The sequence below is a fragment of the Astyanax mexicanus genome, chromosome 25 (genome assembly GCF_023375975.1).
Source record: "Astyanax mexicanus isolate ESR-SI-001 chromosome 25, AstMex3_surface, whole genome shotgun sequence".
Classification (NCBI taxonomy): Eukaryota; Metazoa; Chordata; class Actinopteri; order Characiformes; family Acestrorhamphidae; genus Astyanax; species Astyanax mexicanus.
Window position 1 is genome coordinate 23000991 of NC_064432.1, and position 69589 is coordinate 23070579.

General features: G+C 37.6%; 2 protein-coding genes across 14 annotated transcripts; one reads left to right on the forward strand and one right to left on the reverse strand.

Annotated features, from left to right (window-relative positions):
• Positions 1-45213: 45213 nt before the first annotated feature.
• Positions 45214-60382, reverse strand: LOC111191686 (alkaline ceramidase 2). Of its 13 annotated transcripts, none has more exons than XR_007429519.1 (8): positions 59966-60382; positions 58149-58263; positions 54227-54368; positions 51673-51810; positions 49309-49446; positions 47920-48457; positions 47626-47675; positions 45214-47525 (listed from the first exon to the last, which is right to left on the reverse strand). XR_007429519.1 is itself a non-coding variant. In XM_022667264.2 (6 exons), the coding sequence occupies exons 1-6, from the start codon at positions 60071-60073 to the stop codon at positions 48271-48273; spliced, it is 828 nt and encodes a 275-aa protein (XP_022522985.1). In that variant the 5' UTR covers positions 60074-60382; the 3' UTR covers positions 45214-48270. The 13 variants fall into 13 exon arrangements, 1 of the variants encoding a protein (XP_022522985.1); XR_007429516.1 differs by having other exon boundaries at positions 45214-47600; positions 47651-47700; positions 47826-48457; XR_007429518.1 differs by lacking the exon at positions 47626-47675 and having other exon boundaries at positions 45214-47600.
• A 1198-nt stretch (positions 60383-61580) lies between these two features.
• rps6 (ribosomal protein S6) lies at positions 61581-66596 on the forward strand. The gene is made up of 6 exons (XM_007237561.4): positions 61581-61688; positions 62707-62838; positions 63363-63573; positions 64091-64237; positions 65213-65370; positions 66461-66596. The coding sequence occupies exons 1-6, from the start codon at positions 61683-61685 to the stop codon at positions 66554-66556; spliced, it is 750 nt and encodes a 249-aa protein (XP_007237623.2). The 5' UTR covers positions 61581-61682; the 3' UTR covers positions 66557-66596.
• The last annotated feature ends 2993 nt before the right edge of the window (positions 66597-69589 follow it).

The following is a 69589-nucleotide window of genomic DNA, read 5'->3' on the forward strand; positions in this document are numbered from 1 at the left end:
GTTTTCATGCTTCTTGGCATGTTTTCCTCCACCAGGCTTACACACTGCTTTTGGATAACTTCTTTTTTTGAATTTTTTGATGGCTTGTGATCATCCATCTTCCTCTTGATTATATTCCAGAGGTTTTCAATTTGGTAAAATCGAAGAAACCCATCATTTTTAAGTGATCTCTTATTTTGTACAGAGCTGTATAATACATAGAGAAACCTTATTTCTGCTACTTAAATGCAAGAATCACTGGATCGAATCCTAGATCATGTTACTTGCCATCAGCAGCTGAAGTCTGAGAGAGCACAATTGGGTGTGTTCTCTTTGGGTGGACAGATAGTGCTCTCTCCCTACATCAGTCCCAGTGTGATACTGGCTGGAACAGGCATCTGTTAGCCGATGTATCAGAGCTGGTGTTCCCGCGCTTTCCTCTAAGAGTGCTGGCTATCCCGTAAAGCTGTTTAAAAAAAATCAGTGGCTGATTCACATGTATTGCAGGAGGCATACACTGACCTTGGCCTTGGTTTTCTCTCATTCACTGCAAAGGAACATTGCTGTATGTAAAGTGTATGTAAACTCGCAATTACTACTGTACATGTTTACTTTATGAAGGCTTTTTAAAGTAAACAAAGTGATGCTTTTCTCAGATACATGTAATTTCTATTTAGAATATAATTATCTACTGTAATCATTTAGTTGTTCTAAATGTTAGTTTGCCAGCTCTGTGGAGAAAAAACAGTGGTGGCAAAAGTCCTACAGCAATATTCACAGCCATATTAATGGGTTTTGCTCTTGTTATGGCAGCTGAAGACACAGCATTTTTGATGCTATATAGAACAACCAGTGGCAGCAGTTGTACTAAATGTGTCGCTAAACTGATGCAAACAATGCTGAAAGCTTTCTTTTTGGTGTTGTTCATCCCTCTGTCCTCCCTTTTCCCAGGCACTGGCTGCTTCAGCACTTTCAGAATCCGAACACAACAGAAAAGCTCCACGATCACAATGACGAGGTTATGGCTCCCAAAAAAATGAAAGAGCTCAACTTCAGAAACAAACATGAACGTGATGCTGCAGGTTAATACAAACACCCAGGCCACGATCAAGCAGAACAATCGATATTTCAGTGGTTTGAACTTCAGGTAGATAAAAGGATGAACCACTGCCAGGTAACGCTCCACACAGACCAGACACTGAAACATCAGTCGAGCCACCATACCTGTTCCAGTGAAAAATTTCATTGGTGAAACGTAACAGAAGGCTACCACACACAGGAGGTAGAGAGGTGTCGAGAGGGCATAGATGATTTCTGAAGCCGACTGACTTACTGCAAAAAACACAGACTCATCCAGTCCTCCAGCTCTGCTCAGCAGAACGATGATGTAGATATTTAAAGGAATACCTATGAAGAAGTTCACAAACTGCATGACTACAACAATCACTGTAGAATTCCTCAGTAACTGTTCATCCTCTGAGTTAAAGATGGAATTAATGTAGGAGATGTTCATGTTTACAGCTGAAAAAAAAGGATCCTAAAAAGTGAGTAAGATATGCAGGAGGTTATAGAGTATAACATTACATTACATTACATTACATTTGGCAGACGCTTTTGTCCAAAGCGACTTACAATAGTCAAGTACAATGTAAAATAAGTTTAAAGGTAAAAACAACTTTGGATAGGGATAAAAGGAGGTCAAAGGGGAGTAATAGGATAGAGGAGTGAAGGAGGGGAAGAAGGAGATGAGGTTAGAAGTAGTTAGTGTGTTAGAGGTGTTAGGAGAGTAAGTGCTCTTTGAAGAGCTCTGTCTTCAGGAGTTTCTTAAAGATAGCGAGAGATTCTCCTGATCTGGTAGTAGAAGGTAGTTAGTTAGAGGTGTTAGGAGAGTAAGTGCTCTTTGAAGAGCTCTGTCTTCAGGAGTTTATTAAAGATAGTGAGAGATTCTCCTGATCTGGTAGTGGAAGGTAGTTAGTTAGAGGTGTTAGGAGAGTAAGTGCTCTTTGAAGAGCTCTGTCTTCAGGAGTTTATTAAAGATAGTGAGAGATTCTCCTGATCTGGTAGTAGAAGGTAGTTAGTTAGAGGTGTTAGGAGAGTAAGTGCTCTTTGAAGAGCTCTGTCTTCAGGAGTTTCTTAAAGATAGCGAGAGATTCTCCTGATCTGGTAGTAGAAGGTAGTTAGTTAGAGGTGTTAGGAGAGTAAGTGCTCTTTGAAGAGCTCTGTCTTCAGGAGTTTATTAAAGATAGCGAGAGATTCTCCTGATCTGGTAGTGGAAGGTAGTTTGTTCCACCATTGGGGAACTCCGTATGAGAACAACAGTAGAAGCAACAGTAGAAGCAACAATAAATAAATAAAACAAATAACACTACAGATATAACATATACACACACCTGAATTGAAAAGTTCTTCACATCCTTGTCCTCATCCACTTGAACACCTGAACAAGTGTGTGAAAGCCTGCTCTCACTGCATATTAAACGTCTGTTGCTTTTAGTCATGTTGTATCAAGCACCATCAATCCATAAACGATGGTTTTCAATGCAAATAGCACACAATTGCAAGCACATGCATCTTCCCAACCACCCCAACACCTTTTAACCAACAAAGTGTGAGACAGACAAATGAAGTATATTGTATATACAGTCAGTTCTAAAGACCCTATAATATATATATACTGATGAACTGAATTTTTCACTGAAAAATGGTCCAAACCTCTTTCTCAAAATATATTTTACACAGGAAACATTTGGTGAAGGTAACTGCTGCTAGTGGAGATCTGCTGGTTTTTGAAGTCAGGGGTTCACTTACTTTTTCTAGCCTGCACTCTGGATGTTTATTCAGTGTGTTTGGTAAAAGACAGTACATCAAGAAACTCTCTAATAGAGAGGAGAATACCCACTTGAGAAATAATTGGTGAAAATCGGAGTTTAGAAACATTGAAAATTGTACTAATTTCCTCAACGCAGAACAATATCACACATTTCACTACTAAGTCTACAATATTTAAAGCTTATAAACTCTTGCATATAAGCCTTTTAAGCAAGATCAGACTGTAACTCCAGCATCTGCTCACCAGAGCCTCAGGTCACAGTATCAGTAAAACCCAAAATACATATATAGGTATGTTTTCTTCGCCTTGTTAGTAAAACACATCACTCTATTTTTTTTTTAAACTAAAGGAATATCCTGGTTAAGTGAATAGTTACCATTTCAAATTTAAGTTTTAATCCATTTAGCTCTATTCACCTCTATTCATTTGGGACTCTTTTCTGATATAATGTCGGAGATAGAAAGCAGATCATCTGAGTTTGTCTATAACTGTGCGAACAAACAAAAACACATATATATTTATATATATTTAATCGAGGAACCCAATTAATTACAACTACCATTTGTATCATGGCATGCTGAACTTTAGTATTCTAACTTCATCAGATTCTAGCAGATCAGAGGTTAAATTGTATCAATAAGAACCTGAATCACTCCAGAAAAGTGAACTGAAGTGTGTCAAAAGTGCTTCAGTTTCATGTGTTGTCCATAAGATATAAGAATATATATATATATATACTGGGTGACATATAAAAAGTGGTTTTTAGTGTTTTTTTAGTGTATTTTTAGTGCTTTTAGAGCACTAGACCATGTACTGTATTTCAGAATTCAGAGAACAAGCACCACAACTTTCTCAAAACATAAGATCCTGAATATACTTACCTTTACCCATCTGAATAACTAAATGATCTAAACCATTAAAATGTAGAGAATTATCAAAAATCATAAGGTTTCCCCTTCCACATAAATCCTATTATATGCTGCAGTCGAGATTATGAAGTTTTGAACAGCAAAACAAATCTTTGCAGTAGAGAATGTGACTAAAGTATGTACTGTATATCATTTCACCCCTTTTTATAAAGCATTAACTTTCATAAAATCTTACATAAAAATAAATCAAACTAAACATGATATTTCTTAGGGACATATCAAAAATATCACATACCTGTCTGGTTCGAACCGTAAATCATAGCTCTAGAAGGTGTTTTAGATGTGTACAATATTAAGAGTTTACCCCACAAGAACAATATATACTTCTAAATGAGCAAGTAATGGATTGTGGTAGTCTATTAGTAAAATATTTCCCATGCAAACTGACAACGACCAGGAATATCAATCATGATACTGACGTAGAAAAGTATCATCATTGTCCACTCCTCAGACAAACGTGCAAAATCTTAGTTGAACGCCTATTGCTTTGTCTTGTCGTATCAATTACCATTAGTCACGCCATAGGTGATGCCATTAAATGCAAATTTCACACATTTACAAGCATATAAGTCGTCCCACTGAGACACCATTTAACTAACAAAGTGTGGTACACACAAATTAGATACTGTTTTCACATTGTAGAGCCTAATCAGATTTCCCTCTACTGAACATCCTGAGGCTTTACTGTGTCTTGTATTTTTTATTGGTTTGTATTAAAGATTTGTCTCACTTTTAATTAGAATTTAATTACTGTACTGATGCTAAGCCCTAATCAGTACATTCAGTATGTAAAGCCTACTTCAATGACTCATTCCATAAAGAAGTTGGAAATTTGAATGATTAGTAGAATAAATAATTTGTTTTTAAAGAACCGATGCTTCTGCTTGGCACAGAATAAAATCTGGAGCTACACCAGCTCTTTGTGGATTCATCTTTTTAGGTTGGAAAATTATTCTATTCAAACTGCACAGCACAAGTAAATAAATAAATAATACTTAGACTTAAAAAACTAAACACCTGCAGTACAGACAGAAACATCTGCTGATTTCTCGTCACATTAATAACACCATAGGGCATAGCTTTTAATGCAAATCTCACCACTGAGAGCAAAGGGCAGCAAAGGATGATGAGTCAGACAACATAAGTAAGCATTAGCATTAGCATGAGCGATTTTATTATGACAATGTAGACACACACACACACACATTAAAATAACAACATGTACAAAAGGCAAAGGAATCCACAATTAACAAATAACTCAATTAAAAAAAACACATTTTAATCAAAGCAAAAAAAATAAGTGTCAGGCTGAAAAACACGGGTTGGATTAAAAACATGAATAAAACATCAAAAGAGTTATGTTTAAGAGCTTTAAATCGTAATTTAGATTATGTTTGCTGTGAAAACCCAATTGGACCCTGAGAATTCTAGTGTGATGTATGGTGCATTTATTAATCTTAATGCAGAAACAGTTTACTATATAATTATTTCACATATTTCAGTTTTGCGGTTTTTTAAATTAAAGTCATAGCTGTATAAGCCATGGGCAGTTACTAGCAGTACTAGTAGTACTAACAAAAAATATGCATTTCTAAGTTATCATTTTCTTATTACTTTTCAACAGAAAATTGATTAGCTTCACTATTTTTAAATATTGTCATTTTTCTAAGCGCCAAAATGAGGGAATTTTCAGTTTTCCAGCTCGCTGGATAAAAAATAAAGGTGGCATAAGCCCAACTGCAATATTTATGACCAAGGAAACAATTGTTGCGCTATAAATGTTGACTGAACACAAAGCATATCTTAGGATAAAGATGATAACCAGTGGCAACAGTTGTGTTAGATGTGTAAGGAGATTAACTAGGACGATTCTGAAAGCTCTCTTTTTAGTGCTGTTTATCCCACTATCCGCTCTTTTTCCAGGTGCTGTCTTCTTCAGTACCTTCAGAATCGAAACACAGCAGAACAGATCCACGATCACAATGATGCTGTAGAAAAGTGCAACAAAGTCTAAGTTCACATCATTAGGAACAAATATGAAAGTAATGCTGCAAGTTAGTAAACAGATCCAGGCCACAATCAAGCAGAACAGCCGATACTTCAGTGGTTTGAACCTCAGAAACGTAACAGGATGAACCACCGCCAGGTAACGCTCCACACAGACCAGGCACAGAAACATAAAGCGAGCGATCATACCAATTCCATTGAAAAGTTTTAATGGTATAATGTAACAGATTCCTGCCACACACAGGAAGTACAGCGGTGCTGAGAGAGCGTAGATGATTTCTGAAGCCGACTGACTCACTGTAAAAAACACAGACTCATCCAGTCCTCCAGCTCTGCTCAGCAGAACGATGACGTAGATATTTAAAGGAATACCAATGAAGAAGTTCACAACCTGCAGGAATACAACCAACCAGGAAGAAACCAGCTCTAGGATATCCGGTGGGGAAAAGGTAGAGTTGATGTGGGAGATGTTCATGATTACAGTGGAAAAAGAACCTGAAAAAAGATCAAAATACATGCAGAAGGTTATAGAATGTGACTGGTGAATACTAGAGACACATAATTCAGAAATTAAAACGAATTGTACTAATCTACATAGTAGCAATAATTTCTCACATACAGTATATCGTTGTCCTGATTCTCGTTCGCTCTCTGGTGAAGTGAAAGCCTGTTCTAACTTCGTGCTACTTTATGTTAAATGCTTGTAGAGTTTTGTCTGGTATCAATGAATCAGTCAAACCAACGGGAAGGCCATTCAATGCAAATGTCACACACGTGTAAGCATGCAAATCTTCCCACGAATCACCTTTAAACTGACAAAATGGGGCATTAAAAGATGATTTGTTTCACACTATACATCCAAATAAAAATACCACTCCAGTCGTTTTTTTTTTTTTTTTGCTATAATTGAAAAATTCACTTGAACCCTACCAGTGCTGCCAGAAATCATGTGATTAAAAGTGTAGCTTGTGGTGGTTGTTTTCCCCAACCAAGTTTCAACAACTCAATTCAAGTGATGGCTTCCCAAGCTACCTTTCCAGCAATAGCCATCTTCAAGCTACCTCTCCGATTATGCTTTGCATGTAGTGGCTTGATAAGCTGCCTAGGCTTTGATGCTTTCCCAAGCCACACTCTGGACTCTTGTTGTGTTATTGCTGATCATAAACCCTTACTAGCTCATGTGTCAACAATTCATATGAATCTCAGTGTTTTAGACCAGGTTTCTCCAGTTCCAGTGGAAACTGTCCAAAATTCTTCCAGCTCCAGAATCTATGGATGGCTGCTCTGGCTCTGGAGGCAGTTCTTAATGCCAACCCAGCTTTAATACCAGTCTATGGCCATGATTTCAATATTGCTTCTTTTACTTTAAGACATTCTAGGACAGACTTCTTTCTAGTTCTGTCCATGAGCTAGACTGCTGTCCACAGCTGGATCTGTATTAGGGATTTGTCTGACAAAACAATGACATAATGCACAAATCAAGGTTTCAAAACCACTAATACAAAACCGAAGACCTGCAGTACAAACAGAGGTCTGTTGTTTTTTTATCTTTTCACATCGATCAGTACACAGTACAAGTACAATTTCTTCATGCAAATCTTACCACTGAGATCAAAGGACAGTAAATAATGAGTCAGACAAAAACGTTTAGCAACAGCATGAGCTCTTTTATTTAATATAATAATGTAAACACACACATATATGCACAGCAAAGGAATCTATTAATCCAATGAAGACGCAGTTCATTCAATATCTCAGGTAAAGTGAAAGCCTGTTCTCATGAAATGTAATTGTATCAATCATAAGTCAAACCATAGAGGAGGCCATTCAATGCAAATATCACATTTGTAAGCATATAAATCATACAAAGATAACTTATTTTCACACTAAACTTTTTTTTACACTTGAACTCTACCAGTGTTGCCAGAAATCATGCGATTAAAAGTGTAGCTTGTGGTTGGTGTTTCTCCCAATCCCCAAGTTTCACCAGTGATGGCTTCCCAAGCTACCTATCCAGCAACAGCCTTCCAAACCCTCTCCTATCTACAAGCTACCCCTTCAATTATGGCCTCTCAAATCATCTCTTTACTGAAGGTTCCTTAAGTAACCTAGTTTCTAGTAGTTTCCTGAGCCACATAGTTTGTGGTGGCTTGATAAGCTGATTTGCCTCTAATGTTTTCACAAACCACATTCTGGACTCTCAAAGTGTGTATTTTCAGTATTAATTAGCTTATATAATAATTGGTTGTGTGCTCTGTTGGCTATGCAACTGGTCTTCTGATTTTTAGCTTGCCTGCTCTGTGCAGTAAAAACAATGGTGGTAAAAGCCCTCCTGCAATATTCATTGCCATTGTATTAGATGATGCAGTTATCAAAGTATTCAGAGGCAAAGCCTTTTTGAAGGTAAAGAGAACAATATAGGGCACTGACTGTATTAAATGGGACAGCAGATTAGTTAAGACAATTTTAAAAGCTTTCTTTTTGGTGTTGTTCCACCCGCTATTCTCTCTTTGTCCAGGTGCTGGATGCTTCAGGATTTTCAGAATTGAAGCACAACAGAAAACCTCCACAATCAAAATATAGATATCAAAGCTTCCATAAAAATTTAAAAGCACAACTGAAGGGGGAAAGATAAGAATAATGCTGCAGATCAGTACATACATCCAAGCAGCAACCAAGCATAGTAGTCGATACTTCAGTGGTTTGAACTTCAGGAAGGTAACAGGATGAACCACTGCCAGGTAACGCTCCACACAGACCAGACACTGAAACATCAGTCGAGCAAGAACGCCGATTGCATTGGAAAAATTCATTGGCCCGGTGAAACAGATTCCTGCCAAACACAGAAAGTACAGCGGTGCTGAGAGAGCGTAGATGATTTCTGAAACTGACTGACTTAGCGCAAAAAACACAGACTCATCCAGTCCTCCAGCTCTGCTCAGCAGAACGATGACATAGATATTTAAAGGAATACCAATGAAGAAGTTCACAAACTGCATCAATATAAAGAACACAGAAAAACAATATTGTTCCTCCTCTGGGTTGCAGGTGGCGTTAATGTTGGTGTTATTCATATTTGGAAGGATATTAAGGGATATTAAGAGTTCTGATTCCCAGTCCTTGATGTCCTCGTTCTTGTCCACTTCCCATACAAGCCTGTTGCCACTATGTGTTAAGTCTGTTGATTTTTAGTACTGTTGTATCTGCCACTGTCATTCTATGTAAATCTCACACATTTGTAAGCATATCAATTATCCCACAGGAGACAGTTTAATGAGCAAAGTCAATCATAGACACATTAAGACTTGTTTTGTCAAGTGCAAAATCAAATACGAAACTTCTAAACCTAATAAAAATAGCTGCTTATTCATTTATTCATTTGCCATATTGGCAAAAGCTACAAAGATTGAGACATTTTAGTTTTTGTAATTTTTTTGTTCAATTGCTTGGCATTGCTTCCAGCTTTAACCATAGCTATCCTCCACCAGATTCCAGTAGCCTTATACTGACCTTACATCTAACAATTTTCAAGTGATTTTACTGTCGCAGACAAATTTCCAAAGTCAGGATAAAATCACGAGAGGTCTGTTGATTTTTATCTTTTCACATCTATCAGTACACAGGGTGCACTATTGTCATGCAAATCTTACCACTGAGATCAAAGGACAGTAAATAATAAGTGAGACAAAAACATTTAGCAACAGCATGAGCTCTTTTATTTAATATAATAATGTGAACACACACATATACGTACAGCAAATGATCTATTAAACCAATGAAGACACAGTTTATTAAATATATCAGGTAAAGTGAAAGCCTGTTCTCAGTAAATGTTAAACACCTGTTGAGTTAGTTTTGTATGAATCATCAGTCAAACCATAGAGGAGGCCGTTCAATGCAAATGTCACATTTGTAAATCATACAAAGATAACATGTCTTCACACTATACATCCAAGTAAAAAAATGCTTTTACAAAGTTATCACATGCATCTAATGTTTCCTTGCTGTATTAACTGAGAGATCGTAGAGGATTAACAATGTCCTTTCTGACATGACATGCCAATTTGCTATAGTCTACATTGATGATGTAGTTATTTACTCTGACACATTTGATTCACGTCTTTCGTGTTATGTTTTATCACCCCAGTGCCAACACTAAAACATCATAATCCCAATCAATCTCTCAGAGACAGGTGTAGGGGTGGTTTTATTATAAGTAAGACTAGGTAATCCTGTAAATCTATATTTTGTTATCATTTTGTTATCAAGATTACAACTTCTGAAAAGAATCATGGTGGTCATCACTATTTTGGGGGTTATGGCCACACCTAATGCAGGGTCTATAGTCCAAAGCCTGGACTTCACTTTCGCAATCAACAGTAAAAAAACCACCCCTTTAGCAATACAATCCCCAGAATGCATATGTCAACCTCATGTACCAAGAACCATTCTCACATTTCCCAGAAGTCTGAAAATATGCATCATCTGCTGTTGATCCTTTCACTTCCTCTCATTTTCTCATTAAATTTGCTTTTAATTGTGGTTCCTGTCTGTATGGACCTTTTTGACCCTTGCCTATATTCCAATTCCAACTATGCAATGTGGTTTTGCCCATTGCATTAAAGCCTCTTTCAATCTTTACCATGAGCATCTGACTCCCATCTATAATGTCACATGATGATGCTTCCCTCATGCTGTCTCATACAGGTTTTTTCTTGGTTGCCAGAGAGGGCAACATATTATTGTCTTGATCCTCTATAAATTATAATCCTATAGACACTTCAGGCTGAAACTATGACTAACTCATTTACTGACTCTGAGAGTAAATGTATTTATTATTCCTAAAGCGTTTACTGTCTGATAGTTAATTATGCAATGAGCTCCTGTGAGTTTGAGTTTATCAGTCACTACTTGTGTTGGATAAAAAACTTGGGGCTGAAGGTTACTCAGCTTTCTGTCTGTCACACAAACAGAGATATTTATTTAATGTTTCTTCAAATACATTCTTCAAATAATTAAATTCTCTTACTTGAAAGAATTCTCTCATTCTTGTTTTCAACGTTTTGCTTTACCAAGCAATACAAACAGACGTTATGTGTTTTTATCTTGTCACATTAATATCTGTCTTGTCTCTTCTCATGTGAATCTTACCATTGAGATTAAAGCGTAGAAAAGAACCACTTACACAACAATGTGTAGCTTTATCATGAGCTCTTTTAATATGACAGTGCAGACAATTACACAGTGCATGTAGAAAAAAAAAACAAGTCACCCCCTTCATCTCATCTTGTAAGTACATTAACAATAACAATGTATATGGAACATCGTGCAGACACATGTTTAATCTTACAGGATTGCTTTTAACTACTTTTTTTTTCATCAGGACAATGCTTAGTCACATAATACAAGAGTTTTACAGTAATGTCTCTGCAGATTGTTGCACTTTCTTGGCTGTTTCAGTCTCCAGATTCATCACCAATCAAGAATTTATGAGACAAGATAGGACATCTGCAACTTCAGTAATCTATGAGTGTGTAGGATCTACAGGCCCAGCTGCAACATCTGTGGGCAAATGTTTAGCAGGATGTCATACAGAATTATTATTATGTTTTCCTCCATGACCAACAGCATCTCATCTTGTATCCAGGTTAGAGAAAGCTCAACAAGGTAAATAAAAAAAAAAAGCCAGATTTTCTGAACACAAAAATGGTCTAACTTCTAAACAGTTTAAGCCACTGATGGACAGGATAGCTGTAAGGACTAAAATAATTGAGGATGCTATTAAATATAAATGAGATAAATGCCAAACAACAAAATTAATATTCGGATCTTTAAAACAGTTCTACATAAAACAGGACAGTTGTGGCAATTTTAAGAGCTATATCTAACAGTTATGGTTCTCCACTTCTCTGCACACCCTTTTCTCATTTTTAACTCCAAAAATATATATACTATATTTTTATCATTTTGTTCCAATTTTCTCCCCAATGTACAAGGCCAATTAGGACTTCCCCTGTCATTAGTAATGCCACAACACACCAGGAGGGTTAAGACTATCACATGCCTCCTCTGATACATGTGAAGTCAGACTCCACCTCTTTTGGAGCTGCTGCTGATGCAGCATTGCCGAGTAGCTTCACAGCACACTCGGAGGAAAGCGCAGCAGCTCGGTTCTGATACATCAGCTCACAGATGCCCTGTGATGGGGACATCACCCTAGGAGTGATGTGGGGAGAGGGCGCCATCTACCCACCCGGAGGGAGCAGGGCAGGGGGGTTTGAACCTGTGACCTTCAGCTCATAGTGAGGGCGCTTTAGACCGCTGGACCACTCGGCGCCTCTCAAAAGTAATTCACAGAGTTTTCAGATGCCTGTGAAGAATAAAGAATGGCGGAACAAGTCCAGCAGCTACGTTGATGGCTACAGTAATGGATATTGCCCCAGTCATGATATTTAAAGGGAAAAAGAACTTAAGGGGATAAATAACAATCAGTGGTAGCAGTTGTATCAAATGCGTCTGTAGATTAATTAAAACGGTTCTGAACGCTTTCTTTTTAGTGCTGCTCATCCCACTGTCCCCTCTTTTTCCAGGCGCTGGCTGCTTCAGCGCTTTCAGAATCGAGACGCAACAGTAGAACTCCATGATCACAAGGACAAGATAGAAGATTCCAAAAAAGTCAAAGCTCGTAAACTCAGAAGCAAACAGGAGAGTAAAGCTGCAAGTTGGTACAAAGATCCAGGCTAAAATCAAGCAGAGCAACCGGTATTTCAGTGGTTTGAACTTCAGGAAGGTCACAGGGTGGACCACTGCCATGTACCATTCCACACAGACCAGGCTGTGAAACATCACGCGAGCTATCATACCAAACCCAGTGAAAAAATTCTGCAGTGAAACCAAACAGAGACGCACCATACACAAGACGAACAGCGGTGCTGAGAGAGCGTAGATGATTTCCGAAACAGACTGACTTACTGCAAAAAACACAGACTCGGCCAGTCCTCCCGCTCTGCTCAGGAGAAAGATGATGTAGATATGTAGTGGGATTCCTATGATGAAGTTCACAACCAGTATGACTAAAACAAGCACAGCAGTGTTCAACATTAGAGGACCATCCGCTGGGTTTAGGGTGGAGTTAATGTAGGAGATATTCATGTTTGCAGTGCATAAATGAGCCTGAAATTGAAAATACAAAAAAACAACAATACAGAATTTAGAAAAAAAAAAACCCTAACTGATATAATCTACTAGAAATAGAACACTAAAGATATCTTACAAGTTCTTGACGTTCTTGTCTTTTGTCCACTCTCCAAACAAGTGTGAAGAAACCTGTTTGCATGACAGGAACGTGTCGTTGTGTTGACTTTATCACAGTCATCAGTCATTCCATCCAGGCAAATTTCACACATAGGGAAGCACATAAATCTTCCCTCTGAGACACCTTTTAACAAATCAGGCACTGACAAATTACAAACAGCTTGTTTTCACACTATACAGACAGCAACCCCTGATCAAATTAAATACTTTAAACATTTCACTGAACCAATTCTGCCAAGAATTGTGGATAAAAAAAATCCAACCAGAATTAATTTAGAAGATTTTTGATGATAACCAAGTCATCCAATAAAAAGCTTAAACAAATAATTACATATTATGGACACTTCCTTAGTGCTGATACAGACCACTTCAGTTTCTGTATCTGATTTTCTCCACCAGTCTTACACGCTGCTTTTGGATAACTTTATGCTGCTTTACTCCTGGTGCAAAAATTCAAGCAGTTCAGTTTGGTGGTTTGATGGCTTGTGATCATCCATCTTCCTCTTTATTATTTTCCAGAGGTTTTCAATTTGGTAAAATCAAAGAAACTCTTCTCTTATGTTTTTTTTCCCAGAGCTGTATATGCTGCTCTTTTCCCAGGGCGTTTTTAGTTGTTTCCAAGTTTCAAAATCATAAGCACAAACTTCCAACATGGACTTAACATGGTAACCCCATTACACTCTACCACAGAAATGTATAAAACAGTTCAAAGAAATAAATGAAAGACCAATATGTTCATGACATTAATGTCCATGTACAGTACATGAATACACATTATGTAAATGTTTTAACCACAACTGTACAAGTTTTATATGCTTAACTTTAGCTTATATAGGTTATGTTCACACAAAATCCATTGTTTATTTAAAACTGTTCCCACAGTCTTTTAATGTGACCTTTATCCCACATTGGTCTGAACAGTTGGTGTTATTAAACTGATGCTAACAATAATCAGAGCAATGCCTATCACAGAGAATGCATTCAAGCACTTTGGCCACACCCACTTTTTTTAGGTTAGACTTGTTGAAATCACACCAAATATTCAGTTTCAGACACAAAACCTTCCTTACTGCTGTCATCCATTTTACAAACGCTATGATTTAAAAATTGCATGAACTCTGTCCTGGCTGTTACGTCGCATTGCTATGAATTGCACTACGGTACTGCCTCTGAAAATGTCAGATTTTGTGAGTTTTTGTGGATTTGGAACACTTTTACCTGTTCTGTACTCATAGCTGAAGTGATGCATTCACACATTAATCAGATGTGTGTATTTTCAGTAATTAGTTACTATAATTGTTTGTATGACCTGTTGGCTTTGCAACTGGCCTTCTAAATGTCAGTTTTCCTGCTCTGTGAAGAAAAAAAAATGGTGGCATAAGCCCTCCGGCAACATTCACTGCCATGGTAATGGAGGATGCGTGTACCATGGTAGCCAGAGACAAAGTATTTCTGAGGATAAAAAGAGCAACCAGTGGCATTGTCTGGAATAAATTTGTCAGTAGATGGATAAAAACGATTTTGAACGCTTTCCTTTTAGTGTTGTTCATCCCACCATCCTCCCTTTTTCCAGGCGCTGGCTGCTTCAGCACTTTCAGAATCGAAACACAACAGAAAAGCTCCACGATCACAATGACGATGTGGAAGCTCCCAAAAAAATGCAAAAGCTCAAATGTAGAAGCAAGTATAAGAATTATACTGCAAGTTAGTACAGAAATCCAGCCCACAATCGAGCAGAACAACCGATATTTCAGGGGGTTGAATGTTAGAAAGGTAATAGGATGAACCACTGCCAGGTAACGCTCCACACAGACCAGACACTGAAACATTAAGCGAGCGACCATACCGATTCCAGTGAAAAAATTAATCACCAGGATAAAACAGATGCGCCCTGCCACACACAGAACAAACAGCGGTGCTGAGAGAGCGTAGAGGATTTCTGAAGCAGAATGACTCACTGCAAAAAACACAGATTCATCCAGTCCTCCGTTTCTGGTCAAGAGAACGATGACATAGATATTTAAAGGAATACCTATGAAGAAATTCCCACTCTGAACGACTATAAAGGACATGGAAGCAATCAGCTGTAGTTGTTCATCCGCTGTGTTAAAGGTGGAGTTATTCATGTTGTCACGGATGTTAAAGAAGGAGAGGAAGGATGTAGGTGCAAACTCAAATCTCAAATCAGAAACTGGAAATTAACCTTAAACAAGAAATAAAATGGACTAGACCAAAACAACCTGACAAGAAATATAAAGCAACAGGAATAAAATAAAAACAAACGCCCGTGAACTGAAGTGATACGCACAAGACTGAGACAAAGAGGCTATATATACACACTGACAGACAAGGAGCACCTGGGGGAGATAACGAGGGGGCTGGGTTACAAATCAGACACAAGTGGGAACACAAGCAGACAAGCAGGAAAACAAGAAATAAAGGAGGAAGAAAAGAAGACAACGCAGACGGGAGCTAAGATGGAAAAAGAATTTTGGAATGAACTGAAGTTTTTTAGAATTCAGAATTATTCCAAAAATGTAAAAGCAAAGTAAGACAACACTCCATCATATAAAAAACACCTGAATTGCAGTTTAGTTTCTGATATTCTTGTCCACTCTTCAGACCAGTGTGATCAAACCTGCTTTTTATATGTATTCAAAAGTCTATTTATTTTGTATTGTTTTATTTGTCATTGTTGTATTTGTCCTCTCTGGGATTTTTCCTCTTAGTGTGACCTGTATCTCTGTAAAGTTGCTTTGTGAAAACATTTGTTATAAAAAAAAAAACACTATATAAATCAATTTGAATTGAAGTGAATGATGCTATTCAAATGTCCCACATTTGTAAGCATATAAATCATATATACAGTAGATTTCTCACTGAGACACATTTTAACTACAGTCAACAGTCAAGCATGTTTTTTACCATATTAAATGCAAATGCAAAATGTAAGGTTCTCTTGTTAAAAGGCTATATATCAAAGTTCAGTAGCAAACGTTCAGTGTTACCCTTTAAACATACGTTATATACCTGCTCTCATTAATACACTTAATGATCTGATGAAGTCAAGGGACCCATAGCAGGGGCCCTCATGATCAAGGGCACTCTAATGGTATGCCTTTCTCTTCTCAAGGGCCCCCGGTAGGAGCTCTCATAACCCGGGTCCTCTAAAAATATGCTCTAAAAATAAGTCGAAGTCAGAGCAGTGCCACAGCGCCATTTTCATAAGGGGCTCAAAAGCTTGGCTACGGCCCCCAAAAGCCTGGCTAGAGCCCCCAAAAGCATGGCTAGAGCCCCCAAAAGCATGGCTAGAGCCCCCACAAGCAGGGCTAGAGCCCCCAAAAGCATGGCTACGGCCCCCAAAAGCATGGCTACGGCCCCCAAAAGCCTGGCTAGAGCCCCCGAAAGCCTGGCTAGAGCCCCCACAAGCAGGGCTAGAGCCCCCAAAAGCATGGCTACGGCCCCCAAAAGCATGGCTACGGCCCCCAAAAGCATGGCTACGGCCCCCAAAAGCATGGCTAGAGCCCCCGAAAGCCTGGATAGAGCACCCAAAAGCGTGGCTAGAGCCCTCAAAAGCATGGCTGTGGCCCCCAAAAGCATGGCTAGAGACCCCAAAAGCATGGCTAGAGCCCCCAAAAGCATGGCTAGAGCCCCTAAAAGCATGGATAGAGCCCCCAAAAGCATGGCTAGAGCCCCTAAAAGCATGGATAGAGCCCCCAAAAGCATGGCTAGAGCCCCCAAAAGCATGGATAGAGCCCCTAAAAGCATGGATAGAGCCCCCAAAAGCATGGCTAGAGCCCCCAAAAGCCTGGATAGAGCCCCCAAAAGCATGGCTAGAGCCCCCAAAAGCATGGCTACTGCCCCCAAAAGCATGGCTACGGCCCCAAAAAGCATGGCTAGAGACCCCAAAAGCATGGCTACGGCCCCAAAAGCATGGCTACTGCCCCCAAAAGCATGGCTACGGCCCCAAAAATCATGGCTACTGCCCCCAAAAGCATGGCTACTGCCCCCAAAAGCATGGCTACGGCCCCCAAAAGCATGGCTAGAGACCCCAAAAGCATGGTTAGGGCCATAGAAGTGTAAGTGCTTGGTGACTGTGGGTGTCCTTACCCTGATAGAGAGGTTAGAACACCACATTAAATGAAAGAGCTATAAGTGGGGTGAGAATAAATCATGAAGCTCAGCACGTCTGACAACTTGTGACGTCTCAAACAAAACTAAGAGTGAGTGGAACTGAAAATACAAGAAAGGACAACAATAGAGAAGACGCCAAAAGCAAACAAATCAGGGCAAAGATAGAAAGACTAACCCACTGTATGCACAGGATAGCTTACGCTGAAGAAAAGAGATGCCATAGGGAATTCTATTTAATGCAAATATTTTCATTGACATTACAGGACAATAAAGGACCAGTCAGACAGCAGTATAATCTTTTAACATGAGTTTGTTTTATTTGGTAAAGCAGACACTTACACAATGCATGCAATGCTAGTAGCACATAGTCCCCCTGTGTGTTTAATAGCTTTCATTTATAAAGGAACGTACATACATAAGAAATTTCTTAAAGACAAAACAATGTGCATGACATCTCATCAGTTCATGAGTCCACATCCAGGACTGATTCTGGGCTTGTTCAGTGAAAGAGGATAATTATCGCTAGCTTGTTTCACAAACAAAAACCATGAATGTAAAATCGCAAAATCCTGGTCCAGTCCAATCACAGTGTGAGTTTATTAGGAATATATATAATATTGGTTTAAAGAAAGTAACGCTATAAGTTAAAGCAGTTTGTTATTTGTTGCTCTACAGTGTTTTGACATCCATTGCTAGAATTGAAGATCTGGTTGCAATAATTCTAATAGTTCTACATTGGTAGAAATAAACATTTTCTATGTTTTCTATGTAACATTTCTGCCGACAACGCCAAAAAGATTCTTGTCTCAATTTTCTACAGAATAATATCTAGCTAATATAATTTTTAGTGTTAGTTGTTGTCTGTGCAAGTCAATTTTAGTTTGTCAGCTCTGTGAAGAAAAAAGAATGGTGGAATAAGCCCTCCACCAATATTCACAGCCACAGTCATGGATGCTGCCACTGTGAGTGCAAAAATAGAAGTGGATCTGAGGCAAAGGATAACAATGATTGGCATCATTTGTATTAAATGCGTCAGCAGATTAATTAAAATGATTCTGAAAGCTTTCTTTTTGGTGCTGCTCATCCCACTATCCTTCCTTTTTCCAGGCGCTGGCTGCTTCAGCACTTTCAGAATCGAAACACAGAAGAAAAGCTCCAAAACCACAATGATGAGATAGAAGCTTCCAAAAAAGTCCAAGAACACAAAATTAGAACCGTCCAGGAGTAAAATGCTGCTGGTTAGAACATACACCCAGGACACGATCAATAAGAACAATCGATATTTCAGTGGTTTGAACTTCAGGAAGGTAACAGGATGAACCACCGCCATGTAACGCTCCACACAGACCAGACACTGAAACATCGGTCGAGCCACCATGCCGATAAAGGTGAAGAACTGCTGAGGAATTCCATTTAACAAGCCTGGAAATATCACATATGAAACGTACAGAGGTGCTGAGAGAGCGTAGATGATTTCTGAAACTGACTGACTTACAGCAAATAATACAGACTCGTCCAGTCCTCCAGCTCTGCTCAGAAACACGATGATATAGATATTTAAAGGAATACCAATGAAGAAGTTCACAACCTGCATGAGTGCAACAATGATTACAGTGATCTGCAGCTGTAGGATATTCACCGGGTAAACGGTGGAGTTACTGTGGGAGATATTCATGTTTACAGTGGAAAAAGGATCCTGAAAAAAAAGATAAAGATATGCAGGAGGTTATAGAGTCTCAAAACATAGATATCAGAAAATAATAACAATAATGAGATCATCAGTCTACACTACAGATATCTCTCATATACAAACCTGAACCTCAGTTCAGTTCTCAGCGTACTAGAACCGACCCAGTCTCTGGAGAAGAAGTGAGAGAAAGGATGTTCTGCTGACAGCATTGATGCTTTTGGGTCATTCAATGCAAAACCCCACACATTTGTAAGCACATGAATCTTCCCACTGACACACCTTTAAACTAACACAGTGAGACAGAGAGAAATTGAGGTAGACTGTTTCCAAGCTAAAAAGAGCCAGTTTAAAACCTTGAGCATTCTCTATTTTTTTTTCTATAACCCTAAATCACTGCTATATCATTGCAGCCAGTACAAACCCATGGTATTTTATGTTTTTTTTCTGCCTAACTGTGTTTTATTTATTAATTTATGATATACAGAACATCCATTCCTGCATTTCTGGTGTGCAACACACTCCAAAAAGGTTTATCATTTTGTATTGCTGCAATTTCTTCTCACTAAACTAATACCAATAGCTAGTTTTGCACCAAAGACAACAAATAATCAATTTCTTCAGGTTTCAAATTTTATCTCATTCTTCCATTCTTCTTTTTAATGCATGCATGCGATTTTTGCATTGTCTTGTTACAGAATTCATTAAAATACGTTGTCTCGGAAAAGGGTTGTAAGGCTGCATTAAGGGTTCTAAAAATGTCGATTCTTCTCTGCTCTGCACAGACAGAGCAGTTTCAGTTTGTTTTATTCATTTGCATGTGAAAGCATTTACCATAGATTTACCATTTACCTTAATCGAAATGATCAACATTTTTATTTTCAGTTTAATTTTCAATAGAGGTCAATATAAAAAAAATTACAATATTTTGAAGCATTTCTTGCTCAATTTAGCATGAAAATTATACACAATATGAATAACTAAGAGATTCACATTATGTAAAAAAAAAAAAAAAAAAAAAAAGCAAAATAAAGATACATGTTTGTCTGCCCGTGTTTTTTGGTCTGACTAAACACAATGTAAAACATATGCTGATAGAAGGTCCATATTTGTTTTTTGGGTAGTGAATAAAATTGTGTTGGTAAGTTTCTTTCAGCTCTTTAATTGTTTTACATCGAATCCACTATGAATGATTCTGTTTTCATCACAACTCAAGAATTATACTTGAAAAAATTGTTTTAAAATAATCGGAATCCCACTTTAAATCACAAATCTCCTACTGTAAGAGTATTACTTTATTAGTACAGTAGAGTACAGCTTTACAGTAAGCAGAGTATTGTAGAGTATTGTAGCACACATCGCTAATACCACCCACACTCTTCAGAAGTGTTCAGGGTTCAGGCCTCAGTGAACAGAATATGAGGTGATGTAAATAAAAAAAAGTGTAGGATATTGAGTGGTTACCAGCACATCAGTCCAAAGTCAAAGGGTCACTGGTAGGTAAATACATGTTTCCAAACATGTTTAGATAAGAGCTTGTTAGGTGTGTCTCGTTTTTACATAGTAGAATATGTATCTACACTGTGATTGGTGGTACTAGTTGTTGTTTTTGCAGGTGAATGTTAGTTTGCCTGCTCTGTGAAGGAAAAAGAATGGGGGCATAAGCCCTACTGCAATATTCATGGCCATATTAAAGGATGCTACTTCTACCAAGACAGTAAAGGACAAAGTGGATTTAATGCCAAAGAGAACAACCATCGGCACTGACTGTATTAAATGTGTTCCTAAACTGATGCAAACGATTCTGAAAGCTTTCTTTTTGGTGCTGCTCATCCCACTGTCCTCCCTTTTTCCAGGCGCTGGCTGCTTCAGCACTTTCAGAATGAAAAGAAAACAAAAGAGCTCCATGATCACAATGACCACAAATAAATTTCCAAAACATTCTAAAAACACAAAATTAGAAGAAAACGTTAGAATAATGGCAAAAGTCAGTACCAACACCCAGGCCACGATCAAGCAGAACAATCGATATTTCAGTGGTTTGAACTTCAGGAAGGTAACAGGATGAACCACCGCCAGGTAACGCTCCACACAGACCAGACACTGAAACATCAGTCGAGCCATCAAACCAAATGCATTGAAAAACTGCATCACTATGGTTGAAAAGTGGCCTAAGATGTACAGGACGTACAGTGGTGCTGTGAGGGCGAAGAGGATTTCTGAAACCGACTGACTTACAGCAAAAAACACAGACTCATCCAGTCCTCCAGCTCTGCTCAGCAGAACGATGACATAGATATTTATAGGAATACCTATTAAGAAATTCACAAACTGCGTAAATGTCATCACTGTGATGGAAATCAGCATAAGTTGCTCATCCTCCAGGCTATAAGTGGAGTTCAAGTGGGAGATAATCATGTTCACATTGGGAGAAGACCCCTGAAAAGATATAAATACATGCAGGAGGTTATCTGATATCTGAAACACACTTAATTCTTATCACACTGGAGACATCATCTCACATCTGAAACCTCATGTATATGCAAGCATCCTCAAAAATATGACAGGAATGAAAATTAATGGGGCTGGAGTCATGGAGGGACTCAGAATGGCAGTGGGTCATCTTCAATGATGAGTCCTACTCTTTAGTGGAGCAATCAATGAATCTGTTAATGAGGTCCTGCAGCCAACGGCCCCTTCTTCAGTTTCTAAACGCACTGTCCTGCACTCTACAGTGTTAAAAAACAGGACAATGCTCGTCCACATGTTGCTGCTGTCTCAAGAGCTTGCCTTTAAGGGCGTTTTCACACCTGTAGTTCGTTTCTCTGGTCTGAATCAGTTGATGAGTTTGCTTATTTGGAGCGTTTCTCCTTCTGTTTGGTTTGGTTTCACACAGGCAAAAACCTAAGTGTACCAAAATGCACACCAATAAACCATGCGAGCAGACTGTGTCCTCTGATTGGTCAGAGCTGTCTGGCATGGGAGTAAAGAGAAATAAACCACAATAAATATACCAGAAACGCTACGTTTTCTAACACAGTGTTTAGACGTGCAGCGTTTAGATGTGTACATAGTAAATCGAGTCACTGTGAGCTGTAAGCAGTGAACACAGCACAGACTGTGTGTGCATGGGCACAGTGTTTGTTCACAACTGTGGTAATTAGCACTATCTGGCTAATATATCAGATTAAACTATGCCTTCTAAACAGTTTAGCTCAGATAAATGGACTATATTTAATAGCTGGGTCAGATCGAGACTGGATCACGTTCTCATCACAAAGAGTTCTTTTGATCTGCACCCGGATGCGATTACTGTTTTCACACCTGCTCAATCGAAGCGCACTAAAGTTACAAACTTACCAGAGTTCATTTTAACTGGACCAAACAGTGCTGGTGTGAAAACGCCCTAAGATACCACAACACCAGATCAATCCGTGATTAAAAATGCGTGGGATCCTATCGTACACTCTATCAGCACTACACCCCTCTACTGCAAAATCTGCAGGAATGATGATATTGATGTTTTTTTTTTTGTATCTTTCTAACCCTCCTGTTATGTTCTGGGTCAATTTGACCCATTTTAAAGTTTAAAGGTCAACAAAAAATACTTAAAAGTAGTTTTTTTTATATATTAAACCTTTATCTGCTTGCTTTAATTAGTGTAATCAACATATAATATAAATGATAATTCATCTCACATATTTGCAACCAGCCCTTGCATAAACTAAAACTAAAACCAAAATGCAATGTTATGTTTTAGTGTTATATAAAACTATTATTGTGTTTTATGTGTTGGCTTTTAAAAGTAATAAAGTAATGAAACATTTAAAAAAAGTTTAAAATGTATTTTTTTTAGGAAAAACTAGAGGTAAGGAACACAAGTGCATTTAAAATTGATAAAATATTAGAAATGTAGTTATTAATGAAATATTCACACAGCTTGTTAGGATTTTTTTGGTTTCAGGTTTCTTTTGGATAATTAATGAATATAACAGGAGGGTTAATAGCACTACAGTCTTATACTTCCTTCTGCGTGCAACTATTTTTGCATATTTATAATGCATTTTATTACGCAATTAATGGTTATTTATTTGCTTTATTCTTTTAACTTAACATGACGTTTTTCTACAATTAACTATTTCACTTTAAATCTACTGTCAATATCTCTGTTTACATCTTAACTCCTAAATTATACTGAATAATAAATACATTTCTGTTTAAGCCACACTGTTTTAGCACTATAGAGTATTATTTACACAGTGAGCATAAAATCAGGAACAATAAAAGAGAATAGAAATTCAGCGTACCTGTCAAGTGTTCAGGATTAAATAGAGGATCTTAGAGGTTTTCTAAATGTGTAAATCATTGAGAGGTTGCTCAGCACATAATACTCTCATACACTCTCATATCATCAACGTATTTCTGATGATTATTTTCTAGTAAAATGTTTTCCATGCAAATGAAGTGCCTCAGAATACCAAGCAAAATATCCTGACATCAAAAAGCAAATTAGCACCTGAGAGCTGATCACAAAAAACACTAGATTAAGCTTATAAAAAGATCTTAAGATAAACTCAAAACTTTCAGAGGAATATTCTTAAATGCTGTTATGCAAAGAAGTTCTTAAATATTCTCTTTAAAATATGTGATCATTACACACAATGACACACAACCTTTTTTTCTTATTTTGGCCATGTATAACAGCTTATCATAAAATGATGCTAGTTAATTTAACATTTACTGTAGCCTTTTTAAATTCAGCATAAAGTGAATTAGATTCAGTTTGACATTGTGCATAGTACAGATCCAGAGCCAATAAAATTCAGTTCAAACCTAACCAGAATTTCAGTATACAGTGTTATTTACATAAAGTGACATGGTATGTCACTCAACCAGCCAAAACGGGCACATGTCACCCCGCTGCTCATTGAGCTCCACTGGCTACCAGTTGATGCTCGCATCAAATTCAAAGCTCTTACAATCGCCTACAAGGTGATGATAGAACAGGCTCCTTCCTACCTGCACTCGCTCCTGAAGGCTTACGCTACCTCCCGGCCGCTGCGCTCCTCCAGTGAACGTCGCCTCGTTTTGCCAAACAAACATTCACACAAAGCAATCCAGACTGTTCTCATACAGAGTTCCCCAATGGTGGAACAAACTACCTTCCACTACCAGATCAGGAGAATCTCTCACTATCTTTAATAAACTCCTGAAGACAGAGCTCTTCAAAGAGCTCTTACTCTCCTAACACCTCTAACTAACTACCTTCTACTACCAGATCAGGAGAATCTCTCACTATCTTTAAGAAACTCCTGAAGACAGAGCTCTTCAAAGAGCACTTACTCTCTTAACACCTCTAACACACTAACTACTTCTAACCTCATCTCCTTCTTCCCCTCCTTCACTCCTCTATCCTATTATTCCCCTTTGTCCTCCTTTTATCCCTATCCAAAGATGTTTTACCTTTAAACTTATTTTACATTGTACTTGACTATTGTAAGTCGCTTTGGACAAAAGCGTCTGCCAAATGTAATGTAATGTAATGTAATGTAATGTAATGTAATGTAATGGTATGTACAATGCAGAAATATAAATTAGATATACCTTTAGAGCTATTAGAGAAATGCATGTACTAGGAGCAGCAATGCAAATGAAGGGTTGAAATATAAGAGCAGCGCATATAGACAGTTTTATACAGAATAGAAAAACTACATCTGCAGAAGAATAAGAACAGTAGTAATGTTTTATATAATAGGCCCCGGCAAATAACATTACAGCAGTGGTAAGAATGCAGATAATTGTCAGGGCAGTGTTAATAAAAGTGTCTGTGCAGCTTCAGCAGGATCACAGCTTTAGGAATAATTATCTCCCTGATGCAGTTGGTGAGTGTGCTCTCAGTGGTTCAGCGGTAATCGTCCACCAGGGTTGAGGAGGAGATGTTGTTTAACTCAACAGACTGGGGTCTGTCAGTCAGGAAGTCTGAAATCCAATAGCAAAGGGATATGCTGATAACCACAGGGCGGAGCTTGTTTGTTTTGGGGGGGTTACTCCCCTCAGTCTCCTCTTTATCAGGTCAAATGGATGTTCTATAGGCTTTAAGCTTGAAGATGGACCAGATAAGTCTAGGCCAAACGTTTCATTGATGTACTCATGAAAAACGAGTGAATTATCCTAATTGAATTGAATTGCATTACCTGTTAGAGGTAAGGAACACCATTGCACTAAATATTGATAATTGATAATAATTAGTCATGGAGTTGGTACTGAAATATTTACACTGATTGAAGGGATTTGTTTGGGTTTCAGACATCTTTTGGATATTTAAACATGCACCAGGTCAAATTAACCCCGAAACAGCATTGCTGTTCCTGACAAATTAACATAACAGGAGAGTTAAGAAGATGATTATATGGACTTGGAGCATGAGGTCCTTAAACATGTCAGTTTTTCAGCTTTATAGAGGTAAAACAGCATTTGCGCTAATCCTACACCAATATTAACTATAACAGCAGAGGATGATACTAGCTGAAAAGCACCTTCATACGGGACTATGTATTTTACTCCAAATGCAGCACACAGAGTTAAAGTATACAGTGAATATGTCAGTAGATTAATAAAAACAATGTCAAAAGCCTTCTTTTTGGTGTTCTTTCTCCCATGCTCCTGGTCTCCTGGTCCTGGTAGCCTGAGGGCTCTCAGAATAGAAGCGCAACAGAAGAGGTTAATGACCAGAATGGTGAGGTAGAGGCCTCCATAAACATCAGCTGGCAGGTTCGGAAAGGTAAAAGTTCCAGCAAAGCTGCAACACAGCACATATATCCAGATCATAGTCAGACACGCCGTCCGATATCTCCGCGGTTTGAACTTCAGGAAGGCCAGCGGATGAACCACAGCCAGGTAATGTTCCAGACAGATGAAGCACTGAAAAACTGGACGAGAAGAAATAAAGAAGCCAGAGAAAAAGCCAAAAACCGTGTAAAAACAGAGGGTGGAGTCTGCAGAACACAGGACATACTGCAGAGCTCCGAGAGCATAGATGATTTCAGAGACACACTGACTCACAATAAAAAACACAGATTCATCCAGGCCTCTAGCTCTGGTGAAGACGAAGATCACGTAGCTGTATAGAGGAATGCCCAGAGAGAAGTTAATAATCTGAATGGTCAAAATGAGCACATAAGCAATGTGCTGCTGCTGGATATCCATCAACAGAAGTTGTGTTGAGTTGGTGAGCAAAGTATTCATCTTCTGGTTCCAACAAACACAAGCGTGGACCAAATCTGGGTCCAAATCTGGCAACACAAGCAGTAAAGCAACCACAGTACCTAAAGGATGCTCCTGCCTCTTCAGAGCTTTAAAAGAGGTCGTCCTCTATGCATTCTATACGTCCACAATTTGCTTCCTTTATGATCTTGTCAATCATCCAGTAGAAAATTGCTGCTCTGAATGCAAATCTTTCATTTCTAAGCGTATATGCTCCTGTGCACCGTCAGTTTTAACAAACAAAGTGAGGTATTCATATAGAAAGAAGAATTAGTGGAGTGTTTTGTTGCACTTGTTTGTTTGTTCTGCATAAATGTAGGGCTGAACGATTTTGGAAAATAATCTAATTGCAATTTTTTATCTATAAATTGCGATTGCGATTTAAAATGCGATTTTTTTGTCTTCTCAAGTATTTTTCAACAACAGAAGCAATAAATCAATCTGTTTAATAATAAACAATGTCAGATTTATTTAAAGCACAGATAACAATAAAGCAAAAAAATCTATGCTTTTCCTTTTCATCATTTGTTTTTTTTATAGAAAAATAAATAGATAAATAGCTTTTCCTTTTCACCATTTTTTTTTAATTAGGAAAAACAATAGATATACAAAATTTTACTTACTGCTCTCCAGCTAGTAACATCATGAAAAATTAAAGTGCAAAAAACATAAAGAGAATCTGCTTTAACCAACTCGTTATTTTCTGTATTTGAAGATGCAGCACTGGTCGTTGGCATTTTAGCCTTGCAAATACCACACAAGGCTTTGTGGTGTTTTTTTTAAATGCTGAAAAAGGTTTGTAGTGTTACCTCGCGTCGTAGCAACAGTAGCAAGGCACGTTTAGCACAGTACCTGACGTTGAGCAGCATCTTCTTTTTTAAAGCCAAAGTAATTCTACACAACTGATGTGTTCTGTCGAGCCTGAAGCCATTGTGCAACAAGGGCGTTTTCACACCTGTAGTTCGTTTCTAATGAGTTCGTTTACTTGGAGCATTTTCTCGCTCTGTTCGGTCTGGTTTCCCATAGGCATAAATGTAAACGCACCAAAATGTGCATCAATAAACCACGCGAGCAGCCTGTGTCCTCTGATTGGTCAGAGCTGTCTGACACGGGAGTACATTAAATATAAATATACGAAAAAAGTAAATACAGCGAGAAGATTTTGTGTTCCAGCGCAAATATCTGTGCTTTAACACTGAACACTGAAACACTGCACTTTCAAACACATTATACATTTATACATAATAAACAGAGTTATGCGGCTGTGAGCAGTGAATGCAGCGCAGATTTATACATAATAAACAGAGCAGTGAATGCAGCGCGTGCATGGACACAGTGTTGATGTTCACAGCTGTGGTAATTAGCGTTATCTGGCTAATATATTAGTTTAAACTATGCTTGCTTTTTTAGCAGTTTAGCTCAAATAAATGGCTTATATTTAATAGCTGGATCCGATCGAGACCGGATCACGTTCTCGCCACAAGCGAACCGCTCCAGAGTTCGTTTGGTACTGGACCGAGACCACCTCCTCTAGCTGGTCTCGGTCCGGTTCTTTTGATCCGCACCCGAGTGCGATTACTGTTTTCACACCTGCTCAGTCGAACCGCACTAAAGTTACAAACGGACCAGAGTTCGTTTTAACCGGACCGAATAGTGCTGGTGTGAAAACGCCCTAAAGTGCGCTGTGTTGACTTCACTTCTCCACCTCCCTGCCTTCTGCTCGGGTATGCTCCGCTTGTCCTCGGCTTGGCTCGCTCCCAAGTCACGTGACCAGTCAAATCGCAGCCAGTGCGGTTAGAGAATCGCGTTTTAAAATATTGCGAGATTATCGCAAATGCAATTAATCGTTCAGCCCTACATAAATGCAAATGAAACTCCTATAATGATCCATCCAGCCTCAGATCCGATTCGAATCCGGATCATGTAGCTTGCCATTGACTGCCAGAGCCCTGAGAGTGCACAATCGGCCTTGCTCTCTCTGGGTGGGTACAGTAGATGACGCTCTTTCCCCTCATCACTCTTAGGGTGATGTGGATCAGCACAAGGCTGCATCTGTGAGCTGATGTTTTGGAACCGAGTCGCTGCGCTTTCCTCTGAGTGCACTGTGATGCTCTTTTGCAATGCTGTTTCAGCAGCAGTTCAACAGGAGTGTGGGTTGAGTAATTGGACGTGTAAATTGGGGAGAAAATGAAGAAAAAAGATATATTATTATATAATATTTATAATATATAAAGGAGAAGTTGAGCTTTCAGTTTGTTGTTTACCATCCTTTGAAAGTGAAACTGCAGCTGCACTGATTAATGTCTGTTTTGATAAGTGGTGAGGAAGAGCAAAATTCAGAATCTCTCAAAGTCAAACATGATAGTACATTTTCCCTTCTGATGCACCTTTGGGGGGGTTGTATTTACATATGAGCATGTAACATACAGCCAGCAACATGATTGGACAATGAATCTGAAACACCTGTCATTTTAATGTGGGAGGTTTCATGGCTAAATTGGAGCAGCCTGGTGGTCAATCTTCATTAATTGCACATTGCACCAGTAAGAGCAGAGTGTGAAGGTTCAATTAGCAGGGTAAGAGCACAGTTCTGCTCTAAATATTTCAATGCACACAACATTATGGGTGACATACCAGAGTTCAAAAGAGGACAAATTGTTGGTGCACGTCTTGCTGGTGCATCTGTGACCAAGACAGCAAGTCTTTGTGATGCATCAAGAGCCACGGTATCCAGGGTAATGTCAGCATACCACCAAGAAGGACCAACCACATCCAACAGGATTAACTGTGGATGCTGTAAGAGGAAGCTGTCTGAAAGGGATTTTCGGGTGCTAACGCGGATTGTATCCAAAAACCATAAAACCACGGCTGATCAAATCACAGCAGAATTCAGTCTGCACCTCAACTCTCCTGTTTCCACCAGAACTGTCCGTCACCACAATAAATTATTGTGGTCTAAAACCAGGTGTTATAGATTCATTGTCCAACCCCTGTATTTTCCATATCAGGTTTAGGCAGTAGGCATCATTTGTGTACCGTGCGCAGGAGGTTTTGCTAACATTGGTAATGTTAGTTTACCACTCTTAAAGAGATAAAACAGCACTTGTGCATATCCTGCACCAATATTCACTAATATACTGTAGTGAACTGAGGGGGCGGGGAAATGAGTGAACACGTGTTGAAAAATACTGGCAATATAAGGAACACCTAAGGGGTCCTCAAGGGGGGGCACGGCCAGGTAGACGCGAGAGGAAGCGCGTGCTGCCGGATGAGACGCTGGTGTGGCGTGCTCTGGGAGAGTGCACTGAACTCTGTTTGCCTCGGCGTGAACCAAGGAGAAGACTGAACTTTTATGGGACTTTGATGAACTACAGCGAGTGTGCGCTCCGGACTCTGTATCTATCGCATCTGAACGCAAGTGTTTATCACTCCCTCTCTATCTCTCTCTCTCTTACTCCTGTTTGAGCTCTGGCCATTGTTACTCTAACTCACTATTATTTTAGGATCATTCTGACTGGTCTAGTTATTATAGTTTCTCGTGTGTTTATGCGTATGTCTTTTTAGCTCTTCAGCCGTGTGTTATTTATTCTGAGGATAAACTAGGTACGATTGCTGTGCTTCTCTGATTGTGTGGTATTAGTGAGTTATTTGATGAAAGATACGTGTGAGTTTGTACTAGAGTGGGTTTATTTCACAGTGTGTAGTTTCTAAGTAACCCGTTACATTTCTATGTGAATTAATTAACGGTGCTTCTCTGATCGTGTAATATTAGTGATTGACACGTGTGAGTCTGTACTAGAGTGGGTTTATTTCACAGTGTGTAGTTTTTAAGTAACCTGTTACCCTTCTATGTGAATGAATGAACTACATGGGCTGAGTACTTTTTAAATAAGTCTATTTTTATATTGGTCATATATAGGAGTGTTTATTTTTGTATAGCTATTTTATAATTGTGTCTAATAAAATAATTGAACGTCAGGTTCTGTCTTCAGACTTTTTGTCTCCCTCTAACCGGACCTCCCCGGTGAAACAAAGGTGGTGGCAGCGACCTTTTTTTTGTACACCTTAATTACCTAGCCTCGCTCGGCTGCGGGTTCGCCACAATACTAAGAGTTATACTCATGTTAAAGACGCCCTGAGACCGCACGGCTCTCTCCAGGCTTAAGACAGTACCTGTTGGTACAGACTGCAATAAAAACGTCAGTAGGTTGAAAAAAACGATTTCAAAGGCTTTGTGATTTTTCAGGGTTTTTTTCCTGATCTCCTCTCTTCCCAGTCCTCTCTCTCCTGGTCCTGGCTGCCTGAGGGCTCTCAGGACGGAGGCACAGCAGAAGAGCTCCACCCCCAGAATGACCAGGTAGAGGATTCCATACAAAGGGTATGGAGTGTAGGGGAAGGTGAGCATGGCGGTAAAGCTGAAAGGGAGCACAAATATCCAGAGTGCTGTTAAAGTCATCACACGGTATCTCAGAGGCTTGAGCTTCAGGAAGATAACGGGATGGACCACGGCCAGGTAACGCTCCACACAGACGCAGCTCTGGAAGACCGGACGGGCGGTCAAGAAGATTCCAACCACAAAGCCCAAGAATTCCAACGAGCAGATCTGAATCACTGACAAACAAAGAATGTAGACTGGTGCAGAGACGGCGAAGAGGATTTCTGAGACACACTGACTCACAACAAAAAGCACAGCTTCATCCAGACCTCCAGCTCTGGTGAGGAGGAAGATCATGTAGGTGTTTAGGGGAAGGCCCAGGAAGAAGTTGACACCCTGAATGGTCACAAGAAGCATATCAGAAACGAAATTAAGCTGCAGATCCATTGCTGTGAGGGAGGAGTTGTAGATGGTATGCATCTTCTTGCGATTAAAGGAAATTCTACAGAGTAAAGAACAAAAAAAAACAACACAGTGTAAACCAGTCCAAAAAATTAATTAATTAATTCTGCCGTTCCCATCTATGGACAATCCCCGGTCCTGAACTACACCTTCCAGCATGCACCTGACAACACCATGTGTTCGGCTCACTTGTGCGTTCTACGGCACTGGAATTTTAGATTACTGAGCGTTTATTTTCTTTCTGTATTTCCTGTGTATGACCCTTGTTTTGCTCTTTTGACTCGTTTTTACCTTTAATTATTGCTCTGTTCATAGTTGTGATTTTCTGGTTTATTGAACTCTGCTTCTGGCTCATGGTTTCGTTTTCGGTTTGTCATTCGGCTCGGATGTATTGGTTTGTTGTTTCTCTGGTTTTGACCCACGCCTGTTGTTTGACTACGCTCTGTTAACGTGCCTTTTAATAAAGCCTCAGTTTTGTTTTTACCGTGAGCGTCTGACTTCCGCCTGTGGTGTTACAACTGTACAAAAAACACAAAATATTAACAAGGCAATAAATTGTATGTTTCTCTGATAAGATTTTTAACTTATTAAACATTTTAGGTGTAAGATTATTTTGTTTTTAAGAACAAAGACCTTAATCTGTCTCAGTAAGACCTTTCACTTCATTTTAGATTATTTAAACTCAAAATAAGCAAAATAAGTTATTTACACATTATTTATCAATATCATATAAAGTACACACTTGGCCATTACAAGATAGTTCTTATTGGTTTCATCATTAAAGTTTAAAATGACCTTTTTTCCTATAAATACAGAAATAATTATATATTTTTCTGACATTTTCTTCCCAATTTATAAGCCCAATTGCCTCAACTCACTCATTAGGACTCCCCCTGTCACTAGTGAAGCTCCCGACAGTAGGAGAATTAAGTCTATTCCCAAGACTTTTCCAGCTGCTGCTGATGTAGCATTGCAGAAGAGTGATGTGTGGAGAGAGACATCTGCCCACCAAAAGAGAGTAAGGCCAAATGTGCTCTCTCAGACTCCGGCTGCTGATGGTAAGCTGCATAATCCGGAATTCGAATGGTAACATAGTGGACCAGTATGGTTTTCAGATTTTAGGGAATCTTTCTGAGAAAAATTAGTGCACCGCATTGGCTAATTTGTTTGCTTAATATCAGCATATACATCTTTATTCATGTATATTTTGTCTAGTTTGGCAATGGATTTTTAAATATGCACTTAAATATAAGACTCACCTGAAATAACAGTCACTCAGTCCTCTCCGGACAGGAGAACGTGGCTGTTCTTTCCCTCGTTTTTCCTTCATAAACACTGGAATACTCTCTGGGGGTAACTCTATATGTTCAATGCAGCAGAGCTGAAATGTAAAACATGAATTAAAAACATATGAGATACATTTATATGAGATAAGTAAGATATTAAAGTCACAGTCAATGAGCAGATAAAGGGATGGTTGAGAGAGTTTGTTGTTCTGAAATCTCCATGTTCGCAGGAACTCTTGTTTCAGCACCATAAGCAGCTTTGCAGTTGATCAGATAGCTTCCAAAAACTGTAGTGGCCAGAAAAACTCCCAGACCAGTCTTAGTTTGTTTTTTTTTACAATTAATATATTTGGCTTTTCACAGAGGCCAATGATGCACACTGATGTAATTTAATAGCATATTTTGTCTCCTCCACACTCATAAATAGTGCTGTTTCAATTTAAAAGACAAAACGACTTTTAAGGACTGTTGAATTCAATGAAATCAAATAGAAGAAATCCTATTTAAACAAACTTTAAATCTTATTATTTTTTTTTTTAAGTTAGAATCTTTTGATAGTTGAAAATGACTGAGTGACAGCAGTCAGCAGAGCGTTACAATTTCCTGCAGTAAAACTCCAGTCTGATTTTTCCAGTTCATTGAAAAAAACACATGGTACCTGAAGGATGATCCAGTCACAGCAGAAGGTCTGTAAAGTTGTGCTATTTCCAGTGATTGTTGTTGTGATATATGGTGGCATATAGCCAGCACTATTAGAGTGATATCCATCCTTCTGTAATGTGACATGTTGAATGCAAATCTCACATCATGTATAAACATATTTATCTTTCCTCTATAAGAGTTTTAACCAACTCAGTTCTGACACCTGCATAAAAGAGCAGTGCTGGATGGTTGATAGCATTTTCTATTAAGATAAATCAGCACAATTTTTGTATATAATACATTATACAAAAATGCACAGTGCAAATCTTTCTTTCTCTCGTGTCGCTTCTGTGAAAATAATTTTGAATGGCGATTAGCTCCCCAGAAAATGTCTATTATTATTATTATTAGTAGTAGTATTATTATTTCATATTTTACTGCTCTTAAACCTCAAATAAATTAAGTCTTTTTAGTCTTGTTTTACTGGTAAAAATGTGTGGGCACATTACATACATTTAAACAGAGATCTCTGAGTTGAATAAATATATAATAACTGAGTTTATCTCTGAGTCTGTTGACATTGACCACAATATATTTATATACTGGGTGTTTCCATCAGTTTCTGACACCCCCCATCAGTGTGTAGTGATTTCCCCAGCCTACCTGGTTATAAATGTATGAATAACTGCTTGGCCTCTGTGTTGTAGTCTATAAGAGCAAGCATCATTTTCTGAACTGCTAACTCTAACTGTGTTAGCTGTGTGCTCTATACTGTTCACTATATAGTATTTATATATTCTATAACCATTGCAAATCAATATTTTACTTAAATGCAAATCTATTTTACTCACCATTACATTCAAAGTAGAATTCATGTATTTCATTTCTACTTTTGTTTTTTGCATTTTTCATGTTTGTTTCTTGTTTCTCGTCCAGTTGTATCATTTTTTCACTGTTAATCAGGATGAATTTTGTATTATACTCCGTATGATATATGCATACATTTAGAAATACCAATAGGTTTTTGTAATAAAGCAAAGCAATACTCTCTTAAAAATAAAAATTGTGCTTCCAAAATTCCATGAAATGTCAGAAAAGAATCATTTTTGTAAAGATATTTCTTTAATAAAACAGGATTTTTTTAAAGAAGGTCAACAACATATAACTGAAACTATATTTAGGGTTGAAACGTTAAAAGATGGATCTTTATTAAACCAAAACACCACATTTTTAGAGGTTGACATTATTTATCAATATCATATAAAGTACACACTTGGCCATTACAAGATAGTTCTTATTGGTTTCATCATTAAAGTTTAAAATGACCTTTTTTCCTATAAATACAGAAATAATTATATTTTTTCCCGACAGTATCAATATCACCAGTCATTTACCAAGAGCACCTGCATTACCCTGCGTTTTGCAGGTCATAACAGAGGAGGTCATTATTCACTGTCACTATTTAAACAAGCAATCACACCACACATGTAAATCAGCTTAAGCATTATCAGCTTCTTTACATAAAGATACACAAACGCTGTTACTAAAATAACAGCAGGGTCTGATTTGAGAGGAGGTTTGTAAAAGGAGACCGTCCACTTAGCCTGTGAAAACAGATCCAACTCATCCCTCTATAATACGCTCAGGGTCTCATACAACAATATGTTCTTTATTAGAGAGCACTTCAGTTTCTGAATCAGTTTCTCTGATTTTGCTATTTATAGGTTTATGTTTGAGTAAAATGAACATTGTTGTTTTATTCTATAAACTACAGACAATATTTCTCCCAAATTACAAATAAAAATATTAAAGTCCTTTAGAGCATCTATTTGCAGAAAATGAGAAATGACTAAAATAACAAAAAAGATGCAGAGCTTCCAGACCTCAAATAAGTTTTAAGAGTTTAGAAATCATTATTTGGTGGAATAATCCTGGTTTTTAATCACAGTTTTTTTCATGCATCTTGGCATCATGTTCTCCTCCACCAGTCTTACACACTGCTTTTGGATAACTTTATGCTGCTTTACTCCTGGTGCAAAAATTCAAGCAGTTCAGTTTGGTGGTTTGATGGCTTGTGATCATCCATCTTCCTCTTGATTATATTCCAGAGGGTTTTTTTATTTGATAAAATCAAAGAAACTCATCATTTTTAAGTCGCCTCTTGTTTTTTTTTTTCTAGAGCTGTATGTGTGAAGAAATATCTGAACAAATAGACAGAAAAACATGAAAATTTTTAAGGCGGTAATTTATTGTAAAAAAAAAAGTCCTTGTTAAAGTCCAATAAACATTTTTAAATACAATATTGATTGATGCTGCCTAAATTTCCAGTGTGATTATTTATTGAACATAGGACTGAGCTCTCAAAAGCTTAACAAAAGAAAATGAAAGAAATAAGGAAGAGCAGTGTGTCATACATTATGGTTGACTTATTATTCTATCGCGAACAGCAAGTCCAACTTTACGATCCAGAACTGAGTCAATAGCTTATTTTAAACTGATCTGTGCGATTAAAAGAATTAAAATGTAACATTTTAAATGAGCTTTGGCCCAGAGAAGACGGAGACATATCTGACTGATTTTAACATATGGCTTCTGCTCTGCATATTCCAGCTTTAATATGCACATACTTAATTATTTACAATATTTAAACTAACACTTCCCCAACCTCACTTACATTCAAGTACACTTTACTCATGATTGGGTATTCACATATTCACATTCTCTTTTTAGAACTATATTTGTTACAGATGCATATTTATATTATATTATATTTCTCTGTCACATCAGCCACTTTCATAATCAATGTCATTGCACATTGCACTTTGCTCTGTTAATTATGTAATTATTTAATTATTTAATGACCATTAGTAACATCTACTGCACTGCTCTGTTTACAGATATATCTTACCTTGTATAGTACGTTTTTTATAGCCTTATATTTTTTTAATTTATGTTTGAATATGTTTCTTATTGTATTGTGTTGTTGCTGCTGGATGCCTAAATTTCCTTCGGGATAAATAAAGTATCTGTTTATCAATCAATCAATCAATCAATCAATCAATCTATCAATCTATCTATCTATCTATCAATCTATCTATCTATCTATCTATCAATCTATCTATCTATCTATCTATCTATCTATCTATCTATCTATCTATCTATCTATCTATCTATCTATCTATCTATCTATCTATCTATCTATCTATCTGCATTTCGAAAGGTGAACTGTGTGCATAGAAAATTATTTCTGGAAGTGTTCCAGAGCTCATGCAGTGATTTCCAGTACAGAATCAGTACAGCCTCTTATAAATGCAGTGCCACCTGAGGGCCTGAAGATCACCAGCATCCAATCAAAATTTGTTGCTGCCACCAGTTTCTTGCATTTTGTTTTAATTCACATTCATTTACATATTATACAGAATCTCAACTTTTTTTGCATTGACTATCCTGTTTCAGCTTTATTTGATTTACACTTGTACTGAATTAGCACTGATTTTAAATGAATGGAAACCTCACAACTCTTTGGAGGTAGAGAACAGAATGAAGGAAGTTTCCCAAGCAGCAGATATTTACAGCAAAGACATAAATGAAGCAGTTATAAAACATTTCAGCGAAGGTGTCTTTAAAAGCCATGATTAAAACGACAGGAAAGTAGTTCACCAGCAGCTTGATCTGAAGAATGGCAACTATAACGAACGCTCTTTTCTTAATGAAGTTATTTGCTTCCCCTTTCTTTTCCTTACTGGCTTTGCCGTCTCCCGGGGTTTGGCACTTCAGGGTCTTCAGGATGGACAGGCTGAAGTATGACATGAACAGAATGGATAAGAGAAAGTTCAGAAGAAGAACATTGTTGTCACCAGTGACGTAATGAACCGTGCTCAGAACCAGTGCTACCAGCCACACCAGACCCAGGCAGACCCCCTTATACCTTAACGGTTTAAACTTTAGGAAAGCAACAGGATGGACCACCGCCAGGTACCGCTCAGCACACACACAGCACTGCAGGACCGAGTGACTGTGAAGATACAGCAGAAACAGAACCCAGCTAGCCTGAAGAGAGTAGCTCCTCCACACGAACATGTTGAGAAAAAACACCACGATGATGGGGATACTGACCAGGTCCATGCAGAGGAGATTAAACACGAAGAGCTCGTTCTGAAGAGTAGCACGGATTCTGGACATTTGAAGCCAGAGAGCCCACGGCACACAGAACAACGCCAGGGTCCATTCTACAGTCACCAGAATGATATTAAATACGTTCCAGATGGAGAACGGACACCGCAGTGAGTCTCTGATTGGACTAGAGATTACTCCCATATCTGTGGAGTTCTCAAAGTCGTCCATAATCTCAGTAGTTTTCCTGTAAAACACAAGAAATAATAGAATTCACAAATACTTTCATTACTTTGATTAGTAATGCCACACCCACTGAAAAAACATCATATTTTTTTTTCTGAATTTTTGTTCAGTTTTGGTTAAAAGTTAAAGGTAAAAAAAGATTGTGTTGGAACTGAAATAAACTGGAATTTGTTTAATTTTACTTTTAACCAAAATCTAAAATCAAATGTAAGCTCAAGCTAAACTTCTAACAGGAAACACAAATTATACATGACTTCACCCTGAACAATCACCATCTTCCACTTTAACCTCAAATTACAGACCTTTACTACAGATATTGCTAATTGATATCTGCTAATACTAGTATTTTTCAAACACAAAATTTAAGAATATGTAGAATATGTATAAAAAGGGTGGCACCATTTGTATACATCATAAACCATTTTCAATAACCATAATAGATTTATTAAAAATTGTAAAAAAAAAAAAAAAAAAAGTTGTATTCCTATTCTGGATGAACATGATTTTTATTATAATTGGTGCTGATCTGCTCTGTCAAACATTTTAATATTTAATATTTAGAATTAAACAAAAAGAAGAAGAAGAAGCAGAAGAAGAAGAAGAAGCAGAACTCACACAAGGAAGCTAAAATAAATGGAGATTTTAAAATGTAGAGCTTTATATACAGGGAACAAAATGCTATTAAAATGATAAAGTAAAAAGAAAGACACCAGCGAGCTACAGGAAACCCTAAAACTCACTGGTTTCACTAAATCATTTTAAATGTTTAATATCTAACCACCTTCAGACAGCATGTAACTGTTTTAGTTGAGTTTTTCTTCTACCTTTTTATAAATTATAATTATTTTGTCTTCTTATTTATCTAATTTTATGTTTTACCTTTCAGCCCTTTTATTTTATTGATTTTTATTCATTTCATCCTTTTATTTGTTTTATTACTGCTTTTAATTTTGGCCTTTTACCTTTTTATTATTTCATTTATTTCTTTATTTCATTTTTTATCATTTTTGAACTTATTATGATTATTTATTTTAGTTACATCATTCACTTTTTTAATTGTGGTTATTTTAGTCCTTTATTTCTGTAATTGTGTTTATATTTTATTTATCGTTATTTTATTATGCATATCCTTTTATTTTAAATTATTAATTTTTTTTTAAATAAAATTAGGTAACCCTCAATGTATTTACCAAGCAGACGCACACTTTAATTTAATCACTCACTTCCCATATTGTAACTTTCTGGTCTTCACTGTTGCTGCTTTTCACTGTTTGACATAATGCATAATGTGAATCTGCATAATGTCCAAATTTCATAATGAAAAAACCAAAAAGAAATGCCAAAAATTAATTCAGAATACAATCTGTTCACACTGAATTCCACTGAACATTAAGAAGGTTTTTTTTTTTTTGTTCTTCTTGTGTAAAGTTACAGTTCTGAAGATATGAGATACAGCTATAGAGTTTTTTCTTTTTGCATGACAGAGACAAAATGACAATATGAGTGTTTGGATAACCTGTAATAAATGGAGAGCCGAGCAGTTAGATTAGAGCCATTACTCACCTGCCACGCTGTAACTGACTCTGCTAACACTGGAGGAGTGTCCCTAGCTAAAGGGTGAGCAGTAATTTCATATGGAAATGATCTCAGCTGCATCTGCTGTAATATAAGAACTGTGTGGGACACAATGAGAAGGAGAAAAAACAGATACTGCTGATCAACATTGTTTACACTGTTCCTGTAGTGCTGCATGGAGTACGTCCATCCCAGCCACAGCAGTTTACAGCAGTTTACTTGGGTAACACTTCTATTTGGAAGTTGTACTAAACTTATTTTATCAAAGTTTTCAGGCCTACAATTGTTTTTTTGTTTTTTTTTACCTGTGAGCACTTGCTACCCAAGTTCAGAATGTTAAGTCAAGTGTGAAAGCTGTTTGAGACTGGGAGTGGTTCAGGTACTAATCTCTGGTTCTACTGGAATCACTGAAGCTATCTGATCCCGCTGCTGTGTGTGTGGTCACCTGACTCCTCTACTTATCGTGTTCTTTTACTTTCCATCAGTATAATAATAAACCCGCACTGTAATAAGCTTAGCTTTGTGGAGCGAGTGCAGGTACTGAGAGCATGAGGATGAGCGTAAGTCTCACACCAGCCTACACGGATAAAAATCTTCTCATACTAGAATGACTGGGATTACAACAAGTGGGTGGTGAGATCTGTGTATAAATCATGTAGCCACTCCCATCTCTCATTCATTTATGCTAGGATTTCTTATTCCTTGCAAATCATTCATGAGTTCTACTGACATCCTGCAGAAAAAAATACATTAATCCACATTTCCACATAAAACTAACCCTTTCTAAATAGCACTTTAGACTTATTTGGGATGTTATTTGTGCAGAGTTTCCTGTTAGACATAAACTTTCTCCAAACTCATTAATCCCTTCGTTTAGTAGAACTACTAAGACCTTATTTTGCTTTCAAAACAGCTTTCAGTCTTCATGGCATGGATTCCACATTTATTTGATTTGTTTTATGATTCTACTTTGATCATCAGTGATCAATTTAAACCATCTAAAGATCAACCAACTTCCGGCAAATGCTGGTTTTGGGCTGGATTTAGTTGGTGCATTCACCATTTCCTCCTTCTCCAGTGAACACTACTGAGTAGAAACTAAACCTGTTAGTTCTTACCCTACATGTAGTTTTATTCATCACTTATCTGGTAAATAAAAATATATATTTTTGGAAAAAATGGAAAAACAACAAAAATGGTCGATGATGCAGATGTGATTTTATTAGGGTAACATTTTAAGGTTACAGCAAAGACATGTATGAACTCAATCCTAAAAATGGTAAAACAGGTACACAGATATAGTACAGTGGCTTGTGCTTCTCAGATGTGTGCCCTTTATGGATTTCAGTGATGGGCCAATTATAAAGTTCAGTGATTAAAGATTAGGGGTTAAATAATGGCTCCATCTGGGTTGTACACCGTCAGTGGGACCTAGATGGGTCCTACATAGGATTAAGATGGCTGTTCTGATGGGATCCATTTGGGAAACCCAACTGTCCTTTACTTCCAGTAAAACCACACATACAAACCCTCTTGGATCGCTTGCCCACCTAAAACCCTCCTGAAAGCCAGCCAGCCCACTGCCCACTCATGTGGGCTCTACATGATCATGTATATTGATGATATATTGATGATAGCTACTTAATATTCCTACTTTAAGTAAAATCGTTCAGTTATACCAATTTCAGACCAGGCAGGAAATGAGCAGCCGCAGTATTAGATCATAAAGTCACTTTTTCACTAAGTCCAAAAACATCTTTGAGATTTCAGTGTAATAGAAACTGAGGTAAGGGCAGTCTCCCAGCCTTTTGTAAGTAGAGGAATGAGTGTATGAAATGTCCAAAGAAGCAAATTGACAGAGCTAACTGAGATACATAGCAACTGTAAAGCCTGATTTGGAACAAGCCTTTGAAAATGCTGAACACAATGAAGGGTAGATAATTTACCACCAGCTTGATCTGGAAAATACAGACGACCACCAAAGCTCTTTTCTTTATGCAGCTCTTCCTTTCCCTCTCACGCTCCTGGTTCCTCATCCTGTCTCCTGCTGTGCTGCGCTTTAAAACCTTGAGGATGGACAGACTAAAAAAAGTCTGAAAACATACTACTGGAATTATAACAGACAACAGAACACTCAAGTCATTTATTACTGTGCGGCCAAAAGTGAAAGATGTAAAAGCTATCAGCCACATGAAGAACAGGCACACTGCTTTGTATCTCAGTGGTTTATACTTCAGGAAGGTAACAGGGTGGACCACTGCCAAGTACAGCTCAAAACACACAGAGCACTGAAAGAGGGGATAACCGTTAAAAAAGATCCAAAAAAGATTCTGGAAGGAATTAGAAAAAACTAAACTGTTAAGGAATGAAATTAAATTAATGATGATGCAGCAAACATCAGCCAGAAGGATATTCAGTACGAACAATTCTGTCTCCAGGAGCAGCTGAGATCTTCTTAACAGCACCCAAAGAGCCCACGGCAGAAACGGCAAAGACAAGACACAGTCTGTAGCCCCTACTGCTAAAATCATGATGTTCCACACTGTAACCGGGCACTTTAGGCTTGTAGTGTTGACAGAGGTGGAGTTCTGAGTTTCAATCATATTTACAATCAGTATTCTTATCAGTTTATTCCTGTGACTTGAAGAGTTAGAAAACAAAACATCAAAGTGTTAATATTGATTTTAGACATAAATATCTGTTTTACTATTGAAACAAGGTCTTGTCAAAATCATTTTTAACATATTGCTCAGCCCTATTTCAAAATATATTTTAATATTAAAACCAGTATAAAAATGATATGCACCTGCATAATGTGAAAATCTGTTGCGCTCTTTAATTTCCCTAACCCTAACCCTAATTTCACCTCCAATTTTCTACTTAAACATGGACACACTCTCTCATAACAGCAGAACAGAGCAGCCAAATATAGGTAAGCAATCATTTATTTTCACAATCAGAGAAATGATAATGATTTTAGATTTAAGCCTTGAATAGAAAATATATATTTGTCGGACATCTTTAAGAGCTGATGTTTAGAATTATCTGAGTCACTTTTATCTTCAATGTAGCTTTATATCTTGTACAGCACTTTGGTCAACCTCGGTTGTTTTAAATGTGCTCTATAAATAAAGGTTGAGTTGAGTTGAGTTGATAATTGATGATTTATCACAATCACAATCAGAAAATCAGAATTGTCTTTGTCACATGGTCACAAGTACCAGTGAAATTAGCCATCAACCCATCCATACAGGACAGGAAGATATTGTTACACTGGAATTCTCAATGTTGATTATGAGTCGATTCTGTTTGGATCTGTAGAGAAAACTATTTTAGCCAGCTCCTAATGTTTTTTATTCCTTTCCATTGTCATGCTTACCTTGCAATTCTACGAATTTAGTGTGAATTTAACCAAAGAACAACTGAGGTGAGTATGCTGTATGTTTTTGTCTTAACATTTTCGGTAGTGATCATTCTGCTCCTGTCCCCATGACCACATTAATAAGCATCTTTCATATCAGCATGAAGGTAGCAGTCAGATTCATAAAATAGAGAATATTAGTTTTATTGATAATGGCAGAGAAATGACAGCGGTATAAATTATCTAAGTCATATTAAACAATGATCTTAACTGAAACAAAAACCAAAACGTTATTAAGGAAACATCATATCACTATATAACTATATAAAGTACTGTGTATAAGTACAATAAATAATTAAAATATATACAACAATTAGACAGAACTACATAAAGTCTGTCCAGTGTTGATCAGAGGAGGATGGGTTCCTTTATTTAGTCCTGGTTTCTTCCTCTCAGTCTGAGGGAGTTTTTGCTCTGCGCTCTGTCTGTATCTCTGTGAAGCTGCTTTGTGAACACATTTGCTGTAAAAAGCACAATAAATTACATTTTAACTGAATTAAATAAATTACAATATGTAACTAAAATATATACGGTACAACACATGTAGCATTGATAGGATCTGACTATAGCACAAGCTGAATTTTGACTACTTTAGTCTTTTTAAGGCTATGCACTGAAGCTTGCCCATCCGATGCAGGTAAAGCAGAGGCTGTATAAAGCTTCCAATCACAGAAAAGGAAAATCCCACAGGCCTGTACACACAGGAGAAAAAGTATTCAGACATTTGTTTCTGTAAAGCTGCCCCTAAGAATGCAGGGATGTAGTTGAACATCACAGATGCCTGAATTATAAGTATTGTGCGTGAAGCCTTCTTTTTAATTAGGTTCGTTTCCTCCGTCTTCCTCCCGCCGTTCCCTGGAACGGGCTGCCGGAGTACCTTAAGAATGGATACACTACAGAAAGTGTCGACAGCTAAAACAAGCAGGAAGAGACAGCATATGGTGTAGACAGCAAAGATTGAACTGTTGAAGCTCGAAAGAATGATAATTAAGGGCCAGGCAACGATTAAAAGCATTACTTTATATTTCAGTGACTGAAATCTGAAAAAGAACACAGGGTGCACCACGGCAAGATAGCGCTCCACGCTCATCCCACACTGGAAGAGACAACGGCCACAGAGGTTGAGGCCAAAGACAAACCAGAACGATTCACTGATGAAATGTATTTTAAACACAAGAAAGTTGAGCACCAGCCCTTGAGAAAGAAAGCAATAAAGGATCTCCACAAAGGCCAGGTTCAAGGTGATGGCCTCCTGGGCTGCTTGAGCCCGCCAGTCCTTGAGAATCAGCGCCAGCACCCACAGGTTGGTGGGTAAACCAAGCAAACTGTTGGTAAAATCACATGCAATGTACAGGAAGAAGTATGGAGTTCTGCACTGGTACCACAGCAAATCGTTTTTCTCCTCTACAGATGAATTAAATGCTCTGGAATCCATGATTTGAGATTTGAGGTATCTTCTTCTGACCTTCTGAGATCTGATGGATGTGCTGCTGAGTGTCTGAATGTGCTGAGCTTTTTCTGTGAAAGGGAGTGTAAAAATCTTACGTAAAAACACCATATTTGAATCCTATATGTGGTGAACCTACAGCATTCAAATACACCTGTCAAAACCCATCAGCAGCTTTGTTTAGCACTAGACGCCTAGACTAGACGCTGGAATGTTTGTACTGTTGAAGCATCTATAGTGAACACTTGTTTTCATGTTGGTGTCATCTCAGCTATAGAGGGTTAACATGCTGGAATAATGGAGACGAGATGGGCTGTGAAATAAACGTACCATATAGGCCTCACCTCATACCCATTCATCATGAGTTCGGCAATAATCTAGTGTTTTACTGATTAATGCAGATTTCTAAAAATGAAATATACAGAAAATTTCATAAAGTGTTACTTTGGGAGATGGTTTGAAAGCATGTACTGCTGTATAGGTTGTGAGGTGTTTTGTGAGGGAACTGAAAACATGGGATATCATACTAGTTTTGGTCCTCTGATTTGTGGCATGTAATTAAACTATGACTTAATTATTTAAGTCCAGAGAGTTTATTTCAAACCACTGGTTGTAATGTTTCACCAAAAAAGGGACTCAACTAAAAGGGATTGACCAAAAAACAGGTGGGGGAAAAAGTAAAAAAAGTCAAGACTACACCTAATGTGGGAGTTTTAGCGGGAAAATAATAAAGTAGAAATACTGGCCTCACAAAATCATGAGGAAAGAGGAAAAACTAAAAACTAAGCTGGTTTCTCAAAGAAAACCTACAAAAACAGGGACATTTGTTTTCTTATTTATGTAGAGTTTGTAGAGTTGTTTTTTGCTTGATTCTTTATAGAGAAAGAGAGAGATAGAGAGAACTGGCTTTAAAAAAACTAGAGTGCTCAAAAAAAAAGAGCAGATAACAGCAACAGGCTGTCCCCACACACTCACACACCTGCAAAGACACAGCAATGAGTGGCTCTGACTGAGCCCTTATAAAGATGTCTGCCAGGTGTTGGGCATTGAGCTTGATTGGCTCCAGAATTGACCCGAAGCTCCCCCTGGTGGCCGGAGGGTGCCTAGGTCTGCAGCAACTCTTACACTGGTAACAGAAAGAGGCTATGTTACATTGACAGAAAAGAGGAAAAAAACGGTTCTGAAACGTAATTTGTGTTTGGACAAAATAAACAATGGCAAACTTAGCAAATATGTAATATATCAGAATGAAGAGGAATGCCACATTATCTGTTAAACATGGTGGAGGGAGTGTTATGTAATGGAATAACCATGTATGACTGCTAGTAGACTTGGATCATTGAAGTAATTCTGGCTCATTCATTTAAAATATCAGCAAAAAAGAATGTTTTGTTGCCTCTCAACTTAGGAATACAACTGCTTTAATAGAGTACTACTAATACTACTAGTTTAATATAAAAATATCTAAGGAACTGCTGCTTTAAAGAAAAATATGAACAACAGTTTATGTATAACAACATTTTTATTGAATTATTAAATGTTATAATTAAATACATTCAAAACAAAGTAGTTTAGCTTCATCTGCCATGTGCTTTTTAAACAACAAAAAACATGAAAACTGCGTCAACTGTGACTGAACGTGGTCTGAGCTCAGTTTCATTGGTGTTAACAGCACCTTAATTGGTTTAGAGAGAGCATTCAGTATGATGCTCGTTTCACCATTTAGGAATCACTTTTGTGCTAAGATGACTCTCAGGAACACCAGTTACATTTTCCTTTTGTACTAAAAGTGCAAAATGTTGTGATCCAACAGATGAAGTAAAAACATGTACATTTCCCTACCATAATCACAAATGGATTCTTCACATAGATTTAATGCATTTATATACTCATTATTTCCCTTATTTATATTTTAGATAATCTGTTAAACAGCAAGGCTACAAAATGCAGTTTGTGCAGTTCTGTCAAAAGCACCACATTTGTTACATTATATAAACACTTCATACTGAAAGGTTCCCTTTGATTAAAATTGCATTTATATAATTATATAAAGATCTAAATAATTTACAATGATACAATGACACATTAGAAAAAGACACAATGTTTCTTATATTTAATTTGAATATGCATTCATTTGCAGTCAGTAGAAACCCACGATATTTCATATTGTTTCATAATAACTACATTTAATTCCTAATATCCATATCTTCTGTATTAAATTTCAAATTTCATGACAGAATTGTACTGATACCCCATAACATGGCAGATCTTGGATTTTGGATGATTTGTTGCTGATAAAAGTCTGGATGGTACTTTGGTTATATTTACTACTTTGGTCTGGAGCACATAGCATCTGTTTTTTTTTTCCAAAAATACACAATACACATTTCCACTGTGTGATGGTCAGTTCTAGATCCCTCTGAGCACAGAGAAGTCGACGCTTCTCAACTTTTGTTTGGAATGTGTAGCAGGCCTGAACTCCAGGAATATTACCAAATTAAATCAAGTTTACAAGACACAACATGAAATATCCTTGTTAAGTTTCAATACTGACACAAATGTGCCTGTTTTTTCAGTGTACATGTATTATTCCCCCTTTTTGAGCCCAGAGGTAGTGCTGGAGTGACCATGGCTGCTGTTCCTCAGAGTTGCATCAAGTGTTTGGATATATTGCTATGAGTTACTATGAATACTATGAATACACTATGTGTTTGCATTGAATCTGCATTGACTTCCATCACCATCGTTTACCTTTCAGTTCCACATGATACATGAAGTGTAGACCTGTGTTCAGCTGTAGAACTGAAACTACACTATTCTCAGTAGCTCTAGAGAGTGTTGTGCTGAAAATCCCAATAGATCAGCAGTTCTGATATAACGAAACCACTTCTGACACCAACAATCATGACTATTATGATAGTTGGTGTGAGGATTAGTTGAGGCTGCTGATCTGTAGCTGTGTGGTTTTATGCACTGTACTGTAGTGTTGTAGTGCTTAAGTCCGGTCTCAGTCTTTAGACCATAAACGAGTGGACTTGGTCCTGTCCCTATTGGGAATTGGCTTTTTATTGGTCTTAGGTTTGTATTTATTTGACTAAATCTTAAACTTAAACTTAAAATCTTAAAATCTTAAATCTTAAATAGATAATTGCGTAGATCAGTAGGTGTACAGATCTTCCTATACAATTTAGTATTCACTGTGAGTGAATACTGTATTAATTGCTAATAAGCAATTTGGCACCAACATGTGAAAAAATTAAGGTAAAAATTAATGAGTCTGCCTGAGGTAGAGCGCGCTTATGTTTATGATTGTCATATCCCCCTCGTCTGTCTGCTCGCGACCTTAGGATGTCACCCTTTGACAGCTGACCTAGCAATGTTTCATCAACAAAGCCTTTTAACACTGCTGTAAAGCAAGACAGAACTAATGCTGTGTTCCATTTAAACTCAGATGTCCAAGTTCCAAGTACTAAATATGAACTGGAACACCCCCACAATTCGGATTTCCAACTCGGGAGAATTCAAAAACCAAGATGGCTGCCTCAAATCAACAGTCAGTATCAGTAGCATTATACATATTATTATGATTTCCGTCTGTTAGTGTATCACTAAATCAGGCATACAAACACTACTGTCCAACTCCTGACATGTTTTTTATGGTTTTTAAATGCACAAAATCATGTACATAGTGTTAGCAACTGGTAACAATGCTAACCTGGTGTAATGCTAACTATGCTAACCTGTGACAATGTAAACAATGCCAAGCTATTATAATGCTAAAAACAATAACCTGTGACAATGTTAACTATGCTAACCTGTGACAATGCCAAAAACAATAACCAGGGACAATGCCAAAAACGATGACCAGGGACAATGCTAAAAATGATAACCTGTGGCAATATTAACTATGCTAACCTGTGACAATGCTAAAAACAATAACCAGAGACAATGCTAAAAATGATAACCTGTGGCAATATTAACTATGCTAACCTGTGACAATGCTAAAAACAATAACCAGGGACAATGCTAAAAATGATAACCAGGGACAATGCTAAAAATGATAACCAGGGACAATGCTAAAAACGATAACCTGTGGCAACATTAACTATGCTAACCTGTGACAATGCTAAAAACGATAACCAGGGACAATGCTAACAATGGTAACCTGTGACAAAACAAGAACCTGGGACAATGCCAAAAAATGATAACATGTGACAATGTTAACTATGCTAACCTGTGACAATGCTAAAAACGATAACATGTGACCGTGCTAACCCAGGATGTATTGTGGCTAAATTTGCCAGTCAAAATCCAGGAATTGATTGTCAATCCAGTTGTGGTAAACTCTAAAACCTTAAGCTAATTAGCTTTTGGAAAATGTTTTGAAATACTGTACGCTGCAAACTCAACTCAACTCAATGTGACGTCATTTCCAGTTGTGAAATCCGACTTCTGAGGTAAATGGAATGCAGCATGTCAGTGTTATTTCTATTGCATATTTGAAGAATGTCACCTGAACAAGTCAACATAAGGCCTCTTCATATCCATCATTCCTAGACTCTACGTCACCTTCACGGAGGATTTCCGTGGGGTGTGCAGCAGCATGACGTACGGTACCCCTATGAAAGCCCAGCGCTCACTGGGCCAGAACAGTATGACCGGTCCTCTCTCTGGAGCCTCTGTTGCTGCGTCGAAATAGGCGAAACACACACATCCCAGGTAAGAAGCCAGACAGATTAATATGTGCCTGAAAGAGGAAGAAGTGTACTTTATTAGAAGCATTGTTTGTACAATCATTTTCTATTTTTTCAGCCTTACTGTTTATATATGACACTGTGTATTTCTAGATTCACACACTGTATTCTTGTATTTGTTCCTCTCCATACATTATTATCCTTCTTCACGCTGTTCTTTAATTATTAATACCACACAGGATAGACTAACACAGAGCAGATATTATTATTTGGGTGGATTCGGGTTATCAATCGAACACCTCTTTTAGACAGCTTCCTCTAACAGCGTCCACAGTTAATCCTGTTGGATGTGGTTGGTCCTTCTTGGTGGTATCTCGCTGACATTACCCTGGATACCGTGGCTCTTGATGCATCACAAAGACTTGCTGTCTTGGTCACAGATGCTCCAGCAAGACGTGCACCAACAATTTGTCCTCTTTTAAACTCTGGTATGTCATCCATAATGTTGTGTGCATTGCAGTATTTTGAGTAAAACTGTGCTCTTACCCTGCTAATTGAACCTTCACACTCTTACAGCTCTTACTGGTACAATAATGTGCAATTAATGAAGATTGGCCACCAGGCTGCTCCAATTTAGGAATAGTAGGCCTATTTGTGTAATATAAACACACAGTTTTAACCTATAATGCATACTTTAAACGTATTACATTAACTTATTAGGTCTGTAGAAAATAGTTTCCAAATCCTGTGTTTTTAAACTTAGGAACAGATCAGTTTTACCTGCTTCAAAGCAAACAGACCCTCCAAGCAAACAGCTTTTTAAAACTATAAATACAGTATAAAGAGCCCTCATGTTGGGGGACAGTGAGGAAACGCTGTCAAAATAAACACAATCTGGACCTACCAGAAACAGTGCAGGTAGGGGAAGTTGACAGTAGACCACATCTCACAGAATATCTGATCACTGATCCAGCAGAGCAGAGCAAGAGCCCACCACACTCCAGAGATTAAACCCAGCTTTAACACCCGGGGGTTGTCACATCTGCATTTAGAGAGAACACACGTCTGATCAAATACTCATACACACATAACATCATAAATGATACATATCATCTGCTAAATGATAGAATAACTTATAATTCACAATTTATATTCAAAATAATAAAAAAAAAAAAATTATTCTGAATGTGTTTTGCTGCAGTACAGGTTTTCTCCACTGAGAGGTAGAATAAACCATATGTTGAAATAATGTGAAATTTAAAATGCACATATAAACCCTGTATCCTGTATATCCACCTATACAGCAGTTTTGCAAACATAAAACCCCAGATCTGAAAACAGGGACAATAGTGACTTTTGAAAATGCAAAATATTTGCACTTACTTAAGTGAATTAATTCGATTAAAGAAACTATGATCCCAACATATGTCTATATGTCTAGGTTATTTCTGTTCAACTACATTTGACTTATTAATATTATTGATATAACTACATTCCTGCTTCTTATACCTCCAACACATTTTCAAAAAGTCACATAGGAGCAATTTAAAACATGTAATGATTTAAAATTACTAAACAATGTGTGAATTCAAACAGATGTGGGGGGTTTAGAGCACCCATGTTTCAATACAAAATATCCATATTTGACGAAACAAATATCAATATTATACTATGAGATTGAGTAGATGTAATATATTGTAAGACTGATATACTGTCCCACCCCTATAATTGTGTATGATATGATATGGCACACCCTTACTTTTATCATTTAGTCTAGAGTGCTCCTTTAAACGGCCAATCCACATTAATGTAATAGGAAAAGCAGCAGCAGCTGATTAACACAATAAACATGAGATAAAACAGTAAAATGTGCATGTTTAGTAACTCTAAGACAATCCAGTGGCCTGTGGGATAAGCGCTGATGGCTGCTAGCGTCTGATAGCTGCTCCCTCCAGTCGTGGCTCCGTGCCAAATGGGATAGGGTCGGGCTGTTGCTACATTAACAGGAACTCTACCCCACTCCGCAGAATTACAAAAACAAATAAACAATATCCATGACAGCGACAGGCCGACCCCGACAACCAGAAACACACCGAACAATAGCAGGGTGACTCAGTCAGACGCTGAGTGTCGTGGCCTGTGACTGAGAGAAAAGGAAAAAACAGGCTGTCTGTTTGAGGGCAGAGAGAGTATAAGGGTCAAAGAGAAAAACACGCTAGGTGATCGTGGTCCAAAGCAAACAGCATGTTCCGGACTGTGAGAGTCAGTGAGGAAAAGTCTGAATGGAGATTCTGAACACTGGAATGCTGGAAACTGCTGTGTGGTGTGCCTGTTATACTGAAAGTTTGAAAGAATATAGGATGAAGACCACACCTAGACCACAACCACTTATACAGGAACCTTATATATGGCCATATACATGACATATATTTAAAACCTGAAAAAATAAGAGACCACTTAAAATAATTAGTTTTTTTTTATTTAACCAAATTGAAAACCTCTGGAATATAATCAAGAGGAAGATGGATGATCACAAGTCATCAAAACAAACTGAACTGCTTGAATTTTTGCACCAGGAGTAAAGCAGCATAAAGTTATCCAAAAGCAGTGTGTAAGACTGGTGGAGGAGAACATGATGCCAAGATGCATAAAAAATAACTGTGATTAAAAACCAGACTTATTCCACCAAATATTGACTTCTGAACTCCTAAAACTTTATGAATATGAACTTGTTTTCTTTGCATTATTTGAGGTCTGAAAGCTCTGTATCTTTTTTTGTTATTTCAGCCATTTCTCATTTTCTACAAATAAATACTCTAAATGAAAACATTTTATTTGGAATTGGGAGAAATGTTGTCTGTAGTTTATAGAATAAAACAACAATGTTCATTTTACTCAAATTTATACATATAAATAGCAAAATCAGAGAAACTGATTTAGAAACTGAAGTGCTCTCTTAATTTTTTCCAGAGCTGTATATATAGGTGTTTCCATATCAGTTTTGTTACATACTGATATTCTGTGTTGTTTTTGTGTTTAAAGGAAGAAAAGAAATGCTCCAAGATGATCTAAATTAAAATGCACTGATTTCTATTAATTGTTAAGAAGATCATCTTTGTCCTTCCTGTGCAGGGTCCTTATATACTGTGTATTGCCATATATTAAGTTTTGATATTTTGAGTTAATTCCCTTAAACTGAATGTGTGTGTGTTTAAATGAGCTGTAGTTGTAGTTCAGTGTTTGCAGTAGTAATGCTGGGTGTTCTGACCTTCTGAGCTCGGTAATGAGCAGAGCTGTGCAGGGGATCCCCAGAGTCATTAGAGAGACGGAGTTCACCACCGGCTTCACAAAGGCCAAGCACGTGGTGATGCCAGACAGCACGCCAACCATCAGCTTAAACAGAAACCTGCCAGGTGGCACAGAGCCATGTTAGACATGACAGTTCAACAGGTATGTGTCTGACCTGTCTGTGCATCGTGCCTACTGACCCATTTAATATCCAGCTGCCCAATGAGCAACAGTCATTTTCAGTTTAATACATAATACATTTAAATCATTTGAATACAGGAGGAGACCTTAGCATGGTGTGAAAATTATGTGAAAAGCGGAATGCTCCACAATTACCTGGGAAAAATAATTATACATTGACTTCCACTGATAGATTAGAAGATTTCTTTTCTTTCTTCTGTAAAATTACTATTTCAGAGACACATGATTCTCAATGGACAGTAATAATATTTATTGTACTGCTTAGTTAGATAATTATACCTCTGCAGTTTAACACACTGTTGAGTGGTAGATTGATAGACTTCCAGATCCATGCATGAAACTGCTGTTTTCAGACATGCATAGACATTATATTAGATATGCATGTCCAACCCCAAATCAGTTGAGTGTGGAAAATGCAGAAAAATGCTTTTTTTATTTATTTGTGTGCTCAACCTCATTTAATTTGTTAATATACATCCATTTTTGCATTTTGGCTTGCAACACATTCCAAACAAAATAGGAACAAAGGCAATTTAGAGTGCATGATAAAATGTATACATGGTTTAAAATTAATGTTCCCCAAAAAAGATTGGATGGGGCTTGCAAATTTCTCCCTTTACAGCCCATAATATCATTAAACCGTTCAAGGAATCAGTAGATATTTCATTGTGTAAAGAGTTAGAGCACAAGCCTAAGCTGAACAACAATAGATGATAGAACCACATGAACCACATTGGTTTGGAGGAATCTGGAATGAACCATCACACAGTGGAAACACACAAACAGTGGAAACACACTGTACTGTGGTCAGTTGAATCAGTATTCCAGATCATTTTAGGAAGAAAAGGACATTGGTAGCAGATATATATATTGGCCTTAGCTTTAGCTATAATACAAAATTAAGGGTGCAAACATTTAAACGAATGGGTAAATGGGTAAAATGGGTAAAAAATCAACTTAAAAGTGTTTCTGACACTTTGACACAGCAGCACCATCTTGGTTGCTAAGAAAAACAGCTGGGGCCTATTGTCTTACAGCCACTAGGCTACAGGTCAGCTTGTGGGCTCCACTCAGAAATAGCCATTTTAAAGGTCTGACCTGCCTCTTCTAAATTTGCAGTGGGAAGGCTCAACAGTCCCAACAGCAGCCCAGATTGCTTGTGTTTAAGTAGGTTATAAAGCACTGGTCTGAAAACAGTGTCCAAAATATGACCGTCCATCATCAGCACAGCAGCCACCCCAACAAACTGCCCTTAGATCAGCTACAAAGGGCAGATTTGGAGGAATGCACAGTGGAAGACTGCCATGTGGCTCAGACCAGCGCTGGCGATAAGTCTGACAAGGCTATTCCTGGCCACAGAAGTGGACCAAAAGCCACGCGAGCTGGAGTTCAGCAGACAGATCAGTGGAACCGGTGGCAACAGGCTGAATGCTGCACTGGGGAACGGGGTTCTGCTTTAGCAGGAGCTGATCAGAGAACAGCTTTCAGTGGTGAAAATAAGCAGTCTGATATAAAGCTGTTACAGATAGCAGATAAACCAGAAAGACCTTAAACACACATATGATAATTATGCTGCAAATATTTATAAATAGTATTTCTAAATAGATGTTAAATACAGTTTGGTGCTGAGGAATAGACACATCTTAAGAAGTACCAGTTAATAAAATTAACTTTGAAAAGCTATTTACTATTTGTTTGCACTTAAAATTCCATATACACTGACATGACAAATGTAATGGGACAGCAACTAGTACCCACAAAACCTTTTCTCACATATCCACACAACCCCTCGACTTAACTCCCATAGGTATTGCTGCCTTGCCATGAGAATGACGACCACATCTTATTCAGGTGTGTGTGTTCCCAAGATGTCTCATGAAGTAGCACTTCATGATGAGTTAACAAACGTCATACTGCTGTCCCATGACTTTTGGCATGTCAGCGTATACACAAGGTGTTGTGAACTGATGAAAGTAGAACTATTTGGCCACAATCAGCCATTAAGGGTTCATCTGGAGAAAAAATAATAACAAAAAAATTCACACAGAAGCTTCCAAACTGTGAAGCGTGGGGGTGGATGTATCACGCTTTGGGTTTATACTATCTTCAGGGGAACTGGAAATACTGCATGGGTGGAGAGGATAGATTCCAGTAAATCCTGTCCAACCAACAGTTAGGAGGCTAAAGGTGAAAGAAGAAGATTTCTACACAAAGATAATGATCAAACATATACTTTAAAATCCACTATAGACCCAAATAGACCCTGGACTGAACTGCTTCAATTTGAATATGAATTTTATGATTTCGTGTCCTGCATGTCTGCATGTGCTCACCTGTTCTTCTGGAATATTCTGGGCAGGTATCTCTTAGGGAACCACATTGCAATAGCACACATCAGCACCCAAAGAATGGCCAGTTCATCCAGCATCTGACCCAGGAAGCTGAGCGTAGCATGGAAGTACGTGGAGCCGATGCCTGTGGAAAGAGATATTAGCGTTATAATCAATTACTGACATTCTAGCTTTTGTTAACTCAGCTGTACATTTATTATACATACATATTATTTTAATCTCTATGAATAGTAAATTCCTACAGCAAACAGCCCAGGATTAGAGTCTGTCTCTGTAATAAACTTCCCTGTTGGAAGAGATTTATCTGATTACAGACAGGATGTTTATGGGATGTCATTTTGTTCACAGGGATTTCAGGAACCTCAATCATAAAGGAACTTCAGATGATCCACCTATCAATTATGATTCATCTGATTGAAGACAGGATGTTTACACTCTAAAAAACAGAGGTACGATACGAGTACTTTTTTGTACTCGAAGGTACACTCTTCATAATTGTACCCTCAAAGGTACAATATTGGTCTTTACAGGGTCAGATTTGTTCCCTCTGAAGTACAAAGTAATTTCTAACAGCAATAAGTACAAATTTGTACCATTTAAGCAGCCAAAGGGTACATTCAGTATTCTGTATCACTGCACTAATAAACAATATATATTTTAATTGCACATTTTTTATTTGAAAGCCAGACAGTTTTTGATCATCAAGTATTTGAGCCATATTTAGTTGATGATGTTTATAATCTTTATAATCTATACTGGCACAAAAACCATGGGTACAAAAAAGGACTTTCACTGAAAGGTACTTTTTTGTACCTCAATATAAGGTACAGCCCCAGCAACAAGCTTTGTACTCTTTTAAGTACAAATCTGTACTTACTTTTCTTAGTGTGTATGAAGTACAGTTTTCAGAGATTTTAGTAGCCACATACTGTACCTATTAGAATATACTATATTTGTGAATGTTACTGTTATTGTCACTGTTGAATAAAAGGCTTGTATTGCCAAACAGCAACTTTAAAGTTACTTTCAGTGAAGGTTAATTTAAATTTAATTAAGACCCAAAGTGAAAAAAGGAAATAATGATCCAGAGCAAAGACTCCAGTGATCTGCACACATACAATATGTGTGATACGTGGCATTACACTACTCTTCAGCATCAGAATTCCCTGATCCTGGTCCTAGAAAATCTCCTGCTCTGAATATTTTTTGTGGTTCCAGCTTTAGCAAACTACCATCAGCTTAGTAAGTCTTAGTAAAGTGTTGATTAGCTAGATCAGGTGTGTGGGGAGCAGGGGAAGCACTAAAATGTGGAGGACAGGTGGTTTACCAGGACCAGGGTTCTGATTAGTTTCTATTAGAAAGGTGTATTTGTAAAGGTTGTAATAAAGCATTAGACAAATGTAGACATTAACTGGGTCATTTACAATTCTGTCAGTTCTATTTGGAAAAAAAGGTCACAGGTCATAAGTTTTCATGAGTTGTTTTCATGAAGCCCAGATGCGCTATTGTTGGCCTGGAGAGGCAGCAGCTTAGGTGAAAGATTAGCTGTGGGTGTGTTTGAGATTATTAATAACAGAGCTGAGAAGAGCCATCATTAGGACATGAATAGTACACAGCGATTGTAACATGAAACAAACATATAAGTGTGGATAAGTTGCTGGGGAGACAACTATTAAAACGAACTAGACAATACCACAGGCTGTGTGTTAGAGAGAATTTCCATGGAGATGGTCGTCTGGTCGAACCTGTTTAGAGCTTGTTATCTGGACTTAAAATTATGGTGCGGCGTTAGTTAGATGCAATCTTGAACCCGCTGCAAACATTCTGGAGAATTCAAGGGCAAAATGCCTAAAGCAAACAGCACAAAACAACAAAAACTAAAACTTTCACGGCAACACAATCTACAGACAGTACAGCCCAATGAAGAGGTTAGCAACAGCCAAGACCAGCTAGCATCCAGCGAGATTCTATAAGCCATTTATGTAGATTTTCAATTTTTAAATCATTTATATGGCTGGAAAGATCAGAAAGACATCCTAAGACAATTAAAAAAAAAACTGCAGAGTCATTGCTCTCTGGCGACTCATTTCCTGCATTATTTCTCAGTTTTCAGTACAAACACAGTATAATCCAGTATCTGAGGCGAGCTCTGTGTCATCTCTGAGTTTCTCCGTGGCTGTGTATACACTAGGTCAGAGTGTGATATCCACATATGGGCTCGTAACAATGTTTTGAATCATTGATTTATATTTGCCAGGCTCGAAAGCAGTGTGAAAACACCCTAAAGCACTATCTGGACAGGATTCGTTTCTTAGGGGGACGCCTGTGAAAAATATTTTGCACTTCTAAAAATAAACAGGAGGATCAGTGAGTTTTTTTGCTTTCTCAGTCACGACATTGCGTTCAGTAGCTCCTCCATTTCCATTCACTGTTGTGTTTACATGAATCTCTGTAGAAACGCACGCCAAAAGTGTAATTACGGTGCACGGCAGTGGACAAATAGCTATTTTATTAAACGCGAGGAGACGAAACTCAGAGATGTCAGTCTAGGCGGGACTAAAATTACTGGAGGACCACAGAGTTCAGTGACAAACTGTAGGTAATTCAGATTGAAATTTTCTCATAGTAAATCTGAGAAAAACACGTACATGAACGTTACGGACTGGAATAAAATCACAGAGGACCCCCATAAAAGTGAAAATTAGAGAGGACATATCTGTCTATTGAAAAGCCTAGACACAAACACTGAACACACATTCTTACTTCCTAAATAGAAGTGGCTAAGCAAATGGTATATTACACAATGCAGACTACATCAATTTAACTGAAAAATGACTTGGGTTACTCAGCATTACACAGTTCTTACCAGCATTGTCCTTCCCGCTTCTCAAACAATACAATAAGTCATAAGTAGAAACAATAGAGAAATGACACCTTTCTCCTGTTTTACATGACCATTGATGCATCGACATCATTCTGAAGCTGATATTTTAATGTAAAAAGGCTATAAAATGCTGATTTGAAGAATGTCAAATGCAGTGGACGTACACAGTATTAGGGATGTGGTTTTAATGTTATGGCTGATATGAAGAGTATACACACTTATTTGCTGCATTGCGCTACGAAACTGTGGGTCACTATCAGGAAAAACAGATGCATTGTGAAAGACATCTGCTATCTTTCAAGGAAACGAGGGAACTGTGGTATCTCTGAGGAAAACGTCTCCAACAGTTACAGTGTTATCTGCACCAAGGAAACTCTTGTGCCAGCTCTGGAGAGGGTCATAATTACTAATGTTGATGGCAGCAGAGAGATTTTATTAAAGAACACCCTGTGCTTCTCTTTAGACCCTTAAGGCCAACATTTCTCAATACAGTCCTCATGGGTTTGCTACCAGAGTTAAGCCCAGATTACTGTGTAATATTAACAAATCAGAAAACATGTTTGTTGTTTTGATACCCCTCTTAACCTTGGATGATCCTGCATAGTCAGCAAGGTCATTGGGTCTTAAATGGATCCTTGACATCCTCTACTAACAATCAACATTAACAATAACTGACTGTTTGCTTGCTGTCAAACCTGTAAACCGCCAGCAAAACTGTAGATTACAGTGTTTTCACTTCAGCTGTCAGTGGTACTAATGTTATGGCTGATTAGTGTATGTTGTGTACATATACACACACTTTTAAAGATCCAATCAAAGCCAGCAAAACAGACCTGTATATAGACTTAAATTTGTAAAAAAAAAAAAAAGCTTTTTATTGTTGGTTATTAACAGATACAGTGTTTCATCCTCCAGGACCTTCGCAAACCAACAGCCAAATGTCTGACATGTAAAGATGGCATCATTGGGTCTTATTTACTGATGGAATTAATACAGAAAAGTCAGTAAAGGTTTACTTACCGACAACGACAAGCAGCGCCCATATGACATAAATCCCACGATTATAATGTGTTGCATATTGCTGAAATAGGCCAATCAAAATGGGCGGCAGAATAAAAAACAAAATATTGCTGATCTGAAATGAAACACAACATTTAAGAAATCAGTATAATCATTTAAAAGTGTTGCAAACTTTAATTAAAGATAAAAGACTGAATGGTGTCTGTATGGTAGTGACATAAATGTGTCAATGGTTGGTAGTAACTAAGAAATAATCAATATAGGCTTCAAAGACTAAACCAGCTCAAACACAAACAGATCTTCTATTGATTCAAACAGACAAATCAATGTGACACAGCACATTACCTATGAAATAATATTACAACATAATATCTCATTGTAACAAAAAGTTTTTTATGACATGATATCTCATAACAAAGAGAACCTTTCACATAATTTCACAAAAAATGTTTCCCTGACTTTATGCTCCTGCAATACATGACTTTTCCTTTGGGGTTAATAAATTAACCTATCCATCTATAACCAATGGTGTAATTATGACATAAAAGCTCAGTAAAATTTACCACAAAAAAATAATATCCTTACAACTTTTAAACCCATTATAAATATTACATAATTACAACATAAGGCCGGTTGTACAGTACAGTACATATATCTATATATATATATATATATATATATGCATCTCATAATTAGGTCTGTCATGGTAATTGTATTATCAAAATTGTTGTCCAATAAATAATATTTCATAATTTAATATAATAATATATGTTTGCTCACATATGTAACAGTGAACAGTATTTTATCCAGTCACGCTTCAATAACTGTGACTCCATACATTTAGGTCATTTAGTATATTAGTTATATATACAAACAAACACACAAAAAACACCATAGACCATATAAACTTTACTATTACAAATACTATTGAGGTCATTTCCATTTATTGTACAATAAGTAAATAATACACTTATTGTGACAGGTCTACTGTTTTGTAATTATGAAATTATTTTAAACATAGCTATATAATAACTTAATATGTTATTACAGTTCATAGTTTATTGTTTTTAGCTAATATGAAGTTAAGTCATATACAGCTCTGGAAAAAAATAAGAGACCGCATCAGTTTCTGAATCAGTTTCTCTGATTTTGCTCTTTATGGGTTTATGTTTGAGTAAACTATACATTGCCTTTTATTCTATAAACTACGGACAACATTTGAAAGAAATGGTTTGAACAATGAACATTTGAGAAATGGTTGAAAAAAGATGCAGAGCTTTCAGACCTCAAATAATGCAAAGAAAACAAGTTCATATTCATAAAGTTTTAAAAGTTCAGAAATCAATATTTGGTGGAATAACCCTGGTTTTTAATCACAGTTTTCATGCATCTTGGCATCATGTTCTCCTCCACCAGTCTTACACACTGCTTTTGGATAACTTTGTGCTGCTTTACTCCTAGTGCAAAAATTCAAGCAGTTCAACTTGGTTTGATGGCTTGTGATCATCCATCTTCCTCTTGATTATATTCCAGAGGTTTACAATTAGGTAAAACCAAAGAAACACATCATTTTTAAGTGCTCTCTTTTTTCCAGAGCTGCATACATTCTCTTTTTGAGTAATGAGAAAAAACTAAAACTAGTGCATTTAAAAAGTAAAGAAATGAAACAGAATCTTTATAAAAAGTGAGTGTGGATTTCTAGCTACTCTAAAAAGGTATATATTAAGTAAAGTTATATGGAAGTTTAATTGTGTTTAAAAGGTGTATTATTAGCTGAAGTGTATGGAGTACAGCAGTAACTCTGGACTGGGACTGACCGTGTTGTAGAACTCGGCTATGCTCGGGTAGATCAGGTAGTTTCCCTCGCACCAGTCCAGCTCCGAGCTGCCGGGCTGAAGCTGCTCCCACAGCCGCAAACTCCTCATTCCTGCTCCGCCGCCGCTGCACGCGCTCCTCTCCCGCAGCTCCGCATGCTCCCCCCGCACGCTCCCCCAGCGCGCGCCTGCCCGCCTTTATCCTTTACGCGCTCTGTGCGCTCCAGAACCTGCGCGCTCCTTTCTCGCCTAATCCAATTGAAGCGCGAGCCAACACCACAACAGAGTGCACGTGCTTACGTGACCGCGCGTGCGACCAGCCACAAACCTGCCCCACAAACACTTCACAACTCTCTGAACGAGTGTCGAGATACAGAACTCTGGATCAGTCTGAGACACGCCCACTGCCGCTTTGATTGACACCTCTGTTAACCAACACGCTAAAAACGAAGTCATCGAAACTATGTAGAAAAACATATGAAGTTATTTAATAGACAAAAAAGTGTAAAAAAACAATAAATGCGTTGGATTTTAGATTATTCTAAGTAGTTACAGCTTGGTTGGATTTTCTCAGTCAGCTTTATGAGATAGATTCACCTGGAATTCAGGATTTCAGTTAACAGCTGTGCTGAACTAATCAAGAGTTAATTAGTTCAATTTCTTTGATCTTAATGTGTTTGAGAGCATCAGTTGTAAAGTTGTGAAGAGGTAGAGTTGGTATACAGTGAATAGCCCTATTTGAGTAATGTTTTAATCAAGATTATGACAAGAACTACTCAACTAAGTAAAACAATACTTTAAGAAATGAAATCACAAAGACCATCAAAATCATTATGATGAAACTCATCAGGGCTGCCCCAGGAAAGGAAGAGTAAAAGTTTTCTCTGTTGTACAGGATAAGTTCATCAGAGTTTGATTACTTTACCGGAAGTTTCATGTTTATGTTATTTGTAGTGTTATTCGAAACATATGAAAAAAAAATATGTTGAAATGTTAAAATATACAAAAAACAGATTTCACATTTATTTTTCTCACACTTTTTGTGGGCTTGGGTTTGTCTTGTATAACATTATTTTTTCTAAAAATAGATTTTAATCTGCTTTTTAGTTGCACATGATGTATGTTATTTAAAAAAAGCAAATTAATTTTTATTTCTTATATATTTCTATACATATTAGTGCAAGCAAACATTCAAATGCAAACCTATGCAAACAGACCATTTTAGATAATTAAGCATATTTATTTATACTGATTATTTATTTTATACTGATTATTTGATACGGACTTTTATTTTGTATTAACATTCGTTTAATTATTCATTCTTTAGAGATACATTAAAGTCATAGTCATTCTTTTGTTTACGTTTGTGTTACCTTCTTGGCCTTAAGTAAAAAAGCTACATAATTAATTATCGTATCAATGTGTTTTATAATGTTTTATTATTAATGCGTTATAAAGTATTTATTTAATTAATTTTACAAATGTTAAAAACATTATGTTTGGTTAATTTTAGTGTCTGTATATATTTTTTTAAATATTAATTTACTAATTAATACATCTTGCCTCGTAAAAAATAACAAACTACATAAAATAATGTAAAGTAAAACGAGTGACTCTTATCGCGCGACGTCTCGCGATACTTTAAGAGTCTTTGTGAGAGCACGAGGCGGATATCCGGCCTCTTTTCCGTGGCGGACGCTGATAGAGACGGTCCCCCAAAATGAAGGTGAGTAAAGATAAAGTGATATTTTAATAGGTTTTAACACAAAAATGCATTAAAATGGCCACACATTCTGAATGTACACAAGCCGGAGATATGCTCTGGGCTGTGTGCGGTATGAAACACGGCGCTGGTTGGGAGGATGAGGGTTGATTGTGTGAGAGTTTGGACTGGAGAGCGGTATGATAAACATGGCCGCGCCTGAAATAGAAGCGTGTAGCCGCTGGACAGAAGCCGGGGACTGAGCTGCAGAGCCGCTGTGGTTCTCTTCGGTCTTATTATTTAGAGCAACGGATATATCTAGGCTTTTATATGACGTTTTAATCGCACATGTAAGTTAACTCAATGTTCAGTTAACTAACGTTAGTGAGTTAGCTTAGCCTAGCCTAGTTCTGTAACTTAACTTAGTTCATCTACCTGTCAGGAAAATTTAGCTATCCTTTTAGTTTGGCTCTGTTAAAGCATAAATACACTAATAAGTGTATGCAAACTAATAAGATGTTTGCAAATTTTAGACAGAAGCTGGGAAGCGCTAGCTACATGTTGAAATGAGTGAGATTCAGTGCTTTGACGTTTGAATTTAAGTTGGTGTATTAAAGCCCTAAAAAGTGAGTGTAGTTTAATAATACTAAATCTTGTGGACTGCTTAAGTATTGTTTAAGTAATCAGGAGAATTTGGGGAGTTAGGAATTTGAAAAAAGCTTGGCAAAGTGCAGTTATGTTTAGCTATAGTAATGGGATCAATTTGTTCAAACATAAACGTATTAATAACAGTCAATCATGATTAAAGTTATAATGCTGGAGTTCCCCTGTTTTTGGAAGAGAGATAAGAAGTGAAATGGATCTCTATGTAGGTTCTTCATCATCTTAATCGAAAGTCCACATGCTTTCCTTTCCAAAAAAAAAAAAAAACACTGTAAAGCAACTGTAAACTATACTTTGCTTTGAAACCCAAGTTTGTGTCCACTCTCTAATGTAACCTAACCTGCAACCTCCATCTTCATGTTTATGTTCTTTCCAACAGCTCAACATCTCGTTCCCAGCAACTGGCTGCCAGAAGCTCATTGAGGTTGATGATGAGCACAAGCTCAGGAGCTTCTACGAGAAGCGCATGGCCGCTGAAGTGCCTGCAGATCCTCTTGGAGATGAGTGGAAGGTTAGTGAGTATGTAGAAAGACTTGATGTCAGGTAAACCCTATGCAGAACAGCGGTTCTCGAACTGAATTCACAAGAACAATGTGTTGGAACAATGGAGCCCAAACAGAAGCAGCTTTTGGTCAGTTTGTGGAGTAGTTAGTTTGGGATTATAAAAAGGCCAACAGAAAGTTGCAGTATTTTGTGTTTTAGTTTGGTTGTATTTTGTTCATGTAAACAGCAGGTAGACTGTTACAAAAGCAGGTATTTATTAATCTATTTGCAGCATTGTGGACTTTGCTGCCAGCACAACTGCAGACCCTTTTTGTTTTGTCCATAGCATCAAAGGGCCGGACCGTGTTGTGCCAGAGTAACAGAGCCTCTATTCGGAGGACAAGCTGTCCTTTTACCCCAAGGCTGTTTGTACTATATGCTCTGACATTCTTTTTAAATTATTTATTAATTTGATTACTGCACTGGAGTTGTTAATTCACTTGTGATCTGACTAGTTTTTGGGGTGCCTTCATTTTGTTTTTATGTGTGTAGGGTTACTATGTGCGCATCAGTGGAGGCAACGACAAGCAGGGCTTCCCCATGAAGCAGGGTGTGCTGACCCACGGTCGTGTTCGCCTGCTCCTCAGCAAGGGACACTCCTGCTACAGACCCCGCCGTACCGGCGAGCGCAAACGCAAGTCTGTGCGCGGCTGCATCGTCGACGCTAACCTCAGTGTGCTGAACTTGGTTATCATCAAGAAAGGTAAGTGGAATATTGTGGTTAAGTAGAGAACGCAAGTTAAAAATGTCTGCTTATTAGATAGGATTAGGGTGCAGAGTTTCTTCTGTAGCTTTCTGGGGGAAATTATTAATTACATTAAATAAATAAGTTACCCAAAAACTGGCTCTTTAGAAAACCGTAAGGGTTTGCAATTACACTCTTAAGGTTATGTATTACTGTTATAAATGAAAATGTAAGCATTTGCAGCAGCCACGACTTTGCTGCAGGCACACCAGTAGACCCTTTCTGTTTTGTCCATAGCATCAAAGGGGGGACAGTGTTGTGCCAAAGTAACATCAGAGCCTCTAATCGGATAACGACCAGTCCTTTCACACCAAGGCTGGTTGTACTGTATGCTCTGACATTCTATTCATATGCTACAATTAAATGACTTGATATAGTTGATGTGATAAATCTTAAAAGTATTTTGTAAATAAACTGCCTGTGTTAAGTCTGTGTTCAGAAAATGGATTATTAAATTTCCTATGCTCTTAACTAGGTGAGAAGGACATCCCTGGGCTGACCGACAGCACCGTCCCTCGCCGCCTGGGCCCCAAGAGAGCCAGCAGGATCCGCAAGCTCTTCAACCTGTCCAAGGAGGACGATGTCAGGCAGTATGTGGTCAGGAGACCCCTTACTAAAGAAGGTGAGTCAGCTATGGACATTTTTTTTTTTTTTTTTTTTTTTTTTTTTTTTAAATAAAGCATGTGTGATGTGATCATGCGAACTATCAACTAATTAAAAGTTTCATTGTCCTGCCTCAGTCCTAATCAGGTAATTTAGCTCCAAAAATGGTGCAAACATGGACAGTAAAACCAAAAATCAACACTAATAGAAATTGATTATAGTAGGCCTAAAATGAATCTGACACAATCTTTAATAATAAAATGTGGGTCAGATCCTGAGAGCTCCATTGTGTAGTTACAGCTAAATTACTGAATTAACTCTGAGCTGATGTATTCTTAGCTCAAAATGTATTTTCTCCATCGATAAACAAACACAAAGATTTGAAGACCAAATTTCTATGACTTTTCCAAAACTTTCTGGGTATTTTAATTTTTTCAAAACTTATCCGGGCCTGGAAATTGCTATTTTTAAAATTCCATGACTTTTCTAGGTTTTTCATGAACCCTGTTTAATAGGAATGCCTCGGAGAAAACCTGAAATGAATTCGAACAGTATTGTGTACAGGTTTTCATTAATTTTGCCACAAATTAAAGATATTTAGCAGTTTAACTCCTCTGAGCACAGTTTGGGGTTTTCCCCCCATTTTTGGTTGAGTAGTCAGCATAATTATACTTTCTAGCCTGTTATTTACTGTTCTTGAACTACATTTTTTGTTGTTGCTTGTTAGCCTGGTATGTCAGGCACCCCAGTAGACCTTTTCTGGCTGGTCAGTAGCCTCTAAAGGGGGACAGTGTGGTGCCAAAGCAATAGTGGAGCTGCCATCCGGATAACAACCTGCCTTGTTACACCATAGGACGGTTGTACTGCATTGCTCTGTCAAATTTCACCCTTGAGTCGTTGTTCTACAGTTAATTCTAAAGCGTTTCTGCAGTCAAAGATGAGTTAAATTTTGTACACTAGCACATTTTTAACAGGTCCCATATTTCCTGTTTAGGTAAGAAGCCCAGGACCAAGGCCCCCAAGATTCAGCGTCTGGTGACTCCCCGTGTGCTGCAGCACAAGCGCCAGCGCATCGCTCTCAAGAGACAGCGTACCCAGAAGAACAAGGAGGAGGCCGCCGAGTACGCCAAGATGCTGGCCAAGAGGCTGAAGGTACGATCTTTCCTGCTGTGTACCGTTCTTGTTGATGGCGACTGGCATTGGTTTAGGGGGGGAATGGACTAAAGCAGTTTTTTGTTTTGTTTTGTTTTGTTTTTGGCTGCTTTCTCCTACATTCAATTTTTTCATTTTTATCATTTGAGCATTTGAAGAACTGTACACTGGCCATTTCTTACAATTGGGAGAAACCGAGTGTTTTATATTATTAAAAATAACCTTTTTATTTTAATTATTTAAGCAATGTCAGTTTTAAACTGTAAACGTGCACACGTTTGTTTTCTGTGCTTTTTATTTTCCTTGCCCACTGTTTATCTATATCACTGCCCATTACATCCCTACCTAGTCTAAAGCACTGGTGCTGGCAATTTTGCTTGGTTGTTGTGCTTGTTTGTTAGCTGGTAGCTTAAATTGCCAACTACTTTGTATTGTGTGGGTGTTAAATATTTACCTGTACATGGTTGTTATACCCTGGAATCTCAGGCCCCCATGCCATGGCTCGGTTCTACTGCATTGCTCTGTCAATCTTCTGCAGCTTCGATCTTCTGTTAGCTCTGAAGCAGTCCTGTGGGGGTGGTTGCTGATTTGAGTTATTTTAGACTATGCACCTAGTATATAAATGTGATCCCAATTCTATCTTTTTCGTAGTCATATAATTAATTTTAGTATGTTGTATTCAAATCCAATATATATCCCATTTGCAGCTGTGTGAAAATGTCATACAAATGTCAGATATGGGTCACATTTTTGTAAAAGATTGGTAACAGTTTAAACTAACATTGGATTTGGGCCAGTTTCTCCTGTGTGGTCATAGCATTACATACACTGGTTTTGAACCTGCTTTAAAAACAAATTGGAGTATTAAAGGAGTGATCAGATGTATTAAACTATGGAAATATGTACTGAACTTGAAAAATGCACTATTGTAAGAACATACTTGGATCTCTTTACAATCTTTATCATACACACAGCCCACATTCTATCAGCCTGGAAGGTGTTCTCTGATTTGTGGCTTGTAGCTAGTTGATCCTTTGTTTGTTGCTCTGCTAATATGAATCTCACCTGTGGTCTCTTCTGTTCTCTGCAGGAGGCCAAAGAGAAGCGCCAGGAGAAGATCGCCAAGAGACGTCGCCTGTCTTCCCTGAGAGCCTCGCAATCCAAATCCGAGTCCAGCCAGAAATAAAATGCGCTCTTTGTACATCACAAATAAAACATCAAAATTGTGCTGAATGCAAAAGTGTACTTTTTCTTTTAAAGGGAGGGATGGATAGAAACAGTGTTTCTCAGTGCTGGTCCTGGTGCCCCTGCCTGCGCTTTTCAGAGATATACTAGGTCACTGTAGCTCTGAAAGGGCTTGTTAATGAGCAGATTAGTTGAATCAGGTGGACCAGGGTGGAGAAACCCTAGCTTAAAGTATAGTGAAGTGTGCTCTGGAGCAAAGTAGTGGAAATGTTCATGAGCATTTTAATGTGGCTGCTTGCATAAAATACCTTTTTTAAGACTGAATCTTCAAATCTTTAGATATGGTCCTTGCAGTTTCCAGTCCTGAATTTTGAAAGTTGTGGGAACAGATACTGCAACTGAATCCATTCCATTCCTAAAAATGCATTAACAGTAACATGTTCAAATGCTTTCCCAAACTTAGTACAGTTATTTACACTTTATCCAAATAAAAGGGTCCAATTGCATTTTAATGCAGTAGAAGTGTTCAAGCATTAATATCAGCGTTAAGATCACAAAATTAATTTTCATATTGCAGTCCCTTTAGCTCATAAGTACCAAGCTGCATATTTTTTTCAAAAATGTATGCTTTAGTATAAATGTAAACCTGGTTGTTTTATGGAAACATTAGTCGTGATTACAGACAGATACGTTAATAATCAGACTAATGGCTAAATTGGGATGGAACAAAGTCCCTATACACATCTCGGTCGGAATAGATAGTCGGATTGAAGCCGTTCTAAATATAATTTCTAATTTTATATATAGCTTGTATTTCACATTCTGTTAAATTAGAATATAGCCACACTCTTCCTTTATTTACATTATCATACAGCTTCAAGCGGTGTCGGTAAAATGAGCCGTTTTATAAACTGTTCGGATGCAAATAGTCCTAGTACCGTCTCAAAACTGAAGACCAAGTTCCATAAGTTGTTTGATGAAATGTTCATGGGCACAACTCACATGCTCAGCTCTGCTGCTGCACATGCCAAATTCATGTTCCTCGAAAAAGTGGCTCCATTTAAAAGGAAATATAGGTTAAAGGTTAAATATGTATTTTCAAGAAGCATTGTTACTACAAAGAAATAATCTAACAAACACAAATGCACTTATTTTCTGTGCTGTCTTTATAATGAGCTTATTACTTAAATCAATATAAACAATAAATACACACCAGCTGAAAAACTCTTTAACGCTTACACACGTTTTCATTATGATCACTTATAGTATGCATGCAAATGGAGATTTTAATCAGATTGTTGAGTAGTTTATACGTATAAACACTTCTATCAGATTCTAGAACTGGAATTAACTCAATCGGATTGAAGGAAATCTGCAGGTAAACATTACAGTTTTCCCAAATTAAGAAATATAGTGCTTTAGTGTGTCCACAAGATGGCAGCAAGTGTACGCAAAACAAAATCGTGTACATACGGGTACGATTGCCATTTGTTTGATACTATTTGTAATATAGTTTTTTTTTCTTACCTCTGTTAGGAGTAGTGTGTTACTGTAGTGTGTCTTTTTGCTGCGCCATAACTGTTAATTTGAGGAAATAATATTCCAGTTACTGCAGTTATACATGAGTATAAAAGGTTAGTTCACTATAAAAATGAAAAAGTTGAAAACATTTCCAGATAACTTACTACACTAGATTTTGGAGTTTTAAGGCCAAATAAAACTTTTAGGCTTTAAAGAAAACCACCACTAGTTGTGCAAACTAGAAATCTTTAGTTTAAATAATTCATTTTTCATAGGTATAAACACTAAGTGATAAGTTTGATCAAATTTCAGTTGGCCTAATTGTATGGACGTTCTGCTGATTATCTTTTAAGATCAACAAAAAAAAAATATTATAAAAATAATAATACAATAATATGTGTCAATGACACATTTCAAATGATCAAATTAATGCAGTGGGCACAACGCTAGGTTTTTGTATATTTTAAGTTAAAAACTGAGAATTCATGACTAATACATATCTCCAGTATTATCAGTGATAAAAGCTTGCAGTAATGCAAATGTGACCAGCTCAGACAAATTAACCTGCCTAAACAACATCAGGTGAAAACCACTGCAGAATTGCTCAGTTTAAATGAAGTCAAACTGAGCATGTGCAGAGTAGTTTGATTGGCCTTAATTGGGGTTCACCTGTGTTCAACACATTATTTAGTTAGACCAACTTTTAAAAAGAAACATAATGTGACTGCAAGCAATTAGTTCGCTAAGGTTTTCTGTGTAATTCAATATTTTTGGTTCACCTGACTTAAAAATCACATTATGGAGAACAATTTTATGTTTTTTTGGGGTTTTTTTTTACAGTGTTCTGATCTTATAATCAGACAGGTTGAGGAGCGATTTGTTTGAAACTCCATGATATATCGTTTCAGCATTGCCTTTTGCACTGGTGCACATGAGCAGTAGTCACAGCACATGCTTTATCAGTAAAAGATCAAAATAAACACATCATGCTACAACTTAATACATGAGAAGCACTCAGACATTTAAGAACAGAAAGCTGAGGCTGCAGTGGGCTGCTGAGGATCAACAACACTCTGCAGCTGGGCTTATAGATCCTGCACACTTATAGGTTACCGAAGCTAACATCCCATCTAGTCACATAAATGCATGATGTTGATAAATCCAGCACTCAGACAGGTCAAGGACATGTTGCAGTCTGTGAGCACTGTGTGGGTGAGCATTATTCTGATGAAAAATGCCAGTCAGAAGCCATAAGAGGCAATGCATTGCTGAGCTATCACTTCTCAGTGTGCTGAATTTTGTGTTATTTTCTCTCAGTAAGTGTATGTGTGATGATGCCAGGGCCCTAAGCAAATCAACACCTACTCAAGAAACATTTTATCTACACAGACATTCTTAAAACCAACAGGGTACTTACCTGGATCCTGTGCAAATTATGACGCACAAGCCACCCGGGTCTTTAAGGTCTTGGTAGAGACCAAGGGTTGTCCTGGGGCAGGGGGGCCTGGGGTAC

Coding starts and splice junctions, on each gene's coding strand:
- LOC111191686 (XM_022667264.2), bottom strand. CDS start 60,073: ATGAGGAGTTTGCGGCTGTGGGAGCAGCTTCAGCCCGGCAGCTCGGAG. Junction 58,264..59,965: donor TAGCCGAGTTCTACAACACG/GTCAGTCCCAGT, acceptor GTTTCATTTCAG/ATCAGCAATATTTTGTTTTT. Junction 49,447..51,672: donor CTCATTACCGAGCTCAGAAG/GTCAGAACACCC, acceptor CTCTAAATGCAG/ATGTGACAACCCCCGGGTGT.
- rps6 (XM_007237561.4), top strand. Junction 63,574..64,090: donor CTTGGTTATCATCAAGAAAG/GTAAGTGGAATA, acceptor GCTCTTAACTAG/GTGAGAAGGACATCCCTGGG. Junction 65,371..66,460: donor TGCTGGCCAAGAGGCTGAAG/GTACGATCTTTC, acceptor TGTTCTCTGCAG/GAGGCCAAAGAGAAGCGCCA.